General features: G+C 44.5%; 1 protein-coding gene across 1 annotated transcript; it reads right to left on the bottom strand.

Annotated features, from left to right (window-relative positions):
* Nucleotides 1–32,822: 32,822 nt before the first annotated feature.
* On the bottom strand, nucleotides 32,823–70,635 carry LOC144680395 (heme-binding protein 2-like). Its single transcript, XM_078541365.1, has 4 exons — nucleotides 70,455–70,635; nucleotides 61,380–61,509; nucleotides 43,704–43,878; nucleotides 32,823–33,132 (listed from the first exon to the last, which is right to left on the bottom strand). Exons 1-4 carry the CDS (start codon nucleotides 70,584–70,586, stop codon nucleotides 32,976–32,978), a joined length of 594 nt encoding a protein of 197 aa, XP_078397491.1. The 5' UTR covers nucleotides 70,587–70,635; the 3' UTR covers nucleotides 32,823–32,975.
* Nucleotides 70,636–72,089: the final 1,454 nt, after the last annotated feature.

The raw sequence follows: 72,089 nt of genomic DNA, 5'->3' as shown, positions 1-72,089 counted from the left end.
TCCCTTTTATTCTTCCTGCCAAAAATGGACAATTCCACATTTTCCCACATCATACTCCATTTGTCAGATCTTTGCCCACTCACTTAACCTATCTGAAACTTTTTGTAGCCTCCTGAGTTCCTCCCTCTTTTCAGTAGTACTGAAGACATGGTAATGATATTTTTATTTTTCTATTTTTAAACTTTGAAAACCTTTCAGTGATCTCCCTGAGGCTGCACTTAGCCTCAGGGCAATGTGCGCATGTGTGAAAGATCGCACTCTCCCATTTGGTGGAATCCCCCCCTCCCCCGCCTGCGCAGGAAGCGCATAGCGCTTCCCGGCGGACATCACGCTGGACGGGCCATAATTAGCCCGCTCGCGCAAAATGGCAGCATGACCCATTTTGGTGGCGGTGATCAGCTACCCACCCGCTGCCAAGTCGGTCAGGCCCACCTGCCCGTGAAGGGAAAAATTCAGCCTAGTTTTAGACCTGCTCCTGTCATCCTAAACCTGAATGTAAAATTCAATCACATTATGGTCACTGCTATCCAGGGACACCTTCAGTAGGAGGTCGTTAATTAATCCCATCTCATTGCATAATACCAGGTTGACTCCGGAACATGCTGTTCTCAGGGACTATGTCGGAAACATTCTATGAACTCTTCACCTAGGCTCCCTTTGCCCATCTGACTTTTCCAGTCTATATGTCGATTAGAATCTCCCATGATTATCGTTGTGCCCTTCTGACAAGCTCCTATTATTTCTTCCTTTATGCTCCATCCTACCATGTGGTTACTATTAGGGGGCTTGTACCTGGCTCCCACGCCTGACTTCTTGCCTTTACCGTTTCTCATCTCTACCAAAACTATTTCCACATCCTGGTTTCCTGAACTTAGGTCATCTCTCTCTATTGCGCTAATCCCATAATTAAGTAACAGAGGTGCCCTTCCTCCTTTTCATCACTTCCAGTTCTTCCTAAATGTCTTATACCCTTTAATATTCAGGTTCCAATCCATGTCCTCCTGCTGCTATGCCTCTGTAATGGCTATCAAATCATATTTATTTATTTCTATGAGCGATCTCACTTCATCTGTTCAGTTTTGAAAGCTTCTTGCATCAGATTCAGAACCTTTAGTTTTATCATTTTATTCTTTTTATAACCTCTCATCCCATCTGTTGATTTAGTGTTAGATTTCTGCTCTCAATCCCTTCCTGTCACTTCTGTTTTATATTTCCCGTAATAATACCTTTCTCTTTTGTCATGCCTCCACTCTTTGATTTACCACATCTTCCCAAATTTGTACTCTTGCTCCCGCTACTTAAGTTAAACCCCTCAGCACCATTCATGACTCTTCAGATACTGAAGCAGTCCCTGTTCAAATGCAGCAAGACTTGGACAACATCCAGGCTTGGCCTGGCAAGTGGCAAGTAACATTCGCACCTCAGGAGTGCCAGGCAATGACCATCTCTAACAAGAGAGAATCTAACCAGCACCCCTTGACATTCAATGGCATTGCCAATGCTAAATCCCCCACTGTAAACTTCCTGGGGGTGACCATTGTCCAGAAACTGAACTGGATGTGCCATATAAATACTGTGGCGACAAGAGCAGGTCAGAGGCTTTGAATCCTGCACCAAGTATCTCACCTTCTGATTCCACAAAGCCTGTCCACCATTTACAAGGCACACGTCAGGAGTGTGGTGGAATGCTCTCCACTTGCCTGGATGAGTGCAGCTCCAACAACACTCAAGGAGCTTGGCACCATCCAGGACAAAGCAGCCCACTTAATTGGCACCACATTCACAAACACTCACTCCTGAAACCACCAATGCACAGTAGCAGCAGTGTGTAACATCTACAAGATGCACTGCAGGAATTCACCAAGACTCCTTAGACAGCACCTTCCAAACCCATGACAACTAACACCTGGAAGGACAAGGGCAGTAGATACATGGGAACGTCACCACATGGAATTTCTCCTCCAAGTTACTCACCATCCTGACTTGGAAATATATCATCGTTCCTTCACTGTCGCTGGGTCAAAATCCTGGAACTCCCTCCCTAACATCATGGTGGGGGTACCTTCACCAAATGGACTGCAGTGGTTGAAGAAGGCAGCTCACCGCCACCTTCTCAAGGGCAATTAAGGAATGGCAATAAATGCTGGCCTAGACAGCAATGCCCACATCCCATGCATGAATGAACAAACATGTCAAGGTGAACTGCTGGCTGCCGAATGAAGCACAGGAGACACAGCGGCCAGTCCTGTTGTTGGTCCTGAAAGCTAAGAGTCTCTGTTCAAACGTAACACGCGGCAAACAGGGGAAGATGTTCACTGGATGTCCTCGTGTTTCTGAGGATCAAGGAAAGGCGGTAAAAATTCTCCGAGATGCTGGGTGTTTACAGACGCTGTTCGTGAGGGTAATTGGAGGTTTCCCACGCAGAAACAGAACAGATTCCATTGTGCTCGTCAAAGGACTCACTGGAGAAGGAATTGAGATATCTTCAGTAAAAGAAAATCGCTTAATGAGTGAGCTTGTTGGGACTGCTAATGGTGAGTGTGATCCCAAGCTTGTCTACTCAGGAATAACCTGGCTGGCTGCCCATTACTACCTCCACCACATGTCCACAACAGTCCAGGGAAACTGAAAAGCACCAACCGATTCTGCAGAGTTTCTGCTGAGAAAGAATTAGATGGCCTGCAGGCGGCGGCAGAACCTTTGAGGGTTGCAGTGGCTGAGAGAAAGCAAACAGAATGAACTAGGGCCAGGTTAGTGCCTTCTGTCCTGTCAGCCAATGAACGATTTACCTTTTTAATGTGCAATCACTTTTCAACGATGTAACTGTTGCTTTATTTTGTTTATATTAATTGATGTGTGGAGTCTGTCTCATGGTGGTAACAGGGAACATCAAGGTATAAGAAGGACCCAGACTGAAGATATGTAAAGGACTGTACTGACCTGCTCTGTGGGCTCAGAACACAAAGCAAGATGGTTAATTGAATCAAGAGAAAGCCTTGCTAGAATCAGCAAATTCTGCAAAATGACTTAACCTGTAGGAGTGCTCGTACCAGTGAAGATAAACAGACTGAGCTTCATTAAGGGACAATAAATATGCCACCTTCTCCCAGCTCTGGGGTTTGGTAACAGTGTTGGAGATAACAAAGAGATGTCAAGCTGGTTATGGTGCCTCAAGTGTGACTTTCAAAGCCAAGGGACATGTGGAAAAATCATGGAGATGAGCAGTGATGTCATTAATAACCAATTAAATGGATGAAAAGCAGGCTTTACCTTATATGGCACAGGAACATAGCAAATAAGTTATGAAGAAAGCGCCCACAGAACCATCTTTACTGCAATGGTTAGAGCAATTTGGCCAGTTGGTCAAGACACACACGGAGGATTCATCATTGGTTTGGCCACTGAGACGGACTCCGGCTCACAGGGAAGCTAAACAACCGGTATTATTGTGAGTGTGTGGACTTGCTTAGTGGTTTAATAAAGGGGAAATTTTGGTGTAATTTCATCCAAGTTGTTGTGTGCTGTTGATATCCAACACAAGAACCTTTAGACCAGGAACAGGGTCTTACAGGATTTGGCGAGTTTGCCCAGGAATCATGAAGATGAAGAAATGGCAGAACATACTATGGATGGATTAATCACAAATTACGTGGCAGGGAAATCACCCCTTGAAAAGTGGCAGCTTCTGGTTAAAAGCAAAATACTGCAGGTGCTGGAAATCTGAAATAAAAACAGATAATGCTGGATAAACATAACGGGTCTGGCAGCATCTGTGGGGAGAGAAACAGAGTTAATGTTTTGAGTCCGTCTGAATCTTCTTCAGAACCTGGAGGGGGATGAGGCAGACAAGATGCTTATTAAACAGGTTCAGACACTGCTTCCCGAATGTCTAGAGAAGGAGGAGAGGGTTCCTTTTAAAGAAGTAGCAGTTATCCAAGGACAGATGTATGAGAAAAGAGCGAGAGCTGAAAAGAGTGAAGACTTTTCGGTTCAGACACCTCACTGTCCTGAGAAATGTGACAAGTTTTTTCAGGAGTCAGATAATAAATTAAAACAATCCGTTTCTGTAAATCCCACCACATGGCAAGTAAGGTGGAGATGTAAAAGAATGTTTGGGGTTAAAGAAAATGGTTCGGGGAAAGTAAAAATTAAGTTGATAGACCTACAGTATAGTTAAGATGCTGTGTGAAAAGGCAAAAAAAAGGAAAGAGATGACTGGTGTGTGAGGAAGTATTTGCTTGAGTATTTTGTTGAGGTATAAAGCATTTTACTGCCTGAATGTGATTGACTTGTGTCTGTAAGTGCTGGGTTAGTGTCGCCGAACTAACGGATTAGTAACCCTCTGTGTTCTGCTTTGCTTAACGTTTTTTATTCGTGGTTGTTTAATGTGTTTATACATTTATATAATGTTTGAGACTTTAAACTGGCTTCAACTCTAATTTGTTTTTATTCCGCTCCCCCCTGGAGTTCACGATCTGGGGATAATTTATGTACTTTGAGTTTATCTCATTATAGTAGTTCATATTTCTAGGGGCGCATGGAAATATGAAAGTGTGAACGTGATTATTGAGTGAACCTATGTCAATTTAATATAAAGTTTATTTGTGGATTTGTGGGAACTCAGTGACCAGTTAAATATGATAATTATAAGCTTGGTCTAGAGAGATGTGCAGTTAGTATTGGAACTTTGTTGCGCTGTCACATCTCTGCCAGATAAACGAGGAGGAATTCTGCAGGAGGTAATGATGTGTTTGGGTGAGGATAAGATTGAGATTCTGGTTCAGTGCAGAATGGGTAATGGGAATCATCTTAGCAATTAGAAGTTGATTTAAACAGGAAAAGGTAAGTTAAGCGAAAAAGATTGGAGAATTCTCATTTTGTATTTTGATGAAGGCATTGTGAGGTTGTAGTGTTCTGTCTTTGAAAGCCTGTGTGTAGCTGTGAGAGAATGCTGAGACTCGACTGCTTGGATTTTATGAGCTGCGAGAAACTCTGTGATTGCTTTTCTTTTGTGTGGGAGCTTACAGGTTCCAGGCATTTTAGACTAAGGATGCTGAAAGTTTTCTTGGGAGAATTCACTGTTTCTTTAGTTATTATTAATTAATTGGAAACGCAATTGAAGAAAGAACCACAAGACCGCTGACTTCATTCATTTGTTCTCTTTTTTTAAAGCATTTGTTTTTTGTCTTTGTGTGGGGAATAAACTGATTTTTGTGTGGATGATGTTCGTGTCCCTCAAGCTTTAGTGTTTCTCTTCCCGATATTGTGATTTTTGTGGTAGTATTCATTACTTTAAGTTTAAAAGCTAACAAAAGGGAAGAGTAATTCCGAAAGTACAATTTTCAAGTTATGAACCTGGAGTCATGGTTACTGACCAGAATCATGATTCCAGAGTATTCTTATAAAATTTGTGGGGATTTTAATCCGGATTCAAATTTACACATTTGAGAACGAATTAGTTCAATCGGGTGGATTTGACTCAGGGATATTAAAAGTGATGATGACCAATACTGAGCTGGATTGATCTAGGGTTAGAAACTCTTTGCAAAGCTTCAAGGATTGTCCCTGACGCAATTGTCACAAAGGGAAAGAAACATTTTGTGATTGGACTCTGCAAAGAAACAGTTTTGAGAAGATTCAGGTTTTTCCTTTCGAACACAAATTTAAAAAGGGGCCGTGACATCATTATGTCCATTTGAGAACTTTTGCTCCACCCCTTTCCAAGCAGAGAATTCACCCATTCCTGCTAGCTGCTTAAACTCATCACAGGTTCTACCTTGTTCAATCGAAATGTGTTTATATTTATATGTAATGGACATTGCAAAATCTTAAGCTTCTGAATGTCAGCTATGTTTGGATGAATTAACCCATTTTGCCACGAGCAGAATGGATCTTTTGTGTTTTGTTTACAGGTAAGTGCAAGTGGAACAGGATTTGCAGTAGCTTCAAGGATTTGAGAATTTATCTGCAGACTTTCAATGTCACAGCATAGTCATGGACTAAAGGCTTAGTTTTTTTTTCATAAAACAAAGAGAAAGTTGTCTTTAACCCATTCAGTCCATCTGTAATTCCCAGAAACAAAGTGCTTGAGTATGGGAAATCTGATGTAAACACGTTGACCAATGAGTATCAGACTTTTAAAAACCACCAAGCCTGGGCACAAGAAACTGGAATTGATGAATTACTTTTAATTCATATGAGCTGGTGTTCCAAACATTTTGAGGAAAAAATACCTGAAATTCAAAGGGATTCTAGGAAAAGAAAAAATGATATAAACACACAGACTAGGTGGTTATTATGGATAAAGATAAGGTTCCTTTTGAAGAAGAGATGAATTAAATGTGAAAGGAAATCTATCAACCCAATCGTTTGAATTTGGGGCAATTTTGAGATGTGAAAAGTGCCATCTAATTGAGCAAGTAACTGTTGTAAAACTATGATGTCATCTAAGATACAGAACAAAGAAGCAAAACATATTAATGCCTGGAATCAAACAGAAATGCTTGATTTCTGCTTTAAACACGTTATGAGAATATTTTATTAGATGGCAAAGTTTCTCCAGGGCTCATGAATGAGATAGGGTAGTAACTAGTGGGATGTGTGAAATTGAATGAGAGGAAGTAATTGAGGGCGGAAGATAGAGACAAGAGAACACAGCACCAAAAGAGAATTGGAATAATCTATAACAAAAACAGAATTACCTGGAAAAACTCAGCAGGTCTGGCAGAATCGGCGGAGAAGAATAAAGTTGACGTTTCGAGTCCTCATGACCCTTCAACAGAATTGAGTAAAATTAGGAGAGGGATGAAATATAAGCTGGTTTAAGGTGGGGGTGTGGGGCGAGAGAAGTGGGGGGGTGGGGGGGTGTGGTGGTTGTAGGGACAAGCAAGCAGTGATAGGAGCAGATAATCAAAAGATGTCACAGACAAAAGATCAAAGAGGTGTTGAAGGTGGTGATATTATCTAAAAGAATGTGCTAATTAAGAATGAATGGCAGGACACACAAGGTACAGCTCTAGTGGGGGTGGGGTGAAATAAGACTAACAGGGCATAAAAGGTATACATTTTAAAATAATGGAAATAGGTGGGAAAAGAAAAATCTATATAAATTATTGGAAAAAACAAAAAAGAGGGGGAAGAAATGGAAAGGGGGTGGGGATGGAGGAGGGAGTTCAAGATCTAAAGTTGTTGAATTCAATATTCAGTCCGGAAGGCTGTAAAGTGCCTAGTTGGTAGATGAGGTGCTGTTCCTCCAGTTTACGTTGAGCTTCACTGGAACAATGCAGCAAGCCAAGGACAGACATGTGGGCAAGAGAGCAGGGTGGAGTGTTAAAATGGCAAGCGACAGGGAGGTTTGGGTTATTCTTGCGGACAGACCGCAGGTGTTCTGCAAAGCGGTCGCCCAGTTTGCGTTTGGTCTTTCCAATGTATAGGAGACCGCATTGAGAGCAACGAATGCAGTAGACTAAGTTGGGGAAAATGCAAGTGAAATGCTGCTTCACTTGAAAGGAGTGTTTGGGCCCTTGGACGGTGAGGAGAGAGGAAGTGAAGGGGCAGGTGTTGCATCTTTTGCGTATGCATGGGGAGGTGCCGTAGATGGGGGTTGAGGAGTAGGGGGTGATGGAGGAGTGGACCAGAGTGTCCCGGAGGGAACAATCCCTATGGAATGCTGCCAGTGGGGGTGAAGGGAAGATGTGTTTGGTGGTGGCATCATGCTGGAGTTGGAGGAAATGGCGGAGGATGATCCTTTGAGTGCGGAGGCTGGTGGGGTGATAAGTGAGGACAAGGGGGACCCTATCATGTTTCTGGGAGGGAGGAGAAGGTGTGAAGGCAGATGCGCGGGAGATGGGCTGGACATGGTTGAGGGCCCTGTCAACGACCGTGGATGGAAAACCTCGGTTAAGGAAGAAGGAGGACATGTCGGAGGAAGTGTTTTTGAAGGTAGCATCATCAGAACAGATGCGACGGAGGCGAAGGAACTGAGAGAATGGGATGGAGTCCTTACAGGAAGCGGGGTGTGAGGAGCTGTAGTCGAGGTAGCTGTGGGAGTCGGTAGGCTTGTAATGGATATTGGTGGACAGTCTATCACCAGAAATTGAGACAGAGAGGTCAAGGAAGGGAAGGGAAGTGTCAGAGATGGACCATGTGAAAATGATGGAGGGGTGGAGATTGGAAGCAAAATTAAAAAATTTTTCCAGGTCCTGACGAGAGCATGAAGCAGCACCAAAGTAATCATCGATGTACCGGAGAAAGAGTTGTGGGAGGGGGCCGGAGTAGGAATGGAACAAGGAATGTTGCACATACCCCATAAAGAGACAGGCGTAGCTGGGGCCCGTGCGGGTACCCATAGCCACACCTTTTATTTGGAGGAAGTGAGAGGAGTTAAAGGAGAAATTGTTCAGTGTGAGAACAAGTTCCGCCAGACGGAGGAGAGTAGTAGCGGATGGGGATTGTTCGAGCCTCTGTTCGAGGAAGAAGCTAAGGGCCCTCAGACCATCCTTGTGGGGGATGGAGGTGTAGAGGGATTGGATGTCCATGGTGAAGAGGAGGCGGTTGGGGCCAGGGAACTGGAAATTGTTGATCTAATGTAGGGTGTCAGAGGAATCACGGATGTAGGCGGGAAGGGACTGGACAAGGGGAGAGAGAAGGGAGTCAAGATAACGAGAAATGAGTTCCGTGGGGCAGGAACAGGCTGACAGGATCGGTCTGCTGGGACAGTCCTGTTTGTGGATTTTGGGTTCTTAAAAGAAGTGTTTAGTCATATAGTTGATGCATTGGTTTTGATTATCCGCCACTCCTTATATTCAGAAAAGGTCCCATTAGATTAGGAGATTACAAATGTAACAGCATTATTCAGAAAGGGAGGGAGACAGAAAGCTGGAAACTATAAGCCAGGTTGCTTAACATCTGTCATCGGGAAAATGTTAGAGGATATTATTAAAGAAGCTATAGCAGGGCACTTGGATAAGTTCAAGGTAATCAGGCAGAGTCAAATGCCACGCTTGGCCAAATGATGCCACACTTGGTCAAATGCTGACTTGATGTCAAAGCTTCACTAGGTTGACACCATATTTTTAGGTATGCCTATTACTGCTCCTGGCAAGCCCTCCTGCTCTCACCACACCTTGGGAGTTCAGCTCCTTTCTCCATGTTTGAACCAAGGCTGTAATGAGGTCAGGAGCTGAGTGGCCCTGGTGGAAACCAAACTGGGCCTCAGTGAGCAGGTTATTCCAAGCAAGCATCCCATGATAGCACTGTTGATGACCCCTTCCATTACTTTACTGATGATTGACAGTGAACTGATGGGGCAGGAATTGGCTGGGTTGGATTAAACCTGATTTTTGTGTACAGGACATAACTGGGCAAATTTCCTCATAGTCGGGTAGATGCCAGCGTTGTAGCTCCATTGGAACAGTTTGGCTGGGAGCACAGAAATTTCTGGAGCAAAGTCTTCAGTACCATAGCCAGAATATTGTCAGGGCCCATAGACTTTGCAGTATCCATTGCCTTCAGCTATTTCGAGATATCATGTGAAGTGAATCAAATTGGCTGAAGACCGACATCTGTGATGATGGGAACTTGGAGAAGGCCAAGATGGATCATCCACTCGGCACTTCTGGCTGAAAATTGTTGCAAATGCTTCAGCCTTATCTTCTGCGCTGATGCACTGGGCTCCCCCTCATTGAGGATGGGGATATTTGTGGAGCCTCCATCTCCAGTGAGTTGTTTAATTGTCCACCACCATCCATGACAGGATGTGGCAGGAGTGCAAAGCTTAAATCTGATCTGTTGGTTATAGAATCCCTTAGCTCAGTTCATCGCTTATTGCTTATGCTATTTAACATGCAATTTTTCCTCTGTTATAGCTTCACCAGGTTGACACCACATTTTTAGGTATGCCTATTTCTGCTCCTGGCATGCCCTCCTGCACTCTTCATTGAACCAGGTTGATCCCCTAGCTTGATGGTGATGTTAGAGTGGGAGATATGCCAGGCCATGAGGTTACAGATTGTGATTGAGTCCAGTTCTGCTGCTGCTGATGGCCCACAGCACCTCATGGATGCCCAGCCTTGAGTTGCTAGAATGGTTTGAAATTTATCCCATTTAGCATGGTGGTAGTGCCACACAACACAGTGGAGGGTATCTTCAATGTGAAGACGCATTTTGTCTCCACAAGAAATGTGCGGTGGTCACTCCTACCAATACTGTTATGGATTGATGCATCTGTGGCAGGCAGGTTGGTAAGGATGAGGCCAGGTATGTTTTTCCCTCTTGGTTGCCTCACCACCTGCCGCAGGTTCATTCTAGTAGGTATGTCCTTTAGAACTCAGCCAGTTCGGTCAGTAGTGGTGTTATCGAGCCGCTCTTGGTAAGGGACATTGAAGTCCCCCACCCAGAGTACATTCTGTGTCCTTGCCACCCTCAATTTTTGGAGTTGTGTGCTGACAAATCCTCAGGGCTTGATGGACTTCATCCTAAGGTCTTTAAAGAAGTGGCTAGTGAGATAATTGATGCATTGGTTTTAATTTTCCAAAATTCCTTAGACCTTGGGAAGGTTCCATTAGATTGGAAAATAGCAAGTGTAACTCCTTTATTCAAAAAGGGAGGGATACAGAAATGAACCTACTGGCCAGTTAGCCTAACATCTGTCAGAGGGAAAATGTTCGAAGCTATTATTAAAGATGTTGTAGCAGCACACTGAGAAATGTTTAAGGCAATCAGGCAGAGTCAACATTTATTGGAGTTCTTTGAATGAGTCACATGTGTTGTAGGTAAAAGCGAACCAATGGATGTGCTGCACTTAGATTTTCAGAAGGCATTTGATAAATTGCAACACCAGAGGTTATTTTGGAAAATAAACGCTCATGGAGTAGGTGGTGACATATTGGCATGGATAGAAGATTGGCTAGCTAACAGGAAGCAGAGAGTTGGCATAATTGAATCTTTTTCTGGTTGCTGGATATGGTGAGTGGTAGCCACAGGGATCAGTGCTGGGACCTCAACTTTTACAACTTATATAAATGACTTGGATGAAGGCACATTTGGCATAGTTGCTAAATTTGCTGATGACACAAAGATAGGTAGGAAAGTGAGCTGTGAAGAGAATGTAATGAGGCTACAAAGTGACTTCGATAGGTTACATGAGTGGGCAAAGATCTGGCAAATGAAGTATAATGTCGGCAAATGTGAAATTGTTCATTTTGGAAGCAAGAATAAAAGAGAAGCATATTATCTAAATGGTGAGAGTTTGCAGAGCTCTGAGATGCAGAGGGATCTGGGTGTCCAAGTGCATGAATCACAAAAGGCTAGAATGCAGGTACAGCCGGTAATTAGGGAAGCCAATAGAATGTTATTGTTTTTTGTGAGGGAGTTGATTAGAAAAGTAGGAAGCTTGTGCTTCAGTTGTGCAGGGCACTTGTGAGACCACGTCTGGAGTACTGTGTGCAGTATTTGTCTCCTTATTTAAGGAAAGATATAAATGCATTAGAAGTAGTTCAGAGAAGGTTTACACAACTAATACCAGGAATGGGTGGGTTGCCTTATCAGGAAAGATTGGACAGGTTAATCTTGTATCCACTGGAGTTTAGAAGAGGCAGGGATGATTTGATTGAAATCTTTAAGACGCTGGGGGGTGTGGACTGGGTGGATGTGGAGAGGATGTTCCCTCCTGTGGGAGAATCTGGAACTAGGGGTCACTCATTTCAGTTGGAAATGAGGAGAAATTTTTCCCCTCAGAGGGTGGTGAGTCTTTGTAACTCTCATCCTCAAAAGGCAGAGGAAGCAGATTATTTGAATATTTTTAAAGCAGAGCTAGATAGATTCTTGATTAACAAGGGGGTGAAAGGTTATCAGGGGTAGACAGGAATGTGGGGTTAAGGTTACAATCAGATCAGCCAAGATCTAATTGAATTGCAGAGCAGGCTCGAGGGGCCGAGTGGCCTACTCCTGCTCCTAAATCATTTGTTCATATGTTCAGCTGCTGCTTCTCCTACCAACCTTTAACTCAATTAATTCAGCCCAGATTTCTTCTGACCCCATTGAAGTTGGATCTCCCCCAGTTATTTATTCTTATTCTGGATTGTTATTTGTCCTTTTCCACAATCAGCCTAAACCTTGTGATACAATGATCACTGACCCCTAAATATTCTCCTAATGGCTCTTGATCCACTTGTTCCACCTTATTCCCTAGAACTGGATCCAGCAGATCCCCCTTTCTCATTGGAATGGAAACATAGTGTTGTAGAAAATGTTCCCGAACACACTCCAGGAATTCTTGCACCTTTCTACTCCTACACTACCACTATCGCAGTCTACTCTATAATTTTTGCACCTCTCCGTAATTTTCTTTCAAATTTGTTCCTCTACATCCTTCCAAATAGTTGGTGGCCTACAGACTACACCGAGCAAAGCAATTGCATAATATATTTCCTTACCTCCAGCCAAATCGATTCTGTCCTTGGCTCCTGTGGGATATCTTCCAGCCCTGCAATGCTCTCCTTAATCGATATTGTCACCCCTCCCACTTTTCTTCCTTTCCTATCTTTAGGGGCTCGAGCATTGCAAAAAAAGAGACATGCTGTCAAACCTTTTTGTCCTCCACGCATAGGACAGATGCAAGAATTCCAAATTTCGACGGGAATAAAAAATTTATACTGCATGAGAAGAGGGTGCTGATTGGAGTCTGATTAGTGGAGGAATTTCCATAGAGAATACACCATAGAAAGTCAGGAACAGTTATCTGTTCTGTTTAAATTCTGTTTAAATTCAAACCAAGCAAGTCAGCACTGATTGGTCATGTGTTGCCATGGGAATGAACCAGGGAATGTCTGTCCCTCAAGCTTTTGTATGTTTATTTTTGTTTGAAAAGGAGAGGGCCCTGTGTGTGAATATGTGTAGCTTCTAACTTGCGTAAGTGAACCACACTGTAAGCACAAATGATAATCTTAAATTGGATGTTAGTGTAACTCTGAGCACAATCAGGATTATTTATTAAGTGTTATCCAATCACAGAATCACACCGGAATCACATTTTTATTTTCACAGAGCAGGAGGAGAGACGCACACCATTTTATTTTTTACCCAGTGAATTATATTCTGGAATACATTGTCTGAAAGGATGGTGGAAGCAGCTTTTATATTCTAATGCGATTCAGACATGCACTGAAAAGATAAAGATTGCAGGGCTACAGGGAAAGCCAAGGTGAGTGGAAATAATTGGATTGTGCTTTTCAAGAGCTGGAACAGACACAATGGGTTAAGTGGCCTCCATCAGTGATTCCCTGAAATAGGAAACTGTTTGTATTGGTGGCACGATTGGGTACAAGCCCACATAGTTTGAAGATAATTCATTGAGTCATAGAGTCATAGAGGTCAACAGCACAGTAAAAGGCCCTTTGGCCCATCGAACCTGCACCCGTCAAACAAGCACCTAACTATTCTAATCTCATTTTCCAGCACTAGGCCCAAAAGAACTAAAGGGATGTGATAAGTATGGCTTTATCAAATGTGTAATATACCACTAAGAAAAATGTTTTTTAAGAAAGATCACATGATCTTTAATACCCAATAGGAGAGTAGCGCGGGCTTCCTCTGTAGTTAGTAATTAGTCGCGTAGAGATAAAGTTTGAAGTGAAAGCACATGTGTATTTCCTGCTGAATACCTTTGTAAATAAACTAGAAGTTTGACCACCTAAGAAGTGTCTGCTGATCAGCTCTATCAATAGCACCAACTCGACCAACTCTCACAACAAGGGGAGAGAAAGGGAATTTTGTTTTACACCTGTTTGTCACTGTCAAGGTGACCTCTGCCCTGAAATGTTTTCATTCAATGTCAGCTGACACTGGAGATGGTTACAGCTTGAGTCTGTCTGCAATGAATCAGATTGTTGACTCAGTGATGGTGGTCTTGATCACAGAATGAAGGCTTCTATCAAGCTCATTCTCTAGCAGGTTCTGCTGTTAATGAGGGAGCATAGAGTTGATTATTCCACTAAGACAGAACCTCATACTCTTTGCCCCTTGTGAAGGAATACAACTATAAATATGAAGTTATAAAAGACTCCAGCTAAAAATAAGGAATTATAAATTTGAAAAGAGTGATGGTCCACTGAAGTAGAGGTTTAAAAATTAAAAACAGAGTTCATCTGCTGGAAAAAGGTTTAAATGTTTATGAACGTGCCTGAGCATAATTGTGTGGTCAAGGACAACATCATCCTGTGACATATCCTCAAATAGATGATGGTTCTGAAAAAAACAGGAACTGGCCATTACATCACCTCGACAAGGCATTGGTAAATTGTAAGATGCTCCAACCTAACAATGGATAACCTTAAAGATTACTCTAAGTAACTTGTCAACTGAATCCTGGAAACTGGGTTTCGCAAGGGAGTGACCACTGTCTGCACCTCTCAGTATGATGTTTGATTTAAGGATGTAGATGAAAAACAAAGGATCTTGTCCAGCATGAGCGTTCAACAGGCTTCCTGCTGGTTTCGTTCATTGAGGGTATAGGCCTGTCCTGTAGAAAGTGAGTAAGTGAGTCTGGAGAATTGATCATGGAAAACCAGGAGATGGCAGCTGAATTGAACAGGGATTTTGCATCAGTCTTCAGATGATTCAAGTAACACCCAGGAAGCAGTTATAAACCTGGAAATGGAAGTGGGGAAGGAAATCAGGAAAATTACAGTCACCAGAGAAGTGGTACTGAGTAGATTGTTGGAGCTGCGGCTAACAAGTACCAGGATCCTGATGGACTTCATCCTAGGATCTCATGAGATAGTTAATGCATTGGTTTTAATTTCCCATAACTCCCTAGATTTGGAGAAACTCCCATTAGATTGGGAGATAGTAAGTGTAACCCCTTTATTCAAAAAGGGAGGGAGGGAGACAGTGGAGAACTACAGGCCAGGCAGCTTAATATCTGTCGTAGGGAAAATGTTAGTAACTATGCTTTTTAAAAAATGATAGCAGCGCTCTTGGATAAGCTCAAGGTCATCAGGCAGGGTCAACATGCTTTTATGAAAGGGTAATCGTGTTTAACCTTGGAGTTCTTTATGAAGTAACATGTGCTGTGGATAAAGGGGAACTGGTGGATGTACTTTACTTAGATTTCCAGAAGGTATTTGATAAAGTGTCACATCAAAAGTAATTGCGGAAAATAAGAGCTCATGGTATAGGGGGTGACACATTGGCATGGATAGAAGAGTGGCTGGCCAATAAGAAGCAGAGAGAAGGCATAAATGAGTCTTTTTCATGTTGGCAGGTTGTAACGAATGGTGTGCCACAGGGACCTCAGTTTACAATTTATATAAATGACTTGGATGAAGGAATTGGAGGGATGGTTGACAAATTTGCTGATGACAAAAGGATAGGTTGGAAAGTAAGCTGTGAAGAGGACATAAGGAGGATATAAAAAGATATAGGTAGGTTCAGTGACTGGGCAAAGATCTGGCCAATCCAGTATAATGTGAGAAAATGTGAAATTGTCCATTTCGACAAGAAGAATAAAACAGAAGTATATTATCTAAATGGCAAGAGATTGCAGAGCTCTAAGATGCAAAGGGATCTGGGTGTCTTCATGCATGAATCGCAAGAGGCTAGAATACAGCTACAGCAAATAATTAGGAAAGCAAATGAAATGTTATCATTTATTGTGAGGGGGATTGAATGAAACTAGGGAGGTTATGCTTTAGTTCCACAGGGCACTAGTGAGACTATATTTGGAGCACTGTGTAAAATATTGGTAACCTTATTTAAGGAAATATATACATGCGTTGGAAGCAGTACAGAGAAGGTTTACCAGACTAATTCCTGGAAAGTGTGGGTTGTCTTATAAGGAAAGATTGGGCAAACTAACTTGTATCCGCTGGAGTTTGGAAGGGTAAGAGGTGACTTGATTGAAACATATAAGATCCTGAGGGGCCTTGATTGGGTGGATGTGGAGAGGATGTTTCCTCTTGTGGGAGAATCTAGATCTAAGTGTCACCCATTTTAAACAGAGATGAGACAAAATGTTTTTCACTCAGAGGGCCGTGAGTTTTTGGAACTCTCTTCCTGGAAAAGTGGTGGAATCAGAGTCTTTGGATATTTTTAAGGCAGAGATGGATAGTTTCTTAACAAGCAAGGGGGTGATAGGTTATCGGCGGTATGTGAGATACTGATTTCAGCTTACTATCAGATCAGCCATGATCTTATTAAATTGCAGAGCAGGCTCAAGAGGCTGAATGGCCTAATCTTGTTCCTTAATCGTATGTTCGTGTATATATATTGGAACTACACAGTAGGATATTTAGATTTGTTGGATTCATTCCAACATCACTCTAAGTGAAGGTATGCTGCTATAGTGTAGTGATGATAGTTCACCCCTTAACTTGGATCGAGGCATCTTGTTAGACTTAAAAGCAAAAAAACTGATGCTGGAAATCCAAAACAAAAACAAAAATAAAAATACCTGGAAAAACTCAGCAGGTCTGACAGCATCTGCAGAGAGGAACACAGTTAACCTTTCGAGTCCGTATGACTCTTCAACAGAACTAAGGAAAAATAGAAGAGAGGTGAAATATAAGCTGGTTTAAGGAGGTGGGGGGGCGGGGGGTGGTAGGCGGGACAAGTAGAGCTGGATAGAGGGCCAGGGAAAGGTGGGGATTGCCAAAAGATGTCATAGACAAAAGGACAATGGGGGGGTTGAAGGTGGTGATATTAGCTAAGGAATGTGCTAATAGGTGACATTAAGGGTAGAAAGCAGGACGAGCAAGGTACAGATAACCCTGGGGGATGCGGGTGGGGTGAGGGGAAGGGATTGAAACAGGCTAAAAGGTAGAGATAAAACAATGGATGCAAATACATTTAAAAATAATGGAAATAGGTGGGAAAAGAAAAATCTATATAAATGATTGTAAAAAAGGGGGATCGGAAAGGGGGTGGGGATGGAGGAGGGAGTTCATGATCTAAAATTGTTGAACTCAATATTCAGTCCAGAAGGCTGTAAAGTGCCTAGTCGGAAGATGAGGTGCTGTTACTTCAGTTTGCGTTGAGCTTCACTGGAACAATGCAGCAAGCCAAGGATGGACATGTGGGCATGAGAGCAGGGTGGGGTGTTGAAATGGCAAGCGACAGGGAGGTCTGGGTCATGCTTGCAGACAGTCCGAAGGTGTTCCGCAAAGCGATCACCCAGTCTGCCCTTCGGTGTTTCCACAGCCTGTGCCATTTTTCAGAGGACAATGGAGAGCTTATTACAGGGACTACCTCAGGTTGTAGTCTACCTGGACGATGTACTGATAACTGCATTCACTGAAAGGGAACACTTGGTTAACTTAGAGGAAATCCTAAAGCAATTTCTAGAAGCAGGAGTGTACTTGAAGGAGGAAAATGCACTTTTTAAGAAAATGAAGTCATTTATTTAGGCCACCAGGTAGATGCCCAAGGGCTACACCCAGTTGAAGATCGGGTTAAAGCAATCAGAGAGGCACCTGCACCCAAGAACAACTCTGAACTTCAATCACATTTAGGGATGATAAATGACTATGGGCGACTTCTACCAAACTTGTCCACAATTCTAATCCCTCTATTTTCGCTGCTAAGAAAAAAGCAGTGTTGGTTTTGAGAGACACCCCAAAAAGAAGCCTTCATATAGCAAATACCGATGCCCTAAGTCACCTTCCTTTACAAGAGAATGATGGACATGTCCCAATCCCACAGGAGCTCATGTTAGTGATGAATTTTCGAGGTTCCTCACCAGCCTGTGCCAGGCAGATAAGAAACTGGATGAACCATGATCCCGTCCTGTCTCGAGTGAGAGACCAAGTGTTACAGGGTTAGTCCCAGGAACCAGTCTCTGATTTTTCAACCGCAGACAGAAGATGAGCAGTCATGATGGTTTTCTATTATGGGGTGCACGGCTAGTAATTCCTGCACAAGGAAGGGAACCATTTTTAGTAGAGCTACACAGTGCCCATCCAGGGATCTCCCGAATGAAGATGAAAGCACGGAGTTATCTTTGGTGGCCATGGATGGATGGTGATATTGAGAAGGTGGTTAAACACTGTGTGCAGTGTCAACGGCTACAAAAGTTGCCCTTGGAAGCCCCATTACACCCATGGAAGTATCCTGGTAGACCCTGGGTGCGATTCCACATTGATTACGTGGGTCCTTTCCTTGGAACCATGTTTCTACTGATTATAGATGCTCATTCCAAGTGTTTAGACGTTTATGAGGTAAAGTCACCAACTTCAGGCACTACTATGGAAAAACTACGCCAGAACTTCACCATCCATGGATTGCCAGAGGTAATCGTCTCAGATAATGGTTTGGCATTTACAAGCGCTGAGTTCCGACGATTTATCAGGCTCAACGGTATTAAACAAATGAAGACTGCACTATCCGTCATCAAATGCACTGGTAGAAAGGGCAGTGCAAACATTTAAGGCGGGAATGAAAGAGTTAACAGTGGATTCGTTGGAGACCAAACTTGCTTGTTTTCTATTTCACGACAGAATAAATCCCCCACACTACGGCAGGAACAACACCAACAGGATTACTGATGAGGCACTGTCTTCAGACAAGGCTAAGTCTAATACTTCCCAATTTGGAGGGGAAAGTGGGGAAAATCCAAGGGAATCAAAAAGCGACTCATGATTTGCATCATCTTGAGTGACAATTTACGGTTGAAGAAGCAAAATATGTAAAGATTTTTGGTGGAGGACTGAAGTGGTTACCTGGTAAAGTGAGTTCTGTTAGCGGACCATTGTTGTACCATGTGGAAGTGGAGGACCGGATCACCCATAAACATGTGGATCATTTAGGAAATAGAGAGATACCCCAATAAAATCATGTTCCACTTGTAACCATTGCTGAGCCAATGGTTCCTGTTGAAGTTGCTCAGTCAAGGACAGACATGCCCGAAGTCTCTGTCGGAGTGGAAGACACTGAACTGCAAGTGCCTAATGAGGTTCCTGATGTTAATGAGGTTCCAGAGAATGTGTTTCCGACAAAAGAATCTGAAGTCGTGGATCTGCGACTTTCCACACGGATCAGGAAACCACCTGAAAAACTGAACTTGTAATTTCATAACCTGTGTAAACATTGTAATGTCATGAGATAAAAAGCCTTGACAATACAAAATGTGCAGAAAAGTTAAAGGGGGAGAAATGTAGTAATTATAGTTTGGGGAAATGTTGGACAGCAGCTTTAAGATTAATCCTGTGTTGTAAGATCACATGATCTGTGTAAACCAATATGTTAGCAGCGCGGGGAAGCTCTACAGTAGAGTTCTTCTTTAGTTATGTAGTTTGATGCACACGTGCAGTTGCTGCTGCTGTCTTGTATATAAAGTTAAATGTTTCCACGAAGAAAACTAGTCTGAAGATCAACTCTATAACAGATAGTGTCAAATTGAAAGAAAAAATATACAATATGGCAAAGATTAGTGGTAAGGCAAAGGATTGGGAGAGCTTTAAAATCCCAAAAAGATGACCAAAACAAAATAAAGAGGGAGAAAATAAAATTTGAGGCTAAACTAGTAAGTAACATATAAATGGACTGTAAGAGCTTCTTTAAATATATAAAAAGGAAGGAAGAGGCTAAAATGAACATAGGCCCCTTGGAGAACGAGGTTGGGGAAATAATAATGGGGAACCAGGAAATAGCAGAGGAGTTGAATAAATACTTTGCATCAGTCTTCACATTAGAAGACACTAATAGCGTTCCAAAAATACTAAATAATCAAGGGGAAAAGAGGGGAGCAGGGGGAGCAGGGGAGGAAATGAATACAATAACTATCAAAAGTAATAGGAAAACTAATGGGGCTAAAGGCTGATAGCCTGGACATGAAGGGTTGCATCCTAGGATATTAAAGGAAGTAGCTACAGAGATAATGGATGCATTGATAGCAATCTTCCAAGAATCCTTAGACTCTGGAAAAGTCCCAGAGGGTTGGAAAACTGCCAATGTAACACACTTATTCAAAAAGGGTCGTAGAGAAAAAACAGGTAACTAAAGGCCAGTTAACTTAACATCTGTCATTGGGAAAATGTTTGAGTTTATTATAAACAATGTAATAGCAGAGCATTTAGAAATGCATAATATAGTCTAGCAGAGGCAACATGGCTTCATGAAGGGGAAACCATGGCTGACAAATTTATTGGAATTCTTTGAGGTCACAAGCAGGAGAGATAAAGGGGAATCAGTCGATGTAATCTATTTGAAATTCCAAAAGACATTTGATAAGATACCGCACATAAGGATGCTTAATAAGATAAGAGTCCATAGTGTTTCGGGTGGTATATTCGCATGGATAGAGGATTGGCTAACGAACAGAAGACAGAGAGTTGGGACAAGGGGGGCATTTTCAGCATGACAACCTGTAACTAGTGGAGTGCCACAGGGATCAGTGCTGGGGCCACAATTATTTACAATATTCATTCATGACTTGGATGAGAGAAATGAATGTACTATCGCCATGTTTGTGGATGACACAATAAAATGTGGGAAGGTAAGTGGTGAGGATGACACAAAGAGTCGACAGAGGGATATAGACAGGTTAAGCGAGTGAGCAAAAACTTGATAAATGGAATATAATGTGGGAAAATGTGAGGTTATGCACTTTGGCAGGAAGTAGAGAGGGGCTGAATATTATTTAAATGAAGAAAGACTGCAGAAAGCTTCAGCACAGAGGGATATGGGGGTCCTCGTGCATGAATCACAGAAAGATAGCGTACAGGTTCTGCAGGTAATAGGGAAGGCAAATGAAATGTTGGCCTTCATTTCAAAGGGATTGGAGTATAAAAATAAGGACATTTTGCTAAAACTATACAAGGCCCTAGTTCAACCACACCTAGAATGCTATGAACAGTTTTGGTCTCCTTATCTAAGGAAAGATATATGGCATTGGAGGCAGCCCAGAGAAGGTTCATTAAGTTGATCCCGGGTATGGAGGGATTTTCTTCTGAGGAGACGTTGAGTAGGTTGGGCCTGTACTCACTGGAGTTTAGAAAAATGAGAGGCAAACTTATTGAAACAGATCACATTCTTAGGCGTCTTGACAGGGTAGATGCTGAGAGATTGTTTCCCCTTGTGCTAGAGTCTAGCGCCAGAGGGCATAATCTCAGAGTAGGGGACCACCCATTTAAGACAGAGATGAGGAGGAATTTCTTCTCTCAGAGGCTAGTGTATCTGTGGAATTCTTTACCGCAGAGGGCTGTAGAGACTGGGTTGTTAAGTATTTTCAAGATTGAGATACACAGATATTTAATATGTAAGGGAATCAAGGATTATGGGGAAGAGGCAGGAAAGTGGAGTTGAGGATTATCAGACCAGCCTTGATCTCATTAAATGGCAGAGCAGACTCAATATGCCAAATGGCCAACTTCTGCTCCTACTCCGTATGGTCTTATGTCCGCTTGTCAGCCCAAGCCTGGATATTGTGCAGGTTTTACTACAATTAGACATGGAACTGCTTCAGTATCTGAGGAGTCGTGAATGGTGATGAACGTTGTGCAATTATCAGCGAACATCCCCAATTCTGACCTGATGATGGAAGGAATGTCATTGATGAAGCAGCCGAGGATGGTTGGGCAGAGGACATTACCCTGAGGAACTGCTGCAGTGATGTCCTGGAGCTGAGATGACTGACCTCCAACAACCACAACCATCTTCCTTTGTGTGAGGTAAGACTCCAACCAGTGGAGAATTTTCCCCCTGATTCCCATTGACTCCAGTTTAGCTAGGGCTCCTTGATGCCACACTAATCAAATGCTGCCTTGATGTCAAGGGCAGTAACTTCCACCTCACCTCAGCATTTCAGCTTTTTAGTCCACAATTGAATCAAGGCTCTAATGAGGTCAGGATCTGAGTGGCCCTGGAGGAACACAAACTGGGCATCAATGAGCAGGTTATTGCGAGGTATGTGCTGCTTGATAGCACTGTTGATGATCCCTTCCATTACTTTTCTGATGATCGAGAGTAGACTGACAGGGCATTAATTGGCCGGGTTGGATTTGTCTTGCATACCTGGGCAATTTTCCACATTGCCGGGTAGATGCCAGCGTTGGAGGTGCACTGGAACATCTTGGCTAAGGGCATGGCATGTTCTTGGGCACAAGTCTTTAGTACGATGGCCGGAATATTTTCAGTGCCCACAGCTTTTGCACTATATAGTACCTTCAGATGTGGAGTGAATCGAATTGGCTGAAGACTGGCATCTGTGAAATTGGGGCCAAGAATGATCATTCACAGGGCACTTTTGACTGAAGGTTGTTGCAAATGTTTCAGCCTTATCTTTTGAACTGATGTGCTGGGCTCCCCCATCATTGAGGACGGCAGATTTCCTTCCCTAAAGGGCATTAGTGAACTAGATGTTTTTTTTTGAACAATCAACAATGGTTTTGTGATCATCTTTAGACTTTTAATTCCAGATTGTTTTTGAATTCAATTTCCACCATCTGCGCTGGCAGGTTCAAACCTGGGTCCCCAGAGCATTACCCTGGGTCTCTGGATTACTTGTCCAGTGAAAATACCACAACCCCATCACCTCCCCATATGTACATTGTCTTTCTGTCTGCAATGAGCAGGGCCCTGTGTATTAATATGTGTAGCTTCCAGTTCATGTAAAAGTGCCACACTGCGAGCCCAACTGACAATCTTCAATTGGTTGTCAGTGTCATTCTTAGCACACTGAGGATTAATTAGCAAATTTTGTCCATTCGCTGAATCACATCTAATGTTGGACACTGTGTTTTGATTTTTGCAAGAAAGGGCTGGTTGGATACGGCCTGTACCCTGCCCATTGTGAACAGCGGCTGGGACATGCTGTTTGATGTGATCCCCTGTCTTTGGCACATCTGGCCTACATACCTAGCATCGCACTGGCATGAGAAATCATATACCACATCGCTCATTTGTGTGATAGGCAGAATGAGTTTTTGTCTTGATGGCAGCATCCAGCTCCTAGTGAATATCACTCTTATTGCTGCTGCACAAATTATTGGGATAACTTGCCTTTCCAGGGTAATCAGAGCACAGGGTGGAGTCTGTTAATATGTGTAAGGAAATTATTATATGCAGCTGCAGATTTAAATAAGGCAAACGTATCATCCACATATCAGAAATGTGGGAGGGATAGTTGATTAGGTGTCATTACATCAAAAACACATTTGTCATGGAAACCAACAAAGATGTTCATGAGAGCTGGGCCTAGAGGGGATCCTAATGCAACACCATCTATTTGGGCCTACGTGGTTTGGTTAAAACTGAAGTCAACTGCATAAGTTGCCAAGTTCATAGGTTCAATTAATGCAGATTCACATAATAGTAATGCCTCTACCAATCAGAGTCCACTTGCCAACCAATCAGCACTCTCTTCTCACACAGTATAAGTTGTTTTCCCCTTATGTTGGTATTCTTGAGGAGTGTCCTGATGAGTGCAATATGAAAAACTTTGACATGTTTCTGTTTTAGCAATGATCATGTTCTCTACTACAAAATAACTACAAATATTAATAGATATCAATTTTTTTTGTAACATGAATAAGGTCTGGATTCTCTATTATAGTCAAGAATGTACTTACTTCTCCTCGAACTGTCAATGTTGTGACTGATTTACCATAAAAAGTGAATTGCTTTTTCAGTTCCTAAAGCAACTTTAATATAATTTCGAAAGTGTATTGTCTCAGTTCCAGGGAGCAGAGTCGGAGGGCGGAGTTCCAGACCGAGGAGCGTAAAAGCCTTACCTCGGGGATTCGCGGCCTAGTTCCAGGGAGCAGAGTCGGAGGGCGGAGTTCCAGAGAGGTGAGTATAAAAACCTTACCTCGGGGATTCGCGGCCTAGTTCCAGGGAGCAGAGTCGGAGGGCGGAGTTCCAGAGAGTGAGTATAAAAACCTTACCTCGGGGATTCGCGGCCTAGTACCAAGGAGCAGAGTTGGAGGGCAGAGTTCCAGAGCGGGAAGTATAAAAACCTTACCTTGAGGATTCACGGCCTAATTCCAGGGAGCAGAGTCGGAGGGCGGAGTTCCAGAGAGGTGAGTATAAAAACCTTACCTCGGGGATTCGCGGCCTAGTTCCAGGGAGCAGAGTCAGAGGACGGAGTTCCAGAGAGGTGAGTATAAAAATCTTACCTCGGGGATTCACGGCCTAGTACCAAGGAGCAGAGTTGGAGGGCAGAGTTCCAGAGAGGGAAGTATAAAAATCTTACCTCGGGGATTCGCGACCTAGTTCCAGGGAGCAGAGTCGGAGGGCGGAGGTCCAGGGAGATGAGTATAAAAATCTTACCTCGAGGATTCGCAGACCTCGGGTCTTAAAAAAAAATTAACAGTGGCGTCACGGTAAATCTGTGACCTGATTGGCTGGTAGAGAATCTAAACTAAATTTGAAACTAAAACATTGTTAAACTAATTAAACCAAATAAATTAATCACTTAATGAATAAGTAGAGGATATCTGGACCAGAATCAGGGGATTACTGTTCTTAGAATTTAGCATTTATATTAGAAATCTAGCCCTAGGGAATGTATAGTTAATAAGGAGTCAATAAGCAGTTATTAGATTTAAATTAATTTATTAAATAGTTCTAGAAATGACAGTTGCTGGGGTGAAGTGCTTCACCTGTGGGATGTGGGAAATCTGTGACCCTTCGAGTGTCCCAGACAACTACACCTGCAGGAAGTGTACCCAATTGCAGCTCCTCAAAGACCGCATGGATCGGTTGGAGCAGCACTTAGATGCACTTAGGAGCACTCAGGTGGCGGAAAGCGTCATTGACAAGAGTTTTGGAGACGTGGTCACACCCAAGGTACAGACATATAGATGGGTGACCGCTAGAAGGGGCAGGTAGTCAGTGCAGATATCCCCTGTGGCTGTCCCCTTCTCTAACAGGTATACCATTTTGGATACTGTTGGGGGGGGATGGCCTATCAGGGGAAAACAACAGCAGAAGCCAGAGCAGTGGCACCATGGCTGTCTCTGTTGTTCAACAGGGGGGGTCAAAACACAGAAGAGCAATTGTCATAGGGGGCTCTATAGTCAGGGGCTGAGAGATGCGCTTTTGTGTTCGTGAAAGAGACACCAGGATGGTATGTTGCCTCCCTGGTGCCAGGGTCCAGAATGTCTCTGATCGGGTACGGGACATTCTGAAGGGGGAGGGAGAACAGCCAGAGGTCGTGGTACACATTGGTACTAACGACATAGGCAGGAAGAGTGACGAGGTCCTGCAGCGGGAGTTCAGGGAGTTAGGCAGAAAGTTAAAAAACAGGACCTCTAGGGTTGTAATCTCAGGATTACTCCCTGTGCCACGTGCCAGTGAGGCTAGAAATAGGAAGATAGTGCAGCTGAACACGTGGCTGAACAGATGGTGTAGGAGTTTCTGATATCTGGATCAGTGGGATCTCTTCCGGGGCAGGTGGGACCTGTACAAGAAGGATGGGTTGCATCTAAACTGGAGGGGCACCAATATCCTGGCTGCGAGGTTTGCGAGTGTCACTCAGGAGGGTTTAAACTAACATGGCAGGGGGGTGGGAACCAGAGCAATAGGTCAACAGGTGAAATAAATGACTGGGAAACAGTGAATATGGCCAGTAGGACTAAGAGGCAGGGCAGGCAGGGAGAATGAACACAGTGGAACTGGGGGTCTGAAATGCATTTGTTTCAATGCCAGAAGTATAACAGGCAAGGCAGATTAGCTTAGAGCTTGGATTGGTACTTGGGACTATGATGTTATTGCTATTACAGAGACTTGGTTGAAGGATGGACAGGATTGGCAGATAAACGTTCCAGGATTTAGATGTTTCAGGCAGGATAGAGAGGGATGTAGAAGAGGTGGGGGAGTTGCACTGCTGGTTAAGGGGAATATCACAGCTGTACGACAGGAGGACACCTCGGTGGGCTCATGCAGCGAGGCAATATGGGTAGAGCTCCGGAATAGGAAGGGTGCAGTCACAATGTTGGGGGTTTACTATAGGCCTCCCAATTGCCGGCGGGAGATTGAGGAACAGTTATGTAGGCAGATTTTGGAAAGATGTAAAAGCAATAGGGTTGTTGTGGTGGGTGATTTTAACTTTCCCTATATTGACTGGGAATCACTTGTGCTAGGGGTTTGGATGGTGCAGATTTTGTAAGGTGCATCCAGGAGGGCTTCCTGAGACAATATGTAGATAGTCCAACTAGGGAAGAGGCAATACTGGACCTGGAATTAGGGAAAGAACCCAGCCAGGTGGTCGAAGTTTCACTAGGAGAGCATTTCGGGAAAAGTGACCATAATTCAGTAAATTTCAAGGTACTGGTGGAAAGGGAAAACAGGAGTCCTCGGGTTAAGGTGCTTAATTGGGGGAAGGCTAATTATAACAATATTAGGCAGGAACTGAGGAATCTAGACTGGGGGCGGATGTTTGAGGGCAAGTCAACAATTGACATGTGAGGGGCTTTCAAACATCAGTTGATAAGAATTCAGGACCGGCATGTTCCTGGTAGGATGAAGGATAAGCATGGCAAGTTTCAGGAACCTTGGATAACGAAGGATATTGCGAGATTAGTCAGAAAGAAAAGGGAAGCATTCATAAGGGCTAGAAGGCTGGGAACAGATGAAGCCCGTGGAGAATATAAAGAAAGTAGGAAGAAACTTAAGCAAGGAGTCAGGAGGGCTAAAAGGGGTCATGAAAAGTCACTGCAACCAGGATTAAGGAAAATCCCAAGGCTTTTTATACATATGTAAAAAGCAAGAGGGTAGCCAGGGAAAGGGTAGGCCCACTCAGGGACAGAGGTGGGAATCTGTGTGTGGAGCCAGAAGAAATGGGAGAGATACTAAATGAATACTTCTCATCAGTATTCACCAAAGAGAAGGACTTAGCAGTCGATTTGTCTAGGGAAGAGTGTGTAGATAGCCTGGATCATGCTGAGATCAAAAAAGACGAGCTGTTAGGCATCATGAAGAATATTAAGGTGGATAAGTCCCCAGGGCAAGATGGGATCTACCCCAGAGTACTGAGGGAGGCAAGGGAGGAGATTGCTGGGGCCTTGACAGAAACCTTGTATCCTCACTGGCTACGGGAAAGGTCCCAGAGGACTGGAGAATGGCCAACGTTGTTCCATTGTTTAAGAAGGGTAGAAGGGATAATCCAGGAAATTACAGGCCGGTGAGCCTTACGTCAGTGGTAGGGAAATTATTGGAGAAGATTCTTCCTGACAGGATTTACTACCATTTGGAAGCAAATGGGCGTATTAGTGAGAGGCAGCATGGTTTTGTGAAGGGGAGGTCGTGTCTCACTAACTTGATCGCGTTTTTCGAGGAAGTGACAAAGATGATCGACGATGGAAGGGCAGTGGATCTTATATACATAGATTTCAGTAAGACCTTTGACAAGGTCCCTCATGGCAGACTGGTACAGAAGGTAAAGTCACGCGGGATCAGAGGTGAGCTAGCAAGATGGATACAGAATTGGCTTGGTCATAGAAGGTAGAGGGTAGTAGTGGAAGGGTGCTTTTCTGAATGGAGAGCTGTGACTGGTGGAGTTCCGCAGGGATCAGTGCTGGGTCCTTTGCTGTTGGTAGTAGACATAAATGATTTGGAGGAAAATGTAACTGGGCTAATTAGTAAGTTTGCAGACGACACTAAGGTTGGAGGAGTTGCAGATAGTGAAGAGGATTGTCAAAGAATATAACGGGATATAGATCGGTTGGAGACTTGGGCGGAGAAATGGCAGATAGAGTTTAATCCGGACAAATGTGAGGTAATGCATTTTGGAAGGTCTAATATAGGCAGGAATTATACAGTAATGGCAGAATCCTTAAGTGCATTGACGGGCAGAGGGATCTGGGTTTACAGGTCCACAGGTCACTGAAAGTGGCAACGTAGGTGGATAAGGTAGTCAGGAAGGCATATGGAATGCTTGCCTTCATTGGCAGGGGTATTGAGTATAAAAGCTGGGAAGTCATGCTGCAGCTGTATAGAACCTTGGTTAGGCTACACTTGGAATATTGCATGCAATTTTGGTCGCCACATTACCAGAAGGATATGGAAGCATTGGAGTGGGTGCAGAGGAGGTTTACCAGGATGCTGCCTGGTCTGGAGGTTATTAGCTATGAAGAGAGGTTGGATAAACTCGGATTGTTCTCACTAGAGTGACGGAGATTGAGGGGCAACTTTGTAGAAGTTTACAAAATTATGAGTGGCATGTACAGAGTAGATAGTCAGAAGCTTTTTCCCAGGGTGGAAGAGTCAATTACTAGGGGACATAGATTTAAGGTGAGAGGAGAAAACTATAGAGGAGATGTGCGGGGCAAGTTTTTTACACAGAGGGTAGTGAGTGTCTGGAATTTGCTGCCTGAGGAGGTGGTGGAAGCAGGTACGATAGTGGTGTTTAAAAGGCAGCTTGACAAATACATGATTTAGGGTGGGAATAGAGGGATATGGACCCCGGAAGTGCAAAATGTTTTAACTGATGGGCAATATGATCGGCGCAGGCTTGGAGGGCCGAAGGGCCTGTTCCTGTGCTGTACTTTTATTTGTTCTTTGTTCTTTTCTTTGTTAATGTCTCCAAAGATCTATGGTCCTGGTCGTGGGCGTATCAGTACTGGCAACAAGTTCAGGGATCATCACTGCTCATCCCGCACCGCAGGAGGAACTTTGGTACAGCACGGACAGTGACACGGTTAATTCGAAGCCTGGCTGTGGATTGCTGTGGATCTGGAGTCAGATGTAGACCAAACCAGGTAAGGGCATTAGTGAAGCAGATGGGTTTTTGCAACAATCAATGTTAGTTTCAGAGTCACTATTACTGAGAGAAGAGCAGTACTTCTTCAACACAGGCATTCCTGGAAGAGAAGTGGCACTGAATTAAACACTAAGATAAAAGCAAAACACTGCGGATGCTGGAAATCTGAAATAAAAACAGAGAATGCTGGAAAAATTCACCAGGTCTACCAGAGAGAGAAACAGAGTTAATGCTTCCAGTCCATATGATCTTTCAAGTAGGGGTGACAGGTGCTTTCCGACCTGCAGAGTTTTTCCAGCATTTTCTGTTTATATTTCAGATTTCAAGCATCTGCAGCATTTTACTTTTATCACTATTACTGAGACAAGCTTTCAATTCCAGATTTTATTATCTGAATTTAAATTTTACCAGCTGCAATAGTGGGATTTAAACACCTGCCTCCAGAGCGTCATCCTGGGTCTCTGCATTACTCGTTCAGTGATATTACCACTACACCACTATCTCCCCAGAAATAACAAATGCGTAACTCAGCCTTATTTCTGAGTAAGAATCTAACATGACACCAAATGTTGAAATGCATCACCCTCTTTATTTCACAGTGAGAATACATTCCCAACAGTTTGAAAAACAAAAGAAACAAAAGCTAGAAGACAATGACTAATTGACTCCATGAGAGAAGCCTGTGAATGGGTCACCTGTTAACAGGGGTAATATCTGAATAGGTCATGTTCTCAATCACAGATTCATTCTGTCAATGTTCCGAATGTGAGCTCCCAGTATGGGTGTGAGGAGATGGGAATCTGAACTTTATTCCATGTTCAGTCTCTGGATTCTAATTTTAGATTGGGATTCTTTCTCAGTTTTAAGCTGCTTCAAACCAGAGTCGTCAAATCTTACACTTCAGTTTCCTCATGATTCTAATGAAAATTTAAAGTGCTGGTGGTGTGCATGGGAGACGTGTGTGATCATGCTGCGGGGAAGCTTTTCAGTGGTGATTACTGTTGTCAGCTGACAAGGCAGCAGGTACAGGCGGGTTATAAAAGAGTCTCCTGGACAAACAGGGTCTTCTTCATGACCACAACTTTCCTGCCCAGCTCCATTGCTACTAACAGGAGAATTATTAAGAGCAGAAAGGTGGCATGCGTGTTTTTCAAATTTAAACTTCACTTGTAAGTATTTCACATTACATTGGTTTCTCTTTATTCATGTCGGCACCATCGTTATTTATTGAAACTAATTTAATCAGAAAGCTCAATGTCCTGTCACAGCTTATAGTTGGCACACCTTGATGGTTACAGAAGAATTAGGGACATATCTTTATCATGGAAGATATAATATTGTGTTTTTTGGTTCACTCTTTATTGAATGTTTATGTTGGTGTCCAGTGTTGCACTCACCACTCTGTGGAACATGGCTGAAGTTGCCAGCTCAGCTGGCTCTCCCTTCTATGCATTGGAAAGGAGATTGTCAGAAATCACTCTCCGCAGGGATAATTGGAATGTTGTAGGTGAACTCAAGGACTCAGCCAACCAACAATTAGAAATGGACCCACATGTCCTGATATTGTCCTTTAGGTCCCTCATTTTCTTACCTTGACTGCCTTTCCCCACCAGCCCTACCCTAACCCCGACCATACCAAGATGCCAGGCCTCTCCTCTTTCACTTCTGCCTGCCCCAAGTCCACCCTCTGCCCTCCTTGGATCTTTCTGTCTTTGATTTCTGTTTTGAAATTGCAATCTGTACATATTGTTCACTGGAAGCTTCCTTACAGAATTATACCCACAGAGGGAGTCTGCAGGAAGAAGTAAAGAGTCCGAAAAAGATGTCTTAATAAAAGGAGCCATGTTGCTCATGCACTTTAATTCTAGGTGCCTCTGGCTGTTTCTATTACCGAGCGCCTCACACACTCTTTAACTCCTGCATGTCCCCGTCCCCTGTCTCAACTCCACATACCCCGTCACCACTGAGTCACTCGAGTCGGTCCTGGGCCTCAATGCAAGCTGCTATTCTCATGCTCCCCTCCCTGAGCCCAGGTATAATGCCAAATCTGACCACTCCATAATTTCATTTGTAACAATTTCAATTCTCTCTGCTCTGAAACACATCCCATTTTCAATTAGATCTTTTCACTTCACCTTTAAGCATTCTGACCAGTACGACTGAGAGAAACATAAATATAATCCATCGCTGTGTCTAGATAGAACATCCTAGAACTATGTCGGTCATTAGAGCCATCTGAATCTCAATCTGTGCACAATTCATTTAGAGCAAGATTATAGAAAAGGCAAATTACTGCAGTGATTAATCCCTGTTCCCCAATGGAGGGCCCACTACCCATGTCCAACTGGGATTAGGCCTGTGTATGTGCAGTGCGGAGATGTTAGACTCATTTCACCATTGCTGCCCACAGAGGTGGTTGGTCAGAAATGAACCTGAAACATGAGCAAATAACTTGGAATTGAAGGAGGAACCTAATTATAAACAATATGAAAAGCAACAGCAGCAGTCAGGGCTCCTCTGTCAGGGACAGTCAGATCTGCCAGGGCTGGATTCTCATGTCTGGTTAACGTGTGGGTAGAAGACCATGTGGCTTCTCCATATTTGGTTGGTTAAGTGAATGGGTAAGAATGTGGCAGACAGAATACAATTTGGGGACATGTGAAGTCAGTCAAATATAGGAAAAATATAAAAGTGGAATATTTTGCATGGGTGAGTGACTGGAAAATGTTGGTATTCAGAGTGACTTCGGTGTCTTTACTCATGAAGCATAGAAATGTAATATGCAGTTACAACAAGCAATCAGGAAAACAAATGTTATCTTAGCCTTTATTACAAAGGGAGTAAAGAGAAAAGAAATCTTACCTCAATTATATAGGTGACACCACAACTGTAGTTTTGGCCTCCTTACCTAAGGTTGGATGAACTTTCCTTAAAGGCACTGCAATGCCTGTTTATTAGACAGATTACACACTCGAGGGATAGTGTGGGAAGGTGGAATTGAGGTAGAAGATCAGCCATGATCTTACTGAATGGTGGAGCAGGATTGAAGAGCCTCTGTTTTATTTGACTTTGGGAAAGACAAGGAGGGACAGCCCCTGGTGAGAACCATGATCTGTCTGTCACTGGATAGTGTGGGAGACATTGAGCTGGACACCCGGAAAGAGCCGTCGTTTAGAATCACTGAACAAAACAACTAAAGAGACCAGTTTATGTAAATGAAGAAGAAATGCTCACTGTTGATGCTAACATGGTTGCATAAGTAAAAAAAAATAATAAATGCAACAGTGTGTGTGGGAGTCAGAATTAACTGTCAGTAGAGGGCAATGTGCAGAGTTTTCCTCTCAGTGATTTGGGGGCGGGACTCGCTCGCCGAGGGGAAAATGACGCGGGATGATGTTGGGAGGAACTCCCGACATCATCCCTGTCCATTTAAATATTGAGGAAGGCGGGGGCACGAAATCAGCTGTCCGCCCACCGACCTGTCAATGGCCAATTAAGGCCATTGACAGGATAATTAAGATAATTAAAGGCCCTGCGCGTCCAACCTTAAGGCTGGCAGGCAAGCCAGGAGCCCCAGTGGGCTTCTGATAATACATGAAACCTCATCCACTGGCGGGATGAGGTTTCATATCCGTTTTTAAAAACTTCAATAAAGTTTACGTGCTTCTTATTAACATGTCCCATCTCGTGTGACATTGTCACATGAGTGGGACATGTTAATAATTTTTATATTTTTCTATTTTTCAAGTTTTTTACACTTCATTAATCTCCCTGAGAGAGCACTTAGTCTCAGGGAGATGTGCGCTATTTCGTGCGCATGTGCAAAAGAGCGCACTTTGACAGATGAGGAATCCTTACCCCCCTGCACAGGAAGCATATGGTGCTTCCCGTTGGGCAAGGCGCTGGGCGGGCCTTAATTGGCCCGCCCACTCAAAATGGCGGCGGGCCCCTTTTCGGTGGCGGAGTTCGGCTGCCCGCCCGCCCATCAAGGGAAAAATTTTGGTCAATATTTCTAAACAGGGTCTCAGTGCTGAATGCGTCATTGGTGGGATTGTTCAAAACCCCAATACCGGCACATATATGTAATCTGTCTAATGAACAGTCATTGCGTTCCCTCTACGGTAAATATATCCTTCCTTAGGAAAGGAGACCAGAACTTTGCACAGTACTCCAGCTTAAACACAATGTGTAATTAGTGGAAGGTTCAAACAGTTTAAGAATAGAGTTAAGCACATCTCACTGTTTTATATCTATAGGGGTAACAAACCCTACCAGGTAGCTTTTACAATTTTCTAAAAGCTATTTGCATCAGCCCATGTGTGTTATAAAAACTGATGATGAATCCTGGATCAAAGTGTCGATTGTCTTGTTCCAAGTCCTGCTGGAATTCAGTCACAAGTCCTTCATATTGTTGCCCATCAACTTTCTGGTCAAAAGTCCTGTAACAGAATTAAGAATATATAATTTTCATTTTTGTTCCTCCTGACAAAGCCCGTATGGAAGTCAAATGGATTGTCAGGACAATCAGCCCACTGAGGACCCTCCACCATTCAGTTCATCCACAGCTGTAGTAACATAATAGATAAGATAGCCCAATGGGCAGACAAGTGGCAGATTGGATTTAATACAGAGAAATGGCATTCAACGGCATTACCATCACTGAATCCCCTACTATCAACTTCCTGTGGGTTACCATAGACCAGAAACAGAACTGAACTAGCCATATAAATACTGTGACTACAAGATAAGGTATGAGGTTAGAAATCCTGTGGTGAATAACTCACCTCCTGACTTCCCAAAACCTGTCCACCAACTATAAGGCACAAGTCAGGAGTGTGATGGAACACTCTCTACTTGCCTGGATGAGTGCTGCTCCAACAACACTCAAGAAGTTTGACATTATCCAGAACAAAGCAGCCTACTTGGTTAGCACCCCATCCACATACATTCACTTCCTCCACCACTGATGCACAGTAGCAGCAGTGTGTACCATCTACAAGGTGCACTGCAGGAACTTACCAAGGCTCATTAGACAGCCTCCTTCAAACACAAAACTACTACCATCTAGAAGGACAGCAGACACATGGGAGCACCTACACCTGGAAGTTCCCCTCCAAGCAACTCACCATCCTGATAAAAACAAAAAGCTACTGCGGATGCTGGAAATCCAAAACAAAAACAGAATTACCTGGAAAAACTCAGCAGGTCTGGCAGCATCGGTGGAGAAGAAAAGAGCTGACGTTTCGGGTCCACATGACCCTTCAACAGAACTGACTTGGAAACGTATCATCGTTCCATCAGTGTCGCTGGGACAACATTGTGGAACACACTCCAAACTGCACTGTGGGTGTATCTACACCACATGGACTGCAATGGTTCAAGAAGGCAGCTCACCACTACTTTCTCAGAGCAATTAGGGATGGGCAACATATGCTGGCCTAAGCAGTGACGCACACACTCCATGAATGAACTAAGAACAAAGTGGGGTGATGCATTTTGCAGAAGGTATAGGGAGAGGTAATGGAGATATCATGACACAATTCTAAAGAGTGTGCAGGGACAGAGGGACCTTGGGGTGCATGGATCTTTGAATGTGAGAGCACATATTGAGAAAATGTTCAGCAAACTATCTGGCAACTTGGGTTTCATAAGTAGAGGTATTGATTACAAAAGCAAGGAAGTGATGCTGAACCTTTATAAAGATCTGGAAAAGCGACAATTAGCGTATTGCATCCATTGATGGAGACCACAATTTAGGAGGGATGTAAGGTTCCTTGAGGGGGTGCAGAGGAGACGTAATCGAATAGTTCCCTGGGTGGGGGATTTTAGTGACAGGGTTGGGTTGGAGAAGCTGGTGTTGTTCTCCTTGGGGTAAAGGAGGTTGAGGGGTGATTGGATAGAGCTGTACAAGATTCTGACAGGGTTGATAAGGTAGAAAAGGAAAAGCTGCTCTCATTAGCTGATGGTACAAGAACTAGGGGAGACAGATAGAAGACTTTGGGCAAGAGGTTCAGGGGGTATCTGAGGAAAAACCTTTTTATGCAGTGAGTGGTAATAATCTGGAACTCACTGTTTATTAGGGTGGTGGAAGCAGAGATGATGAATGATTTCAGAAGGAAATTGGATGGGCATTTGAGGGGAATAAACTTGCAGGTTCACAGGGTTAAAGGGAGGGTATGGGACTGATTGGATTGCTCTATATAGTCAGCATGGTCTCAATGGGCTGAATTACCTCCTTCTGTGCAGTCATGATTCTATAGGCCAAATTTATTGTGCTCCCTTGAGGCAGGTTTGCTGGCGGAGAGGGCATTTAATTGTTTGTGTTGGTGGCGGGTGGGCACCCTGCTGCCTTACTGCATCCACCAAGATTAAATTCAGTGTGGGGAGGTTCATGCACGGGCAGCCCAACCCTTCCCAACCTGCCATCAATGGAGGCACTTAAATAGACAATTCAAATCCACTTAGAGTCTCTTCTTGTAGCTGATGGCCTTAACCCAGAGGCAGGAGGGTCTGTCACTACGCTGGTTGCTTTCGGATTTTTTGGGGGGGCCATTTTGTTGTCAAGGGACTGTCATCGGGAAGGTGGGTGGAGCCGTGGAGAGCCACCCTTCTGCCCCTTTTTTCTACACATCTCTCCCCCTCCCCCGTGACCACCTTTCCTGCCATCCTCTTCCTGCCATCAGTCACCTGTTATCCTGGGGTCCAGCACTGATCCTAGGCCTCTCAGGAACAGAGCAAACAGCAGCCACTACACCTCCTTGATGCTGACAAGTGCTGAGAGTTGCTGGCCTCTGATTGGCCAGCTGCTTTTGGAGGGCGAGGACTCTGCCTCCTGGGATCCTTGATCCCAGGGAAGAGCTGCCATTGGCCACCTGAAAGGCACTTAATGCAGCAGGCCCTCCCTAAAGGAGGTGATGCAGGGCCCTTGTCAGCTCTTCTGCAGAGATCTCCATTGCCTACATTAAAATACCGCCCTATGAGTCTATGATCCACACCTCTACTCAATTTACTAACTTTAGCTCTGCCCTTTGGAGAAAACTCCCTCACTCATATCCTTCCTTCTACAAGGTCTGATTTGGAAAAGTGAATCTTGGGACAGTACTTTTAAAAGAAGTGTCCTGAAGGAATCACAGGTTTCTTCCCAGTTTTTATGTTGATATGTTGATATGTTCATATTCTATAGAGGGAGTTTTGTACTTTACAGGAATTGAGAGAATGTCCCTTGTGGGACTTCTCACGTGTCGCGACTGCAGAATGCGGTAGCTCATGGACACGTGTGTGATCCAGGGCAAACATGTCTGCAGTAAGTGCCAGAGACTCGAGGAGCTTCGGCTCAGAGTCTTTGAGCTGGAGGCCGAGCTGCAGACACTACGAGGCATCAGGGAGGTGGAAAGTTACTTGGACTCTTCATTCCAGAAGACAATCACACCCCTTAGGATAGGATCAGCTGATCTGGTCAGTGGTCAGGGACAGGAGGGTGTCACTGTAAGTGAGGCAGATATGGGATCGAGGAGCACTGCAATTGTCCAACAGGTTTGAGTTCCTGCAGTTTGTAGGGACAAAAGTGGAAGCTGCAGGGTGGCTGAGCGAACTGACCATGGCACCATTGTACTGGAAGCCAGTCAAGTAGGGGGAGTGGACAGGAATGTAGTGGGTGCAGGGGGAAGTATAGTCAGGCAGATAGGCACAGTTTTCTGCAGCTGAGGGCAAGAGTGCAGAAGGCCGGGTTGCCTGCCAGGTGCCAGGGTTAGCGACGTCTGATTAGGGCTGGAGAGGAACTTGCAGTGGGAGGTGGAGGATCCAGTTGTCATGGCCCACGTGGGGTCCAATGAAATATGTTGAATGAGGAAAGAGGTTCTGCTTAGGAATAATGAGCAGCTGTGGGTTAAATTAAAAAGCAGAACCTCAAATGTAATATTCCCTGGATTATTACCTGAACCACGAGCAAATTTGCATAGGATAAATCAGATTAGAGATTTAAATGGGTGGATCAAAGTGCGGTGTGGGAGAATTGGGTTTTGATTCATGGCCACTGGCACCAGTATTGGGGAAAATGGGAGCTGTACTGCTGGGACAGTCTGAATCTGAACTGTGCTGCGACCAGTGTTCTGGTGAGTCAAGTAAAGAGGTTGGCAGCTAGGAGTTTAAAATAATTAGTGGGGGCAAGGGACCAAGTATAATAGGATGTGCTGAGAGAAGACAAGTCAGGAGAGCAAGGAAGCAATAGGGGAAATGATAGTCGGAGTGTGGCAGGAAGGGACAGAGGGTACAAACTTATAAGTGTGCCAGCAGATAAGACTGGAGGTTGTGAAAATAGTAAAATGATAGAACTAAAGGCTCTGTATTTAATTGCATGGAGCATTCACAATAAAACAAATGGATTGAGAGTCCAAAAATAAATAAATGTTTATGATCTGATAGCCATTGCAAAGACATGGCTGCACGATGACAATGGCTGGGACGTGAATATTTGAGGGTATGTGACATTTCAGGAGGACAGGAGCTCGGAAAACTTTGAGGGGTAGCTCTGCTCATTAAGTTTGGCATTAGTAATTTAGAGAGAGATGACTATAGTTCTAAATATCAAGATGTAGAACCAGTTTGGGTAGAGATGGAAGTCACTTATGGAATTGGTTTATAGGCCCAGGAACAGTAACCACACTGTAGGAGCGGGTATCAGAAAGGAATAATGGGGGCTTGTGACAAATGTGCAGTGTTAACCATGGGTAATTTTAATCTACATATAAATTGGATGAATTAGATTGACACGATGTGTTCATAAGAGTGTTTTTGGGGCAGTATCTTAGAGCAGCACATTCTACAGCCATCCAGGGAGCACACGATGCTACACCTGGTCATGGGCAGCAAGACAGGATTATTTAATGAACGTAACAGTGAAGGAACATCTAGGCAGCAGTGACCATAATATGATTGAAACAAAAAACTACCGCGGATGCTGGAAATCCAAAAACAAAAACAAAAACAGAATTACCTGGAAAAACTCAGCAAGTCTGGCAGCATCGGTGGAGAAGAGAAGAGTTGACGTTTCGAGTCCAATGACCCTTCAACAGAACTGAGTGTAGTTAGGAGAGGGGTGAAATATAAGCTGGTTTAAGGTGGGGGGTGGGGTGGGGGGAGAGAAGTTGAGGGTGGGGTGGTTGTAGGGATAAGCAAGCAGTGATAAGAGCAGAGAATCAAAGGATGCCACAGACAAAAGGATCAAAGAGGTGTTGAAGGTGGTGATATTATCTAAGAGAATGTGCTAATTAAGAATGGATGGCAGGACACTCAAGGTACAGCTCTAGTAGGGGTGGGGTGGAAAGATTGACACCTTAAACCAGCTTATATTTCACCCCTCTCCTAACTACACTCAGTTCTGTTGAAGAGTCATTGGACTCGAAACGTCAACTCTTCTCTTCTCCACCGATGCTGCCAGACTTGCTGAGTTTTTCCAGGTAATTCTGGTTTTGTTTTTGTTTTTGATAATATGATTGAATTTTGCTTTCAGTTTGAGGCAGAGAACTTGGGCCAGAACTTCCGAGAATTGACAACGACTATTGGATTGCCACTCTGCTCCTTTTTCCGACCTTACACAGGAGCTGCACCTTCCTCACCCGACCTTTCACCTCGGGCCAGGTGAGAAATGCGCAGTGCAGCATGTTCCCGAGGCCTTCAGTCGAGGGCAGCAGAATCATTCGAGAGGAGGCCAGACCCCTTTTTATGGCAGCAGCTGCTATAAAGCAGGTAAGTTTAAAGTTTAATGAGCTGGAGAGGCTGGGTCGCAAAGTACATTCAAGGCTGAGATAGACAGATTTTTAATCAGTAAAAGAATCGAGGATTATGAGGAAAAGGCAGGAAAGTGGAATGTGGATTATCAGGTCAGCCATGATCTCATTGAACAGCAGAGCATACTTGATGGGCCAAATGGCCTACTTCTGCTCCTACGTCTTATGATCTTTTGGACCCAGCCATTTTGAGAAGCCAGGGAGAAGGTAAGTGTGCAAAGTAGGTGTGTAGGATTGGGGGAGATCTGGTGGTCAGTGGGGGTGGTGTGGCGGTAGGGTGAGCCTGGGGCTGGCAGGGGAATGGGAGGGTATCCGGGGAGGATGGGGGTTGGTCGTGAGTTGGGGAGGGTTCTAGAAGGTGCTGGGTGAGTAGTCGGGATGGGTAGGGGGTAGTTGAGAGATCAGGAGAGTAGTGGGAGGGTGGTGGGGGGTTGTTAGGGGTGTTGGAAGGGTGGCTGAGTATGCGGGTGGGGGTTGCTAGAGGGGTAGTTGGTGGATTGGGATTGTAGTCAGTGTGCTGCCATTTTGTTGGGGGTTAGAGAGTGTAGTCAGGGGAGTGGGGTGTGGTTGGAGGGTCAGGAGTGCAGTCGGGGGCGATGGGAGGGACCTCGGCTGGTGGTGGGTAGTCAGGTAGTGGGGGAGTAGTCAGGAAGCTGGGGACAATCAGGAGATTCAGGGCATGGTTGGGGGATGTGGGGTGTCCAGGGCAGCCCCTGGGTGTTTCTGGGCGGGGAGGGAGAGGTCAGTACGATAGTTAGCCAGGATTTAGATGTGGTTTTAATTATTCAAACTTTTCCTGAGTAACTATTCTGCTCAGAGAGTTGGAACCATCCAAAGTCTCTGAATTAAATTGGAGCATCGGATGGTTCCCAGTGCAGGGTAATTGCCAATGGGAAGTTTGAACTTGAATACAATCCTTGCATGGGCACTTCCGCGGGATGCCCCAGTGCATCTTCTGGGCTATCTCCTGGGTTTGACGCCCCGGAGAACAGAAGTTATGGGCCAGCGGGTCTAAGACTGATGCGTCAAACTTAAATAAGGGCAATTATGAGGGTATGACGACAGAGCTGGTTAAAGTGCACTGGGGAAATAGGTTTAGAGATAGGTCAGTGGAGATGCAGTGGCAGGTATTTAAGGAGATATTTTATAGCACTCAGCAAAGATACATTCCAGTGAGAAAGAAAGATTCTGGGGAGGGACACACAATCCATTGCCAACTAAGGAAGTTAAAGATAGCATCAAATTGAAAGAAAGAGCATAAAATTCCATGAAGATCAGAAAATTGGACTGGATATAAAAACAACAAAAAATGACTCAAAGAACAATGAAAATAATAATAAGAAGAAAAATAAAGAGAAATTAGATTATGAGAGAAAATTTGGTAGAAATATCAAAATGAATAATAAGTGTTTCCACAAATATTTAAAAAGGTATAGAATAACTAAGGTGAACGTTTGTCCCCTAGAGAGTGAGTGTGGAATTAATAATGGAAAATACGGACATGGTAGATAGATTTAACAGATATTTTGCATCTATCTTCACTGTAGAGGAAAAAAAATCATCCCAGGGATAATTGTGAACCAAGACGTGAAATGAAGGGAGGAACTTGAAACAATTATATTCACAGGGAAAGAGTACTGAGGAAATTATTGGAATTAAAGGTTGATAAGTTCCCAGGGCCTGATGGACTTCATCCTAGAGTCTTAGAAGATGCGACTGCTGAGATAGTAGATGCATTAGTTTTGGTTTTCCAAAATTCCCCAGATTCTGGAAGGGTCCCATCAAATTGGAAAATAGTGAATGTAATTCCTCTTGTCCACTTTGGCAGGAAGAATAGAAAAGCAGCAGATTGTTTAAATGGAGAGAGATTGTGGACTCTGAGGTACAGAGGGATCTGGGTGTCCTGGTAGATGAATCACAAGGAGTTAGTATGCAGATATAGCAAGTGATTAGGAAGGGAAATGTTATCATTATTGCAAGGTGACTGGAATATAAAAGTAGGGATCTTTTGCTAAAGTTCTACAGGGCATTGGTGAGGCAACATCAACAGCACTGTGCACAGTTTTGGTCTTCTTATTTAGGAAAGGACATAATTGCCTTAGAAGCAGTTCAGAGAAAGTTCACTCGACTGATTCCTGGGACGAGATCTCTTATGAGGAAAGGTTGGGCATGTTGGGCCAATTGGAGTTTAGAAGAATGAGGTGATCTTATTGAAACATAGAAGATGATGAGGGGGCTTGACAGAGTGGATGCTGAGAGGATGTTTCCCCTTGTTGGAGAGACCTGAACCTGGGAGCAACGTTTAAAGATTAGAGCTCTCCTATTTAAAATGGAGATGAGGAGATTTTTTTTTTCTCTCAGAGGGTCTTGAGTCAGTGGAACTGTCTTCCCCAGAGAGCAGAAGAGGGTCATTCAATAGTTTTAAGGTAGAAGGAGATAGATTCTTGACTATTAAGGGAGTGAAAGGTATAGAGGGTAGGCAGGAAAGTGACATTGAGGCTGCAATCAGATCAGCCATGATCTTAGTGGATGGCAGAGAAGGCTCCAGGGGCTGATGGCCTACTCCTGCTCCTAATTTGTATGTTTGTATGATCTTGCTGTACACAAATTGCCTGCAGCATTTCCTGCTCTCTACAACTCTACCACTTACTGCCAACCCATATAAAGGATGACCCACACCCAGCTGATATCTCAGATACTCCTCCCACCCCAACTTCTGCTCCTGGAAGGGAAAACTTCAAATGTCTTTGATTGTTTAAAATATGAGGACAGAATCCCTGATCGGGAATTCCTGGAGTGAATTGTTGTTCACAGGGCTCACTGGTTGGGAATTCACAGGCCCGAAGTGCCTGAATTTCTGTCAATAATTTAAATGGAGTAAAAACTAGGCTGTAATTTTCCCAAACAGCAATCTTTGCAATCACAGCTGCTCACTGCAAAAGCTCAATGTGCAATAATAGAGATGACAAAATAGCATCGCAGTTCGTTACTCCAGGAGGACAATGTCCACATTGGAGATCGTCCTGTGTCATGACCCTCACTGATAGTGTGAGTTAGTGAGTGTTTAGTGAAGGAACAACTGGGCCCAGCTTGATCCTCTCTGAGATCAGCAAATCACACCGACATTCATCATCCAGACACATATGAGGAAAATGTCCCCTCCACAGTCGATGGGAGGATGGCCAGTAACATTGGAACTGTGCCATTTATGACTACGCACAGAGAGACTAGATAAAGGGACGTTTAAATTAATTTAATAGAACATCAGAAATCTCAACGAGATGATGATGAATTGAAATGGTTTTGTGTGAGGCACTGATTAACCATAGGACCATAGAAAAGTTACAGTGAAGAAACAGGCCATTCAGCCCATCATGTCTGTGCCAGCCAAAAAAGAGAAAAAAGAAACTAGCCGCTCATTTTAATCCCACTTTCCAACAATAGGTCCGTAGCCTTGCAGGTTACAGCGCTTCAGATGCAGGTCCAGGTACCATTTAAAAGAGTTGAGCTTTTCAGCCTCGATCACCAACTTAAGCAGTGAATTCCAAAGTTTTTCCACATGTCCCATCTAATACTCCTACCAATCACCTTAAATCTATGTCCTCTGCTAATTGACCCCTCAGCCAGGGGAATCAAGTCTTTCCTGTTTACCCATTCTAGCCCCACATAACTTTGTACACCTCAATTAGATCACTCCTTAGCCTCCTCCGTTCCGAAGAAAACTACCCGAGCCTATCCAATCTCTCCTCATAGCTGCAATTTTGAAGCCCTGGCAACATTCTTGTAAATCCCCTCTGCACTCTCTCCTGAGCAATTATGTCCTTCCTGTAATGCAGTGACTAGAACTGTACAAAGAATTCCAGCTGTGGCCTAATCATCTCCCAGGGGCTAAGTGCTGCCTCAGGGAGATCGGTTCAAAATGTAAAAAACCTAAAAATAGAAAAATAAAATTTCCCTGACATGTCCCCTCATGTGACAATGTCACATGAGTTGGGACGTGTCCATAATTTTCACAAAAACTTTATTAAAATTTTTAAAAACGTACATGAAACCTCATCCCGCCCGTATGAGGACTTATACTTTTTCTAGTTCACGCCAGGGCTCCTGGCCTGCCTACTGACCTTAAGGTTAGACAGGCAAGTCCTTTAATTACATAATTGACTCTGTCAATGGCCTCAATTGTCCATTGACAGGTTGGCGAGTGCGCAGCTGATTTCGCCGCGCCCCCGCCTACCTGAAAATTTACATAGCACGTGATGATGTCAGGAGTTTCCCACGACTTCACCGCGCATCAGCATGCTGGCCCCGCCCCCACTCGCCGACGCGTAAAATCCTGCCCTTTGTTTCCTGTCGCTGAGCCAATTTTGTAACCAATCTGCCACCTTCCCCTGAATCCAATGGGATCTCACATTTCTGACCAGTCTGCCATGTGGGGAATGTCAAATGCCTAACTAAAATCCATGTAGACAACATCCACTACACTACCCTCATCAATCCTCCTTGTTACTTAATCAAAAATTTCAATTAAGTTAGTAAGACACAATATTCCCTAACAAAACCATGCTGACTTCCATGATCGATCTGCCCCTTTCTAAGTGACAGTTTATCCTGTCTCTCAAAGTTGTCTCCAATAATTTGCCCACCACCAAAGTCAGACTGACTGGCCTGTAATTTTCTGGCATATCCCTCACGCCCTTTTTTAAAAATGGTACGACATTCACAAGCCAACAATTTTCTGTGAGCTCGCCTGTGTCTAGTGAGGATTGGAAAGTGATCCTCAGAGCATCTGCGATTTCTTCCTTGGCTTCATGCAACAGCCTGGATACAATCCATCCGGCCCTGGTGGTTTATCCACCTTCAATGATGGCAGTCCCTCCAGTACTTCCTCTCCCACTATGCTTATTTATTGTATCTAATGAGAACATGGATTTGAATTTGTTCTTGAAAATATAAACAACGTGGTGGATGTAAGAATGTCGGAAAAACAGGAGCTAACTCCATATGAACCTGACTAATGTGAATGGGGAGGTCTCGCTGTGTTCTCAGAAGAAGGAACTGCAGATTATGAGATATGAATCATTCCATTATACTATTAATATTGACCAATGTTCCCGTGCACCCAGATGAGCCCAATAATCACAGCCCGACTCTCGGTTGAGTGATGTTGACACAAGAGCTGAGTTAAAGCAATATCAAACTCAATACAAATCAGTAACTAAATTCACCTGATATAGCACCAATCAGCAGGCATACTTCCTAGTTGAACTGTTTGATCTGTTGGTTCTGGTGGACTGATGACTTCAGCAACTATCATAACAGATATCAAGAGTGCCTGTCCCATTGTGCCATTTTCTATGTATCCAGAAACTACCCAAGGTGCAGAGATGGGAACAATTGTACCTGTAGACAAAGAAACACATTGTTACAGCATTGCTCATGGTGAATCAGGGAGACTTTGCTGAGATGTGGAAAACACTGATGTGGCTATATTGAATCATAGACACACAGAATGATACAGCCTCCAGGCAAGCTGCTCCTGTGTTGTTTGGTGGACATATCCCACTAATCACCCTGACCTCATCTTTTCCCACAGACACACACAAAAAATGTATCCCATTATCTCAAGAATTGTCTTTTGAATTTTACTATTGAATTTGCTTCACCACCAGTTCAGACAGTGCTCTCCATATCACAGCGACTCATTGTTTAAATAAATGTTGCACCTGATCCTTTTGCCAATCATCTTAATTCTATGCACTCTGGGTATCGCCTGCTCTGCCACTGGAAACAGTTTCTCCTTATTTACTCTGTCAAAACCCTTCCTGGTTCTGCAAACCTCTCTCAAATCTCCTGGCAACTTTCTCTGCTCGAAGGAAATGACCTCCGACCTCTCCAGTCTCTCCATGTAACTGAGACCCACCCACACTCCTATCATTCTAGTAAATCTCTTCTGCACTCTCTCCAAGGCCTTGATTTCCTTCTTATCGTAAAGAAACAAAAGTTGTGTCCGGAGGAGGTGTGATTGACAGAATCTGAACAGCTACCGCCTGAAAACAAAAAGAGCAAAACAAGAGAGAAAAAAGGAAACCAGCAAAGAGAAAGGAAAGGAAATGGAGGCAGAGGTTCTGATGAGAGTCATTGGAACACGGCAGGAGACTGTGGACAGCAAGATCAGCATGGAAGCAAGGTGGAGAATTAAAATGACAGGTGACCAGAGGCTTGAAGACTGAAGGGATGTGTTTTGCAAATCAATCACCTTATCTTACTTACATTCATACATAGAAATTAGCAGCAGGAGTAAATCATTTGGCTGCTCGAGCCTGCTCCACTATTCAGTAAGATCATGGCTGATCTGATTGTGGCCTCAGCTCCACATTCCTGCCTACCCCCTGTACCCTTTGGTTCCCTTGATGGTCAAGGATTTATCTATTTCCACCTTAGAATTATTCAATGACCTGCCTCTACCGCTCTCAGGGGAAGAGGGTTCCATAGACTCATGGCCCTCTGAGAGAAAAAAATTCTCCTAATCTGTCTCTTAAATGGGAAACCCATTATTTTTAAACCATGTCCCCTAGTTCTGGTGTCTCCAACAAGGGGAAATATCCTCTCAACAACCACCCTGTCAAGCCTCCTCAGGGTCTTACACGTTTCAATAAAATCACCTCAAGTCTTCTAAACTTCAATGGACACAGTCCCAACCTGCCCAACCTTTCCCCATAAGATAACCCCTTCATCCCAGGAATCAGTCGTCTGAACCTTCTCTGAATTGCTTCTCAGGCAATTATGTTTCTTAAATAAGGAGACCTAAACTGTACACAGTATTCTAGATGTTGTCTCAACAATGCCCTATACAACTACATGAAAACCATCACAACTTCTATATTCAACTCCATTACTCGAGGAGAGTCTGGGCAGGAGGATTGGGATGGGCACGCTAGAGTTTGAAATAAAATGTGAGAGAAAAAATAAATCAAAGTGTCACATCACTGGAAAGTATGAATTGATTGGCTGGTGAGTAGTGTAGTTTTTTCCCCTATCTCCAAAGTTTCTGAGAGGGTTTAAGGAGCTGGGAAATTAAAAACTGCAACAAAAAAAAAAATTAGGAGAGAAAATGAGATTTAAATAAAACATTTCATTATCTTCCCTCGGTTTAAATGACAACAGCAGAAAGAAGGTGAGTTGTTGGTGAGTCTTTATTTTTTTAAGTGGTAAGCTGCATTAGTGGTAGTAAGTTTTCTTACCTAATAGATAGAGGAATGGCAGGGCAGCTCTGACCTCTTGAATGCACATCCTGCGCTACGTAGGAACTCCAGGATGCTTGTGCAGGAATTGTCATCAGTTGCAGCAGCTCGAGCTCCGGGTTTCAGAGCTTGAGCAGCAGCTGTTATCACTATGGCACATCTGTAAGTTAGAGAGCTTTGCGATAGCATGATTATAGATGTAGTCACTCCAAAGCTTAAGAGTATGCAGAGAGAGAGGGAATGGGTGACCACCAGGCAGTCAAGGAGAAACAGGCAGGTAGTGCAGGAACCCCCTCTGTGCACCACACTGTCTAAATAGTATTCAGTTCTGAATACTGATGAAAATACTGGTTTATGTGGGGACTAGAGTCAACCCAGAAGGAAAAAACAGTAAAAACTGGGAAATAAGAATACTGGTCTGAACTGGTCTTGTATACATTAAAATGGAACACCAGTAAAACTAGGAATACTGGTCAAAACTGTTTTTACCTTTGAGGAAGTCATTAACGGCCCAGCTATAGAGGGACACATGAAGAACACAGGAAGAGCAATAATAATAGGAAATTCAATCATGAGGGGACAGATTGTTTTTTTCCATGACAGCAGACTTGAATTAGGATAGTGTATTGCCTCTTTAGTGCCAGGGTCAAAGATGTCACTGGCCAACTGCAGAGCACCCTGCTGGGGAAGAGTGAACAGCCAGCAGTCTGGTCCATAGCAGTACCAATGGCACAGGTAGAAAGAGGGATGTGATCCTGCAGTCAGGATTTAGGGAGCTAGGTAGGAAAATAGCAAGCAGGACCTCAAGATTAGCAATCTTCAGATGACTCACAGTACCACATCCAGGTGAGTATAGAAATAAGAGGACAGAGCAGATGAGTGGGTAGCTGGAAAGATGGACCAGGAAGGAGGGCTTTTTATTCCTGGGACATTGGGAACTGTTCCAGGGGAGATGGGATCTGAACAAGCCAAATGGGTTGCAGCTAAACAGAGCCGGGCCTAATTTACTTGCGGGGTGGTGATTTGTTAATGCTACTGGGGAGGGTTTAAACTAACATGGCAGGGATATGGGAACCAGGGGGTTCCCAAGGTGCACAAAACACTGGGAGAGACGGATAGCACTACAGTGTGAAATAGCAAGTTATTGAAATAGCAAGTTACTATTGCCCTATTACTATTCCAGTCTTCTTCATGTGTCCCTCTACAGCTGAGCCAATGGTGGTGCTAATGGCTTGCCAGAAGGTAAAAATAGTTTTGACCAGCATTCTTATTTCCTAGTTTTACTGGTGTTCCATTTTAAAGTATACAAGGTGGGTTCAGAGCAAGGGGGAGAGTAACATTGTCTAAATTAGCATTACTGTGCATGTATGTGAATCCATGGGGCTGAATTTTGCCCTTGATGGGCGGGCGGGCCCGACCGACTCAGCAGCGGGCGGGCAGCTGATCGCCGCCGCTGAAACGGGCCCCGCCGCCATTTTACGTGGGCAGGGGGGGATTCCAGTGTGACGCCCGACAGGAAGCGCTGTGCACTCCTGTGCGGGGAGGGGGGGGATTCCCCAACTGCGAGAGTGCGCTCTTTCACACATGCGCACGAAAGAGCGCACATCTCCCTGAGGCTAAGTGCTGCCTCAGGGAGATCACTGAAAACTAGAAAAATTAAAAAATCATGAACATGTCCCCCTCATGTGAAAGTGTCGCATGAAATGAGACATGTTAATGAAGTACACAGAAACATTACTAAACTTTTTAAAATCCGAAATCAAACCTCATCCCGCCAGTGGATGAGGTTTGTTAAAAAAATCACTTACCCGCCTGCCCGTTGGGCCCATGCGCAGAGCCGAAGTTCACATGGGCCCCTCAAAATCATCGACAATTGGTGACTTAATGGCCTTAAAAGGGCCTTTAATTAACGGCGGGCACGTGTCACGCTGCATAGCGCCCGCCAACCTAAAGATCGCGATGCCGTGAGATTTTAAGCGCTGACGTGCAGGATCCACCACCCGTCAGCCAGAAGATTCAGCCCATGAGTGTGCTTAATAAGATTGGTGAGTTGCAGGCGGAGATAGCCTCATGGTAATGTGACATTGTGGCTATAACGGAGACCTGGCTCAAAGGCGGGCAGAAGTGGGTATTAAATATTCCTGGGTACAAGGTGTTCAGGAAAAATAGGAAAGGGGGAGGGGTGGCAGCATTGATTAATCAGAACATTGCAAAGCTGGATGGGAGTGTGTCCCAGAGGGGTCAAGGACAGAATCTATCTGGCTAGAGCTAAGGAAGAAAAAGTCTCATAATTACATTGTTTGATGTAGTCTAAAGGCCACCAACTAGTCGGGAAGATATACATTTTGCAAGGAGATTATAGAGAGGTGCCAGGATTACAGAGTATTTATAATAGGGAACTTTATCAGAATATAGATTGGGATGGTCGGAGTGGAAAGGATAGTGAGGGGCAAGAGTCCCTAGAGTGTGTTCAGGAGAATTTTCCTCAGCAGTATTTTTCTAGTCCAATGAGAAAGGAGGAAGTGCTTGGCCAGGTTCTTGGGAATGTGATGGGTCCAGTGGATCAGAAGGGGAACATTTATGGGACATTAATCATTGGGAATAGGTTGATGATGGAAAAAGACAAAGAACAATCCATGGTCAGAATAATTACAGGGGGAAGCCAACTTCAGTGGGGTAAGGGTGGATCTGGCCCAGAAAAACTGGAGTCACAAGTTAGCAGGTGATTAAACAACAGGCTGCCTTTAGAGAAGAGAGCGTTCAGTCACCATCAAGGTATATTCCCACAGAAGGGAAAGTTAGAGCAAACAAATCCTGAGCTCCTTGGATGACAACATAGATAGAGATTAAGCTGAAAAAGAAAAAGTGTACACATGACAGGTGTCAGGTTGGTAATGCAGCTGTGAACCAGGCTGAATATAGAAGGTTCAGAGGGGAATTGAAAAAGGAAATGAAAGAAGCAAAGGGAGAGAATGAGATGAGGCTGGCAGCTAACATAAAATGGAATCCAAAAGCCTTCTGTAGGCATATAAATAGTAAAGGAGTGGTAAAAGGAGGAGTGAAGCCAATTAGGGATAAAATGGGAATGAATGCGTGGAGGTAGAGGGCAGGGTTGAGGTATTACATGAATAGATTGCATCTGTCTTTTCCAAAGGAGAAGTTTCTGACCAGGTCATAGTGAAAAAGGAGGTAATTCAGACATTTGTAAGGTTTAAAATTGATAAGGAGGAGGTGTTGAATAGATTGTCTTGTTTAAAGTTGATCAGGCAACAGGACTAGATGAGATACATCCAAGAATACAGAGGGGAGTTAGGGAGGAAATTGCAGACGCAATGGCCATAATTATCCAGCCTACCTTAGACTCAGGGGTGGTGCCAGATGACTGGAGAATTACAAATGTTACATGATTGTTCAAAACAGCATATCAAGATAAACACAACTACAGGCCAGTCAGTTTAAACTTGGAGTTGGGGAAACTTCTAGAAAAAATAAGTTGAGACAAAATTTATACTCAATTCGGCAAACATGGGTTAATGAAGGAAAACCAGCCCAGAGCAATTAAGCACTAATCGTGTTTAGCTAACATTTTGATGAGGTAACAGAAAGTGTTGATGAGGTTAATGCTTTTGATGTGGGTGTACATGGACTTCCAAAAGGCATTCGATACAGTGCCGCACAACAGACAGGTGAGCAAAGATTTATCTCATCAAATAAAAGGGACAGTAGCAACTTGGATACAAAATTGGCTGAGCAACAGGAAACAGAAACAGCCTGTTCTTCAGGCTGGAGGAAGGTGCATAGTGGAGTTCCCCAGCGGAGGTGTTTGTTACCTGTGTGGATGAGGAGAAGGGCTGCAAGTTGGATGAGCAGATTGACCATGGCACCATGGTGAGGGATGTCATTCAAGTGGGTGAGCAGAGAGGAATGTGGTAGTGATAGGAGACAGTATAGTCAGGGGGATAGATACAGTTCTCTGCTGTTGAGAACATGAATCCAGACAGTTGTCTTGCCTGCCTGGTGCCAGGGTTCAGGATATCTCCTCTGGGCTGGAGGGGAACTTGCAGTGGCAGTGAGAGAATCCAGTGGTTGTGATCCATGTAGGTACCAATGACATAGATAAGACTAGGAAAGAGTTTCTACATCCTGTTTTTATTCATTCATGGGATGAGGGCATAACTGGCTAAGCCAGCATTTATTACTCATCCCTAATTGCCCTTATTCAGAGGGCATTTAAGAGTCAACCACATTGCTATGGGCTGGGAGTCACATGTAGGCCAGACCAGGTAAGGATGGCAGATTTCCTTCCCTTTTGGACATTAGTGAAGTATTTGGGTTTTTACAACAATCGACAATGGTTTCGTGGTCATGATCAGACTTTTAATTTCAGATTCATTCTGAATTCAAATTTCACCATCTGCTGTGGTGGGATTTGAATCCTGGTCCCCGGAGCGTTACCCTGGGTCTCTGTACTACCAGACAATACCACTATGCCACCCCCTCCCCCTGCTTATAGATTATTAGCAGCTGGGGGTTAAATTAAAAGGCAGAACATAAAGATTACAATCTCTGGATTATTACCTGAGCCACGAGCAAATTGGTGCAGGGTAATTGCGATTAGAGATATGAATCCATGGCTCAAAGAATTGGTGTGGGGGAAATGGGTTTCGATTCATGGGGTGCAGGCAGTGGGAGCGTACCATTGTGATGGACTACACTTGAACCGTGCTGGGGCCAGTGTTCTGGTGAATCTTATAACTAAGGTGGTAGAGCAAGCTTTAAACTAAATAATGGGGGGAAGGGGTCATATGTAATGATATACAGTAAAGTAAAGGGACACAACAATGCAATGAAGCAGGGCATAAATTTGGGGAATGAGTTCCAGAGTGTGTCAGGAAGGGACAGAAAATACAACCATAAGAGTGCACCAGCAGATGAAGCAGAAAATGGTAAGATAAGCAGAGTTTTAGGCCTTGCATCTGAATGTACACAGCATTTGTAGCAAAAGAGATGAATTGTTAGCACAACTAGAGATAAATATGGATGACCTGATAGGCATTACAGAGACATGGTCGAAAGGGGACCAAACCTGGGGTCTGAATGGTGAAGCATTTTTGATTTATCAAAATGACAGGAAGCTAGGAAAAGGTGGTGGGGTATCTCTGTTAATTAAAGAGGGCATTAGCTCAATACTGAGAGAAGAACATAGCTCGAAAAGGCAAGGCGTAGAATCAGTTTGGCAAGAGATAAAAAATACTAAAAGGTAAGAGGTCACTTGTGGGAGGAGTTTATAGGCCTCCTCACAGTGGTTACACCGTAGGACAAAGCATACAGGAAGAAATAAATGGGGTAACTAAGAAATGTACTGTGGGCCGTACATTCTAGTCCCAACCAGGGAACAGGTAAAATCTGGTAATGTGCAGTGACACAGGATAAATCAATAACCTCATGGTAAAGTGGCCTCAAGGGATCATGTGATAGAATTTCATGTTCAGTTTAAAATGGAGAAGTGTTGGTCCATGCCAAGTGTTTTAAACCCAGATAATGGTAACGATGAGACTATGAAGGCAGAGTTGGCTTAGGTGAACTTGGAAACTAAAACTTAATACAGTAAAGTTGCATTGACAAAATTGAAGGAGATATTAAAGGGATTGTATCAAATTGAAAGCAACACTGTACAAATGTGCAAGATTAGTGGTAGGTCAGAAGAATGGACAGATTTTAACAACCAGCAAATAATTACTTAAAAGATAATTAAGTGGCAGAAAGTAGAGTATGAGAGAAAGCTCGCTAGTAATCTAAAAACAGGTAGAAAATGTTTCTACACGTCTTTGAATAGGAAAAGAATAACGAAAGCTAAAGAGTGATTCTGGGGAATCGGTAACACAAAACAAAGAAATGGTGGAGGCGTTGAACAGGGATTTTGTGTCTGTTTTCACAGTTGAGGACTTAGAAAACTTCCCAAAGAGCCTTGAGATTCAAGGGAGGGATGAACATAATACAATCACCTTGACCTGGGAAAGGGTGCTAGAAAAACTATTAGGCCTAAAATAAAAACAGGAAATGCCGCCAAACTCAGCAGGTCTGGCAGTATCGGTGGCGAGGGAAACAGAGTTAACGTTTTGAGTCTGTATGATTCTTTCTCAAAGTTGAGTCATACGGACTTGAAACGTTAACTCTGTTTCTCGCTCCACAGATACTGCCAGACCTGATGCATTTTTCCAGCATTCTCTGTTTTTAGTTCAGATTTCCAGCATCCACAATATTTTACTTTTAAACTATTGGACCATGATGATAGGAGTACGTTTTTAAATTTCTCTGTTTATGTGTATATCCTATGTAGGTAAGGGTAATTTGTGTCTGTCTGTGTCCAGGCTTAATCAAAGTGATAAAAGCAAAATACTGCGGATGCAGAGTTCTGAGGAAGAGTCATACAGACTCAAAATGTTGACTCGGTCTTTATCTCCACAGATGCTGTCAGACCTGCTGAGTTTTTCTGGCAATTTTTGTTTTTAATCAAAGTGAGGTTGTTGGAGTCAGATTCTCTGTAGAGTCTAAGGCACAAAAGCCTAAGGGTGTTATCTTCTTGCATTTTGGAATGAGACCTTATAGTGAGTGTTAAATTACAAGGAAACAGAGTAGGTCTGAAATGAGCATTTGGGGATAAGTTTTGAAATTGATTTGTAGCTGCTGCATTTCAAACGAGTCTCAAAGGTAAAAGAACATTTGCATTTTACAGGAGATTTGTGAGTAAACAGGGGCAGGCGTTTTAAATTTTATGGACCTGAAATAGAGGTAAAATAGGAACATGAAAGGTTTTGATATTTGGGAACCTGAGTTTTCAAACAGATAATTAAAGACAATGGAGAACTCTGAAGAAAGGGGTGAAAAGGTATTTATACAAATGGGTTTTCAGCTGTAGCAGTTGCTGTGGGGGACGTCCCACCGAAGGCCAATCCCAGTGTTTTGGAGTGTGCAGAAAAGCTCTGAAAATCTTTTAATTGAAGAAAGCAGCTCAGCTTTGATCCGGGAGAATATGTGTCCTGAGAAACAGTTTGTTCGAACTCTCCCTTTGGAAGAGCCACATAAATGTGGATTTGTTCTAGGAAGCTCTGGATTGTACTTCTGTTTAAAGTGAAAGCAATTTCTCAGTTTGGGGAATATTTCCTGGATTTTATGGTTAAGAATCTGTAAAGGCTGTTGCGAAAAAATAGTTTTATTGTGTAACTTTGATAAAGCATTTTGGGTGTCATTTTGTACGATTTATTTTCTAACTGTATCTTCTATCTTGTGTGTTTAAGATTCATCTTTTCTTTTTTTCTTTTAATAAACATGCTAATTTTTCAATTTTTAAAAGTAATAACTGGAGTCCTGTACCTTTGTGTTATGTAGCTTTCCCTCCTCGTTTCTACAATACAGAAAAAAAATTACAATCAGCCGAGATGGGTTTCAATCTGAGGTCTGGCTTGCTGAGCATTAACATCAGCTGCAGCTGAAACAAGACCTAAAGGTTGAGAAGCCCCCAGTACCGGATGGCCTGCATCCAAGAGTCTTAAAAGAAGCGGTGGCATAGATTAGAGATGCATTAGTTATAATCTTGTAAATTCTTTCAATTATGAAAAGGATCCAGTGGACTGGAAAATAACTAAAGTAACACCTTCATACAAGAAAGGAAGGAGGCAGAAGGCAGGAAAATATAGGCCAGTTGGCCGAACATCAGCCATAGGGAAAGTGCTAGAAAGCATTATTAAGGAGGGTCCAGCAGGATACTTGATCAGGCAGAGCCAACATGGCTTTGTGAAAGGGAAATCGTTTTTAACAAATCTGTCCAAATTTTTTGACAAAGTAACACTCAAGGTGGATGAAGGGGAGTCTATGGATGTGGTGCACTTGGATTTCCAAAAGGCATTTGATAAGGGACCCCATCAAAAGTTACTACACAAGATAAGAGCACATGATTTAGTTGGTAACATATTAGCATGGATAAAAGATTGGATGGCTAACAGGAAGCAGAGGGTAGGGACAAACGGGTCTTTTTCAAATTGGCAAGCTGTAACGAGTGGAGTGCCAAAGGGTTCAGCGCTGGGGCGTCAGCTATTCACAATCTATATCAATGACTTGCATGAAGGGATGGAACGTGAATCCAGTTATTTGATTGTTGCTGGGTCAAAATCCTGGAACTCCCTCTCTAACAGCACAGGGACTGCAGCAGTTCAAGAAGGCAGCTCACCACCACCTTCTCGAGGGCAATTAGGGATGGGCAATAAATGCTGGCCTAGCCAGCAATGCCCACATTCCATGAATGAATTTTTAAAAATGTATGGTTGCTAAATTTGCCAAGGTCACCAAGGTATATAGGAAAGTAAGTTATGAAAAAGAGGTAGTAAGTCTGCAAAGGGATATAAATATTAAGTGAGTGGGAAAAATTTGGCAGATTAAGTGTAACATGGGTAAATGTGAGCTTGTTCATTTTGGCAGGAAGAATAGAAAAGCAGTATAATATTTAAATGGAGGGAGATTGCAGAACCTGGTTGTACAGAGGGATCTAGGTGTCTTCATACATGGATCACATAAGGTTAGTGTGCAGGTACAGCAAGTGATTAGGAAGGCAAATGGAATGTTGGTGTTTATTGCAAGAGGAATGGCATATAAAGGTGAGGAAGTTTTACTACAGCTGTACTGGGCCTTGGTGAGACCATATCTGGGCAGTTTTGATCACCTTATTTAAAATAAGGTATAACTGTTTTAGAAGCAGTTCAAAGAAGGTACACTGGATTCATTTCTGGAATGAGGGGGTTGTCTTATGAAGAAAGATTGAACAGGTTAGTCCTCTATCTAATGGAGTTTAGAAGAATGAGAGGTGATCTTCGTGAAACATACTAGACCCTGAGGGGACTTGATAGAGTGGATACACGGAAAATGTGTCCTATTGTGGGGTGACTAAAACTAGGGAACATAATTTAAAAATAAGAGGAATCCCCTTGAAGACAGAGATGAGGAGAAACTTTTTCTCCAAAAGGATCATTGGTGTGTGGAATTCTCTTCCCCAGAAAATAGTGGAGGCTGCATATTTGAATTTATTTAAGGCAGGGTTAGAAGATTCCTGTTAGACAAGGGAGTCAAGAGTTATGGGGGAGCAGACAGGAAAGTGAAACTGGGACCACAACCAGATCAGCCATGATCTTATTGAATGGTGGAGCAGACTCAAAGTGCCAAATGGCCTGCTCCTGCTCCCATGCTCCTACGTTCATATTGGATGTTCTGTTAGAACCTCCTTATTTTTTACTGCATTTCCCAACATTAATATCATCTGCAAATGTTGGCATTTCCAGGTCATTAATTTGTATCCAAAGTGTAAGACTCCCTGAACCCTGGAGAACACCACTGTAAACTTCCTTCCAGTCTGAAAAACAACTGTCCACCACTACTCTCTGTGTTCTGTCACTTAGCCAATTCTGTATCCACACTGCCAATCCCTTTAATCCCATGGGCGTTAATTTTAATAACAGCCTATTATACATTAATTTGTCAAACATCTTTTGAAAGTGTATAGACATAATATCACCTGTACTCTCATCCAACATTAACCATTAAATATCTCAATGAAGCTAGTCAAACATGATTTATCTGTAACAAGACAGAATTTCCTGCCACTGAGCCTCAGTCTGGACCCAGCATTCCAGCAGCATCCAGTAACCTGAGAGAGATGCAATGTATCAGCTTCCACAAGGGTACATGTCGACTCAAGTAGTGGGATTCATGCCTGGCATATGGAGCCTTTATTATACTAGGAAAATTCAGCAGCCACTGCTGGAGTAGGAACATGAGTTTGGAATCCCATCCCACCATGGGCAGGATTTTCTGTGCCCGCTGGAGTCGGCATGATCGGTGGCGTGAGCGGATAATATGGCGCGATTGGTTTCATGACAGCAGTAAACCAGTTTGCGATTGCCCGCTCAGCCCGCTATCGGACATCATTGTAACTCATTAGGAAACTCATGGTAATACATCTGCATATCATTATCAGGCCAGCCCGCCAGAATCGGACCCCCCTCCCCCGCGTCATCCGTCCATGTCAGCAGGATAGTCCGCCAACGTGTTTCACAACAGCACGTAAAAGGAGTGAGCTTGGCGGCCTGCACTTTGAGGGGAACTTGGAGGTGAGTACACAGTAACTTTGTGCAGCTCTCGCCAGGGTCACCTGTTGGACCTCAAGCTTCAGGAGCATCGGGGGGGGGGTTGGGGTTAAGGGCAGCCCTGCCATTGAGGCAACTGGTGGATGGAGGATGGGCAAGGGCAGGCCTGGCATTGAATATAGCGCCCAAGTATTCGGTGTGGGCGGGTGGGATGGGTGAGGGAAGTGGCTACACATTAGGGAACCTGTATAAAGTGGTCATTCCTCTGCAACTGAGACAGCTCAGGTGCAGCCACATTGATATGGTTGGGGTCGGGCTCCTGGCTTACCTGCCCACTCAAGCAACACAGAGGCAGCAAATTACCACCAAGTGCCCCAGAGCTCCACGTACACCACACCCGCCCCACCCACCCTCAGCCCACCCCACAGGCAGACTGCAAATTCATGAGCATTTTAGTGGGCTGCAGAGCAGTTGGATGACTGCGCATGTTGTACAATCTCCTCGCTAAAGTTGGCCGTGGAGCAGTCACTGCAGGAGACGCTCACAGCTCCTTGCAATGTCAGCATCCCAGATTGGACCCATCTCCCCAATAGCTCAAGCTAATAGGGCAGCCATGCAGCACACTATTCTCTGACCATCCAAGTGGTGGCCAGCACTCTCCGGGAAGTGTTATGGGGCCATTACACTTAACCAGGACAGGTTCTTAGTGCACCCATGCTAACCACATGTCTCTCACTTTCATCCTGCAGGCTAAGTACATCAGGATCATGGAGCCTGGTGAACTAGCTGTATGCCTGATGGCCTACAGGATGCAAAGACGATGGAGGAGAGAGCGACTGAGGATCCTGGCTGCATAGAGGCAGGAGCAGCAACCTCAGGAAGAAGGGGCAGCTGGTGCTCCAACAAACATCACCCAAGAGCTCCAGCGAGCCATTGCAGGCCAGCGCCTAGCCGCACCCAGGGTCTATAGACGCTGCCTGTCATTCCTGCAGATGACCAAGAACCAGTGTTGCCGAAGACTGCACATGTCTAGGGAACTGGTCGGTCCCATCTGCCGGCTCCTGCAGGATTTGGTGCCACGAGGACATGTAGGGTATCCACTGCCAGTGGCTGTGAAATTGACAGTGGCGCTCAATTTCTACGCCAGTGGCTCTTTCAGGGCTCCACAGGTGACCTCTGTGGGGTATCACAAGCTTCCAACCGCAAATGCATCCATGAGGTCACGGATGCCATCTTCACAAGGACACACAACTCTGTGCATTTCACCAGGGACCAGGACAGCCAGGAAGCAAGAGCGATTGGATTCACCCAGATCTCGGGTTTCCCATAGGTGCAGGGTGCGATTGACTGCACCCGTGTGGTGCTCAGGTCTCCATTGCAACATAGTGGACTATATCAACCACACGTGGTTCCATTCGCTGAATGTGCAGCTAGTGTGCGACCACCAGAAACACATCCTGCAGGTTTGCGCACGGTTTCCAAGGAATGTGCACAATGCCTACATCCTCAGTCAGTCACAGGTCCCTGGAGTTTTGCAGGGTTCACAGAGGCTGCAGGATTGGCTCCTTGGGGACAAGGGCTACCCGCACAGGACGTGGCTGATGACACCCGTGCAGCGGCCTCAGACTGCAGCAGAGCAACAGTATAATGAGGCTCCTGCTGCAACAAGTAACTTGCTGGATCAGAGCATCAGGATGCTGAAGATGAGGTTCTGTTGCCTGGACCAGTCTGGTGGAGCCCTGCAATACAGTCCGCAGAGGGTGACACACATTGCTGTCGTCAGATACGCCCTTTACAACCTGATCCTGCAACATGGAGAGGAGCTGGCTGAGGACGAAATGGAGGAGCTGCACGTCTCGTCTGATGAGGAGGACGCCAACGGGGATGAGGGTGAGGGGTTCTCGGAGGCGGCGATGATGGGCATGAAGCCCTCGCACTGACTAGATGAGGCAGGCGTGCTCAGGAGGCCCTCATAGCTGCTAGATTTGTGGAGGATGGTGACGACATACAGTGAGGAGACACCATAGTTCCTCACATCACATCTGTTAATGTTTGACTCCAGTCTGGCTTATGGCAGCGCAAATACCCTCTGTGATAATGCTCCTGTCATGGAGATGCAGTGGAGGCCCTAATAGTTGCTTGATTGCAAGAGGATGATGATGACATACAGTGAGGACACTCCATAGATCTTCACATAGCCTCTGTCAATGTCTGTCTCCTGTCTGTCTGAGGGGCAGGTCGCCTGTACTCTGTGATCAGGGACATATCATAGAGACACAGCCATGAAACTTTAGAAGCATCTGATCCTTTGTCCACCTTCAGCACCTGAGCCCTTCAGGAGCACAGCGTCACTGGTCACAGATGCTGAAGGGACGGGGGTCAGCCCCTCTTAAAGGTGCTGAGAACACACTGAGAGAATGAGCGAGCTCTGTGGCAGCTGCCCACTACATTCTGGCAGCAATGACAAGCACTGTTGAGGTGCAGACATCAGTAATATTTCCCGGGGTAGAATTTTCCGTTCGTCGTGCGGGTGCGCGCCCGTTCTGAACGTGTGTAAAATGACGCAGGATGACATCAGGCGAGCATCCCGACGTCATCGCTCCCTCACGCGATATTTCAGTGGGCAGGCGCGTGCAGCAGTCGGCAGCTCGTCCGCCGACAATTAACAGGCTCATTAAGGACATTAAAGGTCCAATTGAATGAAATGTTTCACCGCCCGTCCGACCTTACGGTTGGTGGGTGGGTGAAAAGGCCAAGCTGCCTTTGGATTTTTTGTGAAACCTCATCCACGGGCGGGATGAGGTTTCGATCAGTCATCCAAAAAAATTTAAATGTTTAAACTAATTTCTAACACATCCCTGCTCATCTCACAGAGTCACATGAGCAGGGACATGTTATTAAAATGTTTACAATCTTTCTTTTCATTCCATGAATCTCCATCTCCCTGAGGCAGCTCTGAGCCTCATGGAGCTTTTCCTTTGCTTAACCGTGTGCATGTGTGAACTTCTGTGCTGGCCCTCCTCTCCCCCTCCCCCTACACAGGCAGTGCTGAGCGCTGTCCTGCACCTTTCACACCGGGCAGGCCTTAGTTGGCCCGCCAGCGTCAAATCACGGTTGTGGCTCATTCACGGGCGGCTTCCCGACCACTTCCACTTGCCCCCAGCGAGCCCGCCCAATGAGGGCAAATTTCTGCCCCAGGGAGTGTGAGGCCGGACCATCACTTTGCTCTGAGGGCTGCACAGAGCAGAGGGAAGAGGCCCTGGACTGAGATACCTGCCTTTATCTTGTGCAGAAAGGTTTCATATCTGAGTGACAAAAACACTGCTCATCAGGACAAGGGGCCATAGGCTGGGAGACATTCTTGAGAGTCGGGTGGGCTGGATACTCTATGAGTCATTTAGATGGATGGGCCTGGAGAGTGCACCTGCTGATCCTCCTCCCTATAGGTGCCCAGGGGCCCCAGGCTGACCCCTTGAGAAGCAGGGGTAGCCGGGCTGAGATCGAGCTGCCTGGCACCCATCTTGCGTACACATTGTTGGAGGCTTACTATGAGCATCAGCAATGGAGTTGAGCCCACACAGCAGTGCAGAAGCAACATCCTGGTCCAGTGTTAACCTCAGTGCATTGGCATGTCGGCACTGTCACCTCAGGCTGAAGGCGGACGGACTCCTCCATCATGCATTACAAACTGAGGAGTGCAGCGGACATCCCTTCCTGATGTTCCTGAGCCTGCCTTTGCAGCTCCAGCAACTGTGACATGACTGAGTCCAGAGGCTCGTCATCTGACTCGGACTCAGCACAATTCTGGCCTCCAGCGGTCCTCCGAGTGCTAGAAACCTCGGGAGTCACTGCCTCCGCCTGCTGTGCGATGTGCTCACCAGATTGTGATCCCAGGGCTACTCTAAGGCTCGGTCCCACCAAAGTGTATCTCTGCGCTGGTGGAGGGTGAGGGTCAGCACTGTGATGGGACTTCAGAGAGGGTGCCTCCAGATTCCTGCACAGAGGTTTCTTCGGGGCTTGTTTGGAGGAGCTGGGTTGTGGACTCCATCGGCTTTTTGGCAGATGTGCTTGCGCAAGCAAGGGGAGATAATTAGTGCATGGCAGTGGCCTGTGAAAGAGAACATGTCATTCACAGCATAGTTGTCTGATGGATGTTGCACTGCTAGACCCTCACTTGTAAGAGCACCGCTGACCTCACCGTCAGCACTGGACCGGTCCAGATCATCACCGGCCAGCTGGGCGGCTCTGTTTTCAAATTCCGTGAGGACCTTTATTTCAGCCATTCCGCCATTGGGCTCTTGAACCAGCTGTGAATGATGGCCCTATGGATGTGCGATGGGTTTGTGAGTGTGTGTGTTGAAAGCGATGAGAAGAATGGCTTTTCTATTTTTGTTTGCTCATTGGGATGTAGGCGTTGTTGGCTAGGCCGGCATTTATTGCCCATCCCTAATTGCCCTTATTCAGAGGGCATTTTTCAGAGTCAACCACATTTCTGTGGGTGTGGAGTCACATGTAGTCCAGGCCAGCTGAGGATAGCAGATTTCCTTCCCTAAAGGGCATTACTGAAACAGATGGGTTCTTATGACAATCGACAATGGTTTCATGATCATCATCAGACTTTCAATTCCAGATATTAATTGAATTAAAATTTCAAACTCTACCATCTGCTGTGGTGAGAGTTGAACCTGGGTCCCCAGAGCATTACCCTCTGGATTACCAGTCCAGTGGCAATACCGCTACACCACCACCTCCCCTAATTACCCTGGTGTAACGGGGGAGATCTTACCCTGACTTAACCTGTCGGAATGAGGAAGTTCATTCATCCTCTTGCAGCACTGGGTGGCTGTCCTCTATTGAACGGCGTTGGCACTGACCACCACTGCCACCACCTCCCAAGCCGGGTTAGTGCTGTTGATGCCCTTCCTGTGGCCAGAGTGGGGGTAGAGGACATCCCGGGAGCCCCCACGGCATCTAAACGGTGCTCGAGGGGCGCGTCGCTGAACCTGTGGGCTGCAGTCTTTTCCGTTTCAGGGCCATGTCTTAGGTGCAGCAGTCGTAGTCTGGAAGCACTGAGATGTGTGCCTGCAGCTGGACTTTAAATGTGGTGCCCGGCGTGATGCAGCGGCGGGGTAATGGTGGGAGGGCGAATGACAGCCCACCCGCCATGGAAATAGTGTGTTTCCCGGGAGTACATAAATAATGTGGTGGGCTTGGGATGATACGGTGTGAAAACCCACCATCGTTTTACCTGCCTGCTTCCGCACTGAGTGCGAATCTGGGATGATTCCGCCCCATATGTGGGAAACCTTCCAATTCTGGGAGCATAAAGTCTGCAAATATCAAAGAAATAGCCCAAGTGGCACTTCTACCCACTGGGAACAAGTGAACAAGGAAGCCTCTGGGATTGACAATGGGGGGATTTTTCGGTCAGTGTCTCAGTCTACACACTTAGGTTGAAACAAGACAGATCAAAGATCTAAAGGTTGTTTTCTATCCTTTTGTTATTTTGAGGGAACATTGGATGTACCTGCAGCATTAGAGAAATGTGAATAATTGAAAAGTCTGTCCAGGCTGGTCTCTATTGCACTATTCAAATCCATTCCATGAACCATTGTTCCAATCCATTGGAAATGTAGGAATTCTTCCTCTTCATAATTCTAAGACAAAAAGAGCAGAATGTATTACCATATGACACAACTGAACTCCCTCTGTAAAGCGTCAGTGTTCAGAGGGCATCCTAGTTTCCCAGGTGTGGTAGCAGCATTCATGTCCTGGATGGGCTGGGATTGAAAGAGAGTTAGGAGGTTTGATGGAATTCTTGGCATTAACACTTCCTGGTTCATTTTCCTTTTTCTTTCACTCTTTCAGCTTTAGCGTTTCCTGCACTATTGGCCTTGCTCCTCCCCTTGGGTTTTCAATATAAAAAAAATAGAGAGTGTTACTGGAAACCTTTTACACTGAATCAAGCCCCTCTGAGTGTTCTCAGGGCCAGGGAGAGAAGTCTTGAGCCCTAGTGCTCCGCCTGTCTCCGAGCCCCTTAATCCCACCCCCACCTCCTCCCCCCACCGCTCCCCAACCCTCTTCCCTCAATCATGCAGGATGATTTATCCCCATTCAACATTCTCCAATTAATTCACTAAACAATCACAGAAAGGTCCCAGTAAAATGGTAAATCCCATTGTTAGCATCTGGCTGCAAATATCATCTGATATTTATGCAGCATGGGTCATTAATAGTAAGAGCAAGAATGATATAATGCAGTGTTAGTTTGATTGAATGTCAAATCAAAAGGTGATCCCACTACGACCACTAAACGAACCAGAGATTACAAATATTACTTTAACAGCATTGTATAGTATACCCCATTACTTATTTATAACACTGCAGACGATAACACTGATTTTGTTCACTGCCTCAGCCCTCATTATAATATTCCATGCATTGTCCTTCCTGGCAGTGATGACAGTAAATTAATATTTGTGGAAATATTCTAAACTTGCACCTCAGATTAACTACAGAAGATCTATTCCATTCTATAAAAGCAGTAGAATACTTTATTCTGCCTTAGGTGCATGATATTATTCAATACAATTATTTCACAGAAGGATTATTACTGAATTCTACTTTATCAGTAATCTCATAGGCTAGAAATATCAAATACTTCCTGATCAACAAAGTGCAATTATGGAACAACATGGTCTTCACTGTCAATGAGAAGCATTGGAACCCTAATATGCCTCTGTGCGACACAATATTTAGAAGGCCAGAGGACAAAGTCTGAATGGCTCACATTTGTATTTGTATTTTCTTGTTCAGCAAGTCTGAACACTCTTCTGATTGCTGCTTCTTACTAGGATATATTTTTAATATCTAGTTTGCAACACAACTTCATCATGATATTTCAATGCCTCAAGGAAACATTAAAAGCACCAAGATAGAGTAAGCTAATAGTTAAGTAGATAAAAAGATTGAAATCAAGGGAAAAGGCTCTTAAGAATCACATAGGGTGTAAAATAGATTACTGATTCACTATGAGCCCATTACGCTCTTGTGTCCTTGTAATTCCACTCCACAAAACATGCTCACAGTAAACTTCCATCAGCAAGAAAATAAACAGAACTCCAGAAATGATTCAACTTCCTGACGGCAAGATAATTATGGATGATAAAGGCCATTTGGACCAGCTTATCGGATCCATCCAGAATGACACACAAACATACTATTAGGAGCAGGAGTGAGCCATTTGGCCCATTGAGCCTGCTCTGCCATTTAACAACATTCCCTAAATTATAACAGTGATTACAACTCAAAAGCTCTTAATTGGCTATCAGGCGATTTGAGACATTGTGAAAGGTGCTGTATAAATGCATGTTTAACTTTCTTTCATTACACCTGCATGGATAGGCAGAGTGACTGCAGCAATGGTGATATTGTTGGACCAATGCTGATTCTCTTAGGATAATTAATCACAGAGCAATTGACTAGTGTTAGCAAAGTGGCTACAAAGAAAACACTACATTTACAAAACAATTCAACTCTGTAACAATATAACCATGCCATTCTGACTTCACTGGCACCAACTCATCATATACCTTAAATGGCATCGGTCCCTTGTATGCTAATGCCACTAACCAAGGATTTGACATTCTGATATCTACCAGCAGCTCAGAAAAATTGTAGAGAGAATCGTTGTTCTGAATGTTTCAGAGTAGAATGATACATGGTACAAACATTCCATACGGCCATCACTCAAGAACTGGATTGATTCCCCTGCCCCCAGAAGCTGTCGTACAAGTTGTGTTGAGCACTGAATTTACAGCCTATCCACAGGTTCAATATGATGTTGCATTTCATTTGCACTAAATAAATGTCAAAATACAATTTTTTAAAAAATCTGCTTGTTCCTGAGATCTGTGCAAAACAGGGAAATTAAGTGGAAAAGTGTAATTTATGCAGAAGAATCTCTAAAAGGAAAAAAAAAAGTGACAGCAACTTTCAGTGTGACCGAGCACTGGAGTGTGACTTCAACAGAGTCCCGAGAGTTTGGTCAATTGAGGGAACATAAATCTCTTTTTAAATGTCTAATAATGTTTATATTTAGCATTTAACATTTAACTGCCAATACTGTTTAAATTCTAAATCTCATTCAGGGGCCCAACCAGGGAGAGAGTATCTAACCACTGGGGCACAGCTGTAGATAGCTTGCAATGTTTTTCTGTACCTGGGCTCAGCTAGTGCCGTTATTTTCAGAGCACATGAATTCAAACATTTCAGTGCAACTTAGCACTGGAGTGTGACCTCAGCGCACTGCTGGGAGTTCAGTGAGGAAGGGAGGAAGGTGCAATTCTGTTTTTTCTCACTTTTTCACCTGTAGGAACTGGTACTTGCTCTACTACATGGGAAGGAGCTAGCTGTTTGGTGAGGATCTAGTCCGTGGTGCAGGTCTATTCTATTCCTAAGGTTTCAAATAGCATAGGAACTGGTGGTGAGATTAATAGAATACATAAAATAAAATAAATAATTCAATAAAATAATTAAGTAGTTAATTAAAACACATAAGGAAGGCAGGGCAGGTGATGTGACACAGCTGCAGCATGTGGGATCTCCTGGATACCACTGTCATCCAGGGCAAACACAAAGCCATTCAAGTGGAGCGAGCTATAATGAATATAGTGATAGTCGTGGACAGTACAGTGAGGGAGAATGACACTGTTCTCTGCAGCAAAGAATGAGAGTCCAGGCAGCTGTGTTACGTGCCCGATGTCAGGGATAGGGCTATTTGCTCAGGGCTGGAGAGGAACTTGCACTGGGAGGGGGAGAATCCAGTTGTCATAGTCCATGTACCAATGACATAGGCAGGAGAAAGAAGGAGGAACTACATAGTCAGTGTGAGGAACTAGGCACCAAATTAAGAAGCAGAACTCCAAAGGTGATAAACTCTGGATTATTCCCTGAGCCATGTGTAAATTGGCATAAGGCAAATTGGCTGGGACAAGTGTTCTAGCGAGCTACATAGCTGGGGAAACAGAGAGGGGTAAAACTAAATAAAGGGGGTGAGGGATCAAGCTTGTGTGGGTATTGAAAATCAAGGTGTAGAGACAAGGCAGAGGAGCAAAATAGTAATATAGGAAATGAGGGTTAGAGAATGGCAGGGACAGAGAGAAAAAAAACTTAAGAATACACCAACAGTCAAGGCTATTTATTACAAAGATAACAAAAAGACAAAACCAAAGACTCTGTATCTGAATGCACAAAACATTCAGTACATAGTAAATGAATTGATAGCACACATTGAAGTAAATAAATATGATCTGAGGGTCATTCCGGAGAAGTAGCTGCTAGGATGATAAGGATTGGGTTCTGAATATTGAAGGGCAAATGACATTCAAGAAGAATAGGAAGCTCGGTAAAGGTGGAGGGGTAGCACTGTTGATCAAGGATGGCATTGGTGCAATAGTTAGAGATGACCTTTATTCAGGAGATCAGTGTTCAGGAATCGGTTTGGGTGGAAATGAGAAATAGTAGGGCAAAGAAGTCACTCGTGGGAGTGGTCTACAGGTCCCCTAAAAGAAACCACAGTATAGGACAAAGTATATAAGAAGAAATATTGGGTGCTTTTGATAAAGGGACGGGTGACTTTAAACTAGATATAATCTGGAAAAATCAGGCTTGCAGTGATAGCCTGGATGAAGAGTTCATGGAATGCTTTCGAGATTTTTATTTAGAGCAGCAGGACTAAACAAAGAACAGGTTATATTAGACCTAGCGCTGTGTAATGTGACAGGATTAATTAATGACCTCAGAGTGAAGGCACCCTGAGATAGCAGCAACTACAACATGATTGAATTTTATATCCAATTTGAAAGGGAGGAAGGTGGGTCTAAGACTCGTATTTTAAACTTAAATAAGGGTAACTACATGGGCATGAAAACTGATCAAGCTGAAGTGAACTGGGATACTAGGCTAGGGGATAGATCAACAGAGAAGCAGCTGAATGAATTTAAGGGGATATTTCAGAATACTCAGAATAAGTATATTCCTACGATAAGGAAAAAACCTAAAGGGAGGACCGATTATCCATGGTTAACTAAAGAAGTTAAAGAAAGCATCAAACTGAAGAAAAAACCCGATAATTGTGCATCGTTGAGTGGCAGGTCAGGCGATTGGTCAGAATACAAAGAATGGCAGCAAATTACTAAATGGCTTATGAGAAGGAAGAAATTAAAGTATGAGAGGAAGCGAGCTAGAAATGTAAAAATGGATAGCAAGAGTTTCGACAGTAAAGTAAAGGAAGGGGTTATCAACAGTGCTATCACGGAGCACCTGCTTAGAAATAAGCTGTTCACTGAGGCTGTTTATCAACCTCCCATAGCTCTTTCTGTCCATTATCCAATCCCCTATTCATGCTAATGGCTCACAACATCCAGGGAGTGACAATCGCCTTCGGATTTCCACTCTGCTCCTTTTCACTCACCCAGGTGTAGGGGAGGGTCAGGATGTCGGGAAGGGTAGGGAGCAGTGAGGGGAGGCGGGGGGTATTCACGGGGAGATGGGAGTTCAGGTGATAGTCGACGTGACTGGTGGGATAGTTGGGTCAGTGGGGGTTAGTCAGAGGGCCATCGAGGTAGTAAGTGTGTGGGGGCGGGGGGGTGGGGGGGTGGGGGGTGTTGGGGGTTGGTCAGGGGTGGGATTGTTTTGGATAGTCATGGATTGGAGGAGGGGCAGTGAGTCCAGTGTTAGAAGGGGTGGGGTGTGGGGGTTAGTCAGGGGGTTGTGGTGTAATAAGGGAGTGGGAGGGTCAGGGGATAATCGTGGGTTGGATGGTGAATGGTCAGAGTGGTGGAAGGTCTTTCTGTCCTCGTTCTGTCTATTATCCAATCTCTCACCCATGCTAATGGCTCACAACCTCCTTGGAGTGGAGGAGGGCCGAGGCGGGCCAGACGGGTGGCGGGGGTCCAGTGGTCGGGGTGGTGGGGTAGTCAGGGAGTGGGGCTGAGTTTGTGGGGCTGTGGGGAAATGAGGAGGTGGGAGGGCCAGGGGTAGGTGGAGGGGGTGGGGAGTAGTCGAGGTGGAGGGAGGTATTTGTGGTATGGGAGGAGTGTCTGGGGTTTGGGTGGTGGGATATCAGATGGGAGCTCGGGGAGTGGGAATGTTAGTCAGTGGGTCGTGGGCCAATCATGGGGTGAGAGGACCAGAGAGTAGTCTGGGGGGGAGTTGGGTTGTGGTGGGGGGTAGATGGGGCTTGGGGTGGTGGGAGATAGTCACAGTGTGGGCGAAGATCTGGAGTTTGGGTGGAAGGGTTGGGGTGCAGTGAGCGGCTTGGATGGAAATTGGGGGCTAGATAGGTGTGGAGGTAGTCGGAGGTTGGGAAATGTTTGGGGTGGGGTGGTTAGTCTGAGGTTGGTTATTGGAGGGGTGGGGGTAGTCGGGAAATGGTTGGGGTTGGGGTGGTTAGTCCGGGGGTGGTAATTGGATGGGTGGGGGCAGTCGGGGTGGGAGGTTTAGTCAGTTGGGTGGGGGGTTATTTGTGGTTAGTGGGTAGTTGGGGTTGGGGATAGGGGTAGTTGGGCAGTGGGGGGGTGGTCAGGGTTGGGGTGGCGTTTGTTCCAGTGGGGAGTTGGAGGTTCAATACCACAGGTAGCCAGGAGTTAGAAGTGGGTTTAATCTGTCTAACTTTTCCTGGGTAACTATTCTGCTAAGAGAGTCGGAATCATCCAAAGTCACTGATGTAAATCGGAGTATCGGATAGTTCCCAGTATAGGATAATTGCCCATCGGGAGTTTAAACATTCCTGGACAAATCCTGTGCAGTCCTTGCATGGGGACATCTGCGGTGTGCCCAGCACATCTTCAGGGGAACCTCCTGGGTAAAACTCCCCAGAGATCAGAAGTTCTGGGCCAATTTATATTACCCTAGCAAGGATGGAATGTAATTCTCACAGCCAAACCTGCTTTAAGGACACTGCTGTATTGATGTGACTTTCCAGGTATCTGTGGTGTGGGGGTATCACCTAAAACAAGACTTGGCTTCTTACATATGTAACATATTGAACTTAAGTCTGTTATAAATTTCCGAAATTGGGTTAGATTCAGTGAATACAGGAGTGGGAGGAATGTTCCCGACTCTACAGTCCTTCTCATCGTCCCTCTAACCTCTCTACTACCACGCCAACCGCTCTCTTGACCCTCTGCTGGAGATGGAAACCCTGATATTATGACCACACAAACTGGCAGTGGAGACCAATCAGCCGACAGCAGCTCATGTATGAATCTTAATAAAGGAAATTACGATGGTATGAGGCGCCAGTTGACTATGATGGATTGGGAACGTTACTAAAAGGGATAACGGTGGATAGGCAATGGCAAACATTCAAAAGCACATGGGTGAACTGCAACAATTGTTTATTCCTGCCTGGCGCAAAAATAAAACGAGAAAGGTGGCCAACCCATGGCTTACAAGGGAAATTAGAGATAGATTTCCAGATTTCCACATCCGCAGTATTTTGCTTTTAAATTAGAGATAGTATTAGGTCCAAGGAAGAGCCATACAGATTGGCTAAAAAAAGCATCAGACCTGAGCATTGGGAGCAGTTTCGAATTCAGCAAAGGAGGACCAAGGGATTGATTAAAAAGGAGAAAATCGTAAACTGACTGTAAAAGTTTATTTAGGTATGTGAAGAGAAAAAGATTGGTGAAGACAAATGTAGTTCCCTTACAGTCAGAAACAGGGGAATTCATAAAGGGGAGCAAAGAAATGGCTGACCATATAATACTTACTTTGGTTCTGTCTTCACAAAGGAGGACACAACTAACATATCAGAAATATTGGGGAACACAGGGTTTGGTGAGGGGAGGAACGGAAAGAAATCAGTATTATTAGGGAAATGGCATTGGGGAAATTGATGGGATTGAAGGCCGATAAACCCCCAGGGCCTGATAATCTACATCCCAGAGTACTTAAGGAAGTGGCCCTAGAAATAGTGGATGCATTGGTGGTCATCTTCCGAGATTCTATAGACTCTGGAACAGTTCCTACAGATTGGAGGGGAGCTAATGTAACCCCACTATTTAACAAGGGAGGTGGAAAGAAAACAGGTAATTATAGACCAGTCAGCCTGACGTTGGTAGTGGGGAAAATTCTAGAATCTATTATAAAAGATTTAATAGCTGAGCACTTGGAAAACAGTGGCAGAATCGTACAGTGTCACCATGGATTCACGAAAGGGAAATCATGCTTGACAAATCTACTGGAATTTTTTGAGGGTGTAACGAGTAGAGTTAATGAGGGGGAGCCAGTGGATGTGGTTTATTTGAACTTTCAGAAGGCGTGTAAATTTAAAGCGCATGGGATTGGGGGTAGTGTATTGAGATGGATAGAAAACTGGCTGACAGACAGGAAACAAAGAGTAGGAATAAACGGGTCTTTTTTGAAATGGCAGGCAATGATGAGTGGGGTACCGCAGGGATCGGTGCTGGGACCCCAGTTATTCACAATATATATTAATGATTTAGATGAGGGAATTAAACGTAATATCTCCAAATTTGCAGATGACACAAAGCTGGGTGGGAGGGTGTGCTGTGAGGAGGATGCAGAGATGCTTCAGTGTGATTTGGACAAGCTGAGTGAGTGGGCAAATGCATGCCAGATGCAGTATAATGTGAATGAATGTGAGGTTATCCACTTTGGTAGCAAAAACAGGAAGGCAGATTATTAACTGAATGGCTATTAATTGAGAGGAGAGAATGTGCAACAAGACCTGGTTGTCCTCGTATACCAGTCGCTGAAGGTAATCATGCAGGTGCAGCAGGTGATAAAGAAGGCAAATGGTATGTTGGCCTTCATAGCGAGAGGATTCGAGTACAGGAGCAGGGGTGTCTTGCTGCAATTATACAAGGCCTTGGTGAGACCACACCTGGAATATTGTGTGCAGTTTTGGTCTCCTTATCTGAGGAAGGATGTTCTTGCTATAGAGGGAGTGCAGCGAAGGTTTACCAGGTTGATTCCTGGGATGGTGGGACTGACATATGAGGAGGGTTTGAGTCGATTAGGATTACATTCGCTGGAGTTCAGAAGAATGAGGGGGGATCTCATAGAAACCTATAAAATTCTAACAGGACTAGACAGGGTAGATGCAGGAAGGATGTTCCCGATGGTGGGGGAGTCCAGAACCAGGGGTCACAGTCTGAGGATATGGGGTAAACCATTTAGGGCTGAGATGAGGAGAAATTTCTTCACCCAGAGAGTGGTGAGCCAGTGGAATTCGCTACCACAGGAAGTAATTGAGGCCAAAACATTGTATGTTTTCAAGAAGGAGTTAGATATAGCTCATGGGGCGAAAGGGATCAAAGGATATGGGGAGAAAGTGGGAGCAGGAAAATTCATTTGGATGATCAGCCATGATCATAATGAATGGTGGAGCAGGCTCGAAGGGCCGAACAGCCTACTCCTGCTCCTAGTTTCTATGTTTCAGTCCAGTCTCATGTTTCAGGGTTGGGGGGTGCGCTGTCAATTCACCACAGTTTATGTACCCCAAAATTGGGCATTAAATAATTTCCCCTCGTACAAACATGACAGAACGCAGTCAACTCTGAACAATACTTACCGTGTGCTGAATGACTTCTGCGGGCTCAATGCAGTCACTTTCATTACAGAAGTCGATCACCTCTTGGAGCTCATCCTGTGCAGCAAGTTGCTGCCAGAAGAGGACAGACACAGTTAGGAAGAGTCTCAGCATCCTGGTGTCTGCTCAGATCACTGGTGAACACACTGAATGACTCTCAGCACCTTCAGGTGGATCTGCAGGTTGAGAAGAGAGCTCAGGTCTTTTTACATTTTTTCATGAAGATGATTTTCAATTTTGTTTAGCTGCAGGTAGCACCAATTTGTGTTGAAGAAACGCAATAGCTGATTCATTATGGAAATGTTACTTGACATTAGAAACCATTAACTCTCTGAGTGCCGGTTCCCGGGAAGTCTGAACACTCGGGAAGCTATTTTACAATTGATTCCAGTTCACACACTCAGGATTGTCAACCCTCCCTGTTTGGGAGTCGCCTGGAACGGAAGATTGATCTGCCGGTCGCTGGTGTTAGTGACCCGGGAGAAAACAATTTCTCATTCGGGTTTCTTGTCTGCACAGTTTCATTTCTTGGGTTTCCTGCACTGGCGGAAAGTGGGAACCCAGTGGCCATGCTGCACTCCAACCGCGGGACAGACCACCATTTCCTCACTGAGTAGGTGAAGCTGGTGTGGGTCTCACTGCCCAATAACTTGAGCATTTCACATTGTTCCTATTTATTTCTTCCCCTCCTCTCCTGAGGTAACTGAGACTGGCTGAGGTTCATAACCCTTGGTAACAACTCCCACTGAAGTCCAGTTCCTGACACTGCCTTGGGTTCGCTGATGATTACACGATGTTCAGCAACATTCGCCGCTCCTCAGATACTGAACCAGTCCACGTCCAAATGCAGCAAGACCTGGATAATGTCCAGGCTTGGCCTGACAAGTGGCAAGTAATATTTGTGCCACACAAGTGCCAGACAATGACCATCTCCAGCAAGAGGGAATCTAACCATCGCCCCTTGACGTTCAATGGCATTGTCATCACTGAATACCCCACCAGCAACATCCTGACCAGAAACTGAACTGTACCAGCCATATAAATACTGTGGCTGCAAGAGCAGGTCAGAGATGTGAAATCCTGCGACAAACTACGCAGCTCCTGATTCCCCGAAGCCTATCCACCAGCTACAAGGCACAAGTCAGGAGTGTGATGGAATACTTCCCACTTGCCTGGGTGAGTGCAGCTCCCACAAGACTCAAGAAGCTTGACATTGTCCAGGACAAAGCAGCCCGCTTGATTGGCACCACATACACAAACATTCACTCCCTCCACCATCGGCGCACAGTAGTAGCAGTGTGTATCATCTACAAGATGCATTGCAGGAATTCACCAAGGCTCCTGAGGCAGCACCTTCCAACCCCACATCCACTACCACCTAGAAGGACAAGGGCAGCAGACAGATGGGATCACCACCACCTGGAAGTTCCCCTCCAAGTCATTCACCATCCTGACTTGGAAATATATCACCATTCCTTCACTGTCGCTGGGTCAAAATCCTGGAACTCCTTTCCTAACAGCACTGTAGCTGTACCTACACCACACGGGCTGCACTGGTTCAAGTAGGCAGATCACCACCACCTTCTCAAGGGCAACTAGGGATGGGCAATAAATGCT

This window comes from Cetorhinus maximus, chromosome 5 (genome assembly GCF_964194155.1).
Source record: "Cetorhinus maximus chromosome 5, sCetMax3.hap1.1, whole genome shotgun sequence".
Lineage (NCBI taxonomy): Eukaryota > Metazoa > Chordata > Chondrichthyes > Lamniformes > Cetorhinidae > Cetorhinus > Cetorhinus maximus.
The sequence above is the reverse complement of the archived record's forward strand: the minus strand, read 5'-3'. Positions and strand labels throughout refer to the sequence as shown.

What these genes read in the sequence shown, in the direction of transcription:
- LOC144680395 (XM_078541365.1), bottom strand. Translation starts at nt 70,586, where the DNA reads ATGCTGAGACTCTTCCTAACTGTGTCTGTCCTCTTCTGGCAGCAACTT. An exon ending in ACATTTCTCTAATGCTGCAG is followed by an intron (nt 43,879 to 61,379) that starts GTACATCCAATG and finishes CTTTGTCTACAG; the next exon opens with GTACAATTGTTCCCATCTCT. An exon ending in GCTGATTGGTGCTATATCAG is followed by an intron (nt 33,133 to 43,703) that starts GTGAATTTAGTT and finishes ATTCTGTTACAG; the next exon opens with GACTTTTGACCAGAAAGTTG.